The sequence below is a fragment of the Dysidea avara genome, chromosome 6 (assembly GCF_963678975.1).
Source record: "Dysidea avara chromosome 6, odDysAvar1.4, whole genome shotgun sequence".
NCBI lineage: Eukaryota > Metazoa > Porifera > Demospongiae > Dictyoceratida > Dysideidae > Dysidea > Dysidea avara.
In genome coordinates this window covers 33,017,308-33,075,421 of record NC_089277.1, presented here as the reverse complement: position 1 = coordinate 33,075,421, position 58,114 = coordinate 33,017,308, and the positions used below count along the sequence as shown (strand labels likewise).

General features: G+C 36.8%; 1 protein-coding gene and 1 long non-coding RNA gene across 11 annotated transcripts; both read left to right on the top strand.

The window, feature by feature from the left end:
- Positions 1 to 13,550: 13,550 nt before the first annotated feature.
- On the top strand, positions 13,551 to 36,240 carry LOC136257932 (uncharacterized). 9 transcript variants are annotated; one of them, XR_010702301.1, is made up of 15 exons: positions 13,551 to 13,682; positions 13,879 to 13,941; positions 14,168 to 14,274; positions 16,530 to 16,587; positions 22,200 to 22,365; positions 22,810 to 22,937; positions 24,326 to 24,478; positions 24,562 to 25,033; positions 27,900 to 28,085; positions 28,229 to 28,344; positions 29,365 to 29,433; positions 29,571 to 29,663; positions 31,181 to 31,238; positions 34,062 to 34,312; positions 35,927 to 36,240. XR_010702301.1 is itself a non-coding variant. In XM_066051260.1 (14 exons), exons 7-9 carry the CDS (start codon positions 24,915 to 24,917, stop codon positions 28,281 to 28,283), a joined length of 360 nt encoding a protein of 119 aa, XP_065907332.1. In that variant the 5' UTR covers positions 13,551 to 13,682; positions 13,879 to 13,941; positions 14,168 to 14,274; positions 16,530 to 16,587; positions 22,200 to 22,365; positions 22,810 to 22,937; positions 24,326 to 24,914; the 3' UTR covers positions 28,284 to 28,344; positions 29,365 to 29,433; positions 29,571 to 29,663; positions 31,181 to 31,238; positions 34,062 to 34,312; positions 35,927 to 36,240. The 9 variants fall into 9 exon arrangements, 1 of the variants encoding a protein (XP_065907332.1); XR_010702303.1 differs by adding an exon at positions 22,995 to 23,826 and having other exon boundaries at positions 24,326 to 25,033; XR_010702306.1 differs by adding an exon at positions 16,183 to 16,268 and having other exon boundaries at positions 24,326 to 25,033.
- A 4,115-nt stretch (positions 36,241 to 40,355) lies between these two features.
- LOC136257957 (uncharacterized) lies at positions 40,356 to 55,714 on the top strand. 2 transcript variants are annotated; one of them, XR_010702459.1, is made up of 5 exons: positions 40,356 to 40,561; positions 43,154 to 43,252; positions 50,737 to 52,165; positions 52,213 to 52,339; positions 52,420 to 55,714. It is a non-coding gene; the product is annotated as an uncharacterized lncRNA (long non-coding RNA). The 2 variants fall into 2 exon arrangements; XR_010702458.1 differs by having other exon boundaries at positions 49,758 to 52,165.
- The last annotated feature ends 2,400 nt before the right edge of the window (positions 55,715 to 58,114 follow it).

Sequence of the window (58,114 nt, the reverse complement as noted above, 5' to 3'; positions counted from 1 at the left end):
TTCTCAGAAAGAAGTGTTGTGAGCCTTTTGTCACAACAGCAACATCTGGCACAATCCCATCGAAGCAGGAAAACACCAATTGAGCGAAAGTTCCCCCGTCTACCTCACTTATTCGCTCATCATACATTCTCTTCTTATCCAGTGATTATTTAGGTCATGGCTTTATGTTAATACACTAGTACTACCAAGTACTCTTGGTACTACCTACATGCAGCAAACCACGTGATTATTGTTTTGTGTATTATATACTATCCCAATAAAGCATCCACATAGAATAAAATAATTATGAAATACTGTAATATAGCAACCAACTAAGTTTAATAGAATACTGCATGAAGCTAAAACATCAATGTAAATGGTCTGATAAATTGACATTATTTCCCAAAATTATGTCACATAAAAAAATTATAGGCATTTCTCAAAAGCACAATAGATGTTTTGAGAGTAGTGCTCAAAAGCTTAATTTTATGTATAATTATTATGCCTATATAATTGGGGTGTTCCTATAGGCTTTCTAGCCTCCTACTCTCCCCAGTGAATTTTTCACAAATTAATAAAACCAAATCATATAATTATTACCATAATCAATATAAACTCCATGATGCTTTTTTGTGAAGTGTGAATACTCTGAAATAACTAAAGAATATAATTATTTTGGTAACAACATGGACTCTGCAGTTTGCCTCAAGATGTTATTTTGTTAAATAGTCATCAGTAGGCAGCTACATTTGTACTTTGCTGCAGTGCTCACTATTATAGTCTCATAGTTATGTTTTTATGAGAAATGATAGCTTTTATATTAATATAGCTGGTGAGCAACTCTGTATTTGTTAATAGGCACCTACTAACCTCAACATTTAGATATCATAATAGGTGGGTACCTAGTCAATAGAAAATTGATGTCATCAATTTTTAATTAAAGACCTTAATTAGTAGCTAGGTCCTACACTAATAATTATTACTATATATAGCTACAATACTGAAGCATAATATGTTCATATCATAGATAGCTCTATTAGTTCTTAATTGTGACCTGGGGGTCTAATGGCCTTTTCAATTACATACACTTGGAAACCTAGCGTGTAACTTGACTTGTGAATGTGGTGTCACCCTGAAATTTTGTCACCTCATACCCGTAACATAGTACTATGGATTGGTGTAATATGAAGGTGCTAGCTTGAAAAAATGAGGAGTTATGATTAGTCAAACTTGACAATTTGGAAAGGCTATAAGACCCAACTGGGTCACGATTAATGTGTCAATGGGTTGAGTGTACATAATTAGCTACCCTAATAGAACAAATAGATCAGGAGCAGGTCCAGGATTTGGAAAGGAGGAGGGTACACCAAGGTAGTAGATATATGGATCATGGAGCAGGGGAGTCTGGGGGACAGCCCCCCCAGAAGCTAAAGTCGGTTATGTCATATGTTTCAAGACTGAAAATAAAATGTATAGAATGGCTTATTTACAAACATATCTTAATCACACTGCTTTCTAAGCTAGTGGACTAAGAGTTGTGCATCAGTGACAAATCCAGGGGGCTCATGCTCCCTCCCCCCGTCTCAAACATTATAACAAGATTGAGATACTCTAATAGAGCAGTCAGTAAAATACTCTAATAGAGCAGTCACCACACAAAACACAATTCAGAATCCTCCATAGCTACCGAGTATGTCACAGTCATGAGTAGTTCAGCTATACCTAACTGTATAATTATTAGCCTAAAGAATGGCATAGACAAGGCCACGTACATTTCATTTACAAAATTTTAGCAGGCTAAATGTTCCTATGCATGGGATAGTGTTTCAGATGCTAGTTTTCATATTCAGCTACTATATATGGAGGATTCTGAATAGTGATTTGTGTGGTGACTGTTCTATAAGAGTATATGACTGACTGCTATCTCAATCTAGTTATAATGTTTGAGATTGGGGGAGGGAGCACAAGCCCCTGTACCCTCCTGGATTTGTCACTGTAGATGATTCCCAAATGAAATTCTATACCCTATCATGTATATGATTTACATGAGATTGACATACACCAGCTACAAAAATCTCTAACAAACAGTACATCATGATCACATGATTGTTGTTTAAATAGACAAGTGATTTTGTTGAAGCTAATAGCAACAGGCACTATATTGTATTATACATTCATCATGACTGTAAGAGTGTATTATGCTGCAATATGACAATATGGTTATGTCAGTGATTTTTAGTATATTTCATTCACTTTAGCTGCTTGTGAGGATATTAATTATTAATCATATAGCACGATATTAATAAAATACCTGTCTATAGTAGTAGCACACGTTCTCAAATTGTATAACAGTTGAGTATGGTTGTTCTAAGACTTCTTAAGCTAGCAATGTATACATCGGTCTTGAGAAATCTAAGGAGTTATTGGAGTTACCATTATAGCATATACTCTGTAAAGCCATCCTTGTATTTATATTATACATGCATAGTATAATTATGTATATCATAATTAAATATCACAGCGCTATAGGTGCTTAATAATTGTTAAGTCTCCATCTCAGGTCAAACAACAATGCAAGTATCTAATTATATAAATATTATTAGTTGATTAAGTTTGTGCACAAAACACTGATTTATAAAGATTTGACTATTTTCATCACATAAACTAAATTGTTTACCTGTTCTATCACCGCACGTTAAGTATCGTATTATTGTCCTTCATACATGTGCATCTGACTACACTGTCAAAAATAAAGAGTAACCACCACTCTGAAGAGTTCTCAGTGTAGGGAGGATTTAACACCCCATGGAGAGTAACCTACACTCTGAAGAGAATAACCATTACCATGAAGAGTAAGTGACACCATCTTCAGAGCATGTGTTACTCTCCAGTTACTCCTTTAGAGTAATGGTTACTCTCCGGTAGGCATGAGGCCAAATATTGAGAATTATGCTTTTGAGCAGTGCTAAAAAAATCACCTATTATGCTTTTGAGAATTGCCCATTATTCCCAAAATTATGCCACCATAATTGGTTAATAATACCACTTTATTGCTGTATCACACCTTTTCATTGCTGTTTAAGTTTCAAATAGTCTTGAAATCTTTAGCTGGTTGCTGTATTAGAGTATTTCATTTTGATGTGACTGCTTTATTAGAGTAAATGATATTCAGTGACTGTTCTATTAGAGTTTCTGACTGCTCTATTAGAGTATCTCGATCTTCTTTAACGGAATTGTGCTATCTGCGGATTATCCTACCGTTAAAGCTTGATAAGCACCTCAAAATGCTAGCATAATTCCTGATTCCCACACATACCTATCAGGGGCGGATCCAGGAGCTGGCTAGGGGAGGGGCACAAACAGGGTAAGTTGTAGGTGGTTGCATGCATGGGGAGAACCATATTCTCTATAGTTCAGTGCTGCTTTTTTAAAGCAGAAAATAATCACCTCTTAGTGGTTTCTCACTGTTGATATTTGCCATTTTGGCCTTTTCAGATGGTTGTGAAGTCTTAAAACTGTTTTAAAGGTTCTGAATGTCTTAAACAACACGATAATTATTTTTAGAGGCGCTTAGTACGCACGAAGGTGCAGGGTGACTATTTTACAGTTAGTTTGACTTCGGTTCTCTTTGGTCTCAGGTGAATTTGTAATAAATGCTAGTAAAATGTGCATATTTTCGTAAGTTTTAAACTGATCTTGGTTGGCCTGACATAAAATTTACTAGCTGTTTTAATCAGAAGCATGGCTGGCTCCTCCACAAGGTGGAGAGGGGGGGGGGGGCATTTGCCCCAAATGCCCCATCCTGGATCCGCCATTGCCTATTATGCCCGAAATTATGCCGGCATAATCGCCGTATCCCTACTCTCCAGGGGTGTTAAAATAAATCGTCCCTACACTGGGAATTCCTTGAGAGTTGTGGTTACTCTTCATTTTAACTGTGTAGATAATAATTGTTTACAGAGCAAAATCTCAATACATGTAATAAGTGTCAGATTCTCCAACAGATTTATTCCACCAGCATAATGTCGTTTCCCTCAACAAAAGACTTATTTCATGTGATTGCATAATTCAATGAAAGGTCCAATGACAATTATTTAACTTTAAATCTTCTGGCCATTGTCTATGATTATTGTTTTAGTTGTATTCTGAGTTGATTTTGCATCTGGATTTTGGCTATATTTGTTGTATGTGAGCTTACACAAAGGCGGATTTAGGGGGGTGCTTGGGGGGCTGAAGCACCCCCCTCCAAAATGTTACAATGAGCAAGCTAGGAAGCTTCTAGAAGCTGTAGTACAGATACAGTTGCATTTTAAGGACATGTATGGGCAATAAAAAGATGGAAAGAAGAAGGGGAATAGCTAATCTTGTCCAAAAATTACTAAGAAGGGTTCAAAATTATACTTTTGGAGTAAGTTTTACTTTAGAAGCTGCTAGAATCAAAATACTCTAATAGAACAGTCAACTACTCTAATAGAACATCCATCATTAAAACTATTATTTTCAAGAAGTTACCAGAGTGTAAGCTGAAATTAATCCTATTCTTCCAGACCTGTGCACTTCAACCCTCACCACTGTACCAAACATCCTGCCATATACTAGTCACTTTAGGTAAAAGATTTATACCTTTAATGCATTAAACATCATTAATATTATTGAAAATCTATTCTGAAAACAACTTTTTCTGTCAAATAGTTAGGTTCTACTACAAACCTGATCTTACAAGTAAAACAATAGTCTTATATATAATAGTGAATTTCATAGCATTTATAAAGTTCACAAGGCTGCAACATCTGAGAGCTCTTTGTTTTCGTTTTCCATATTTGATCAAATCCCATGCTACATTTACCTAAATCTAGCAGCTTCTGGAGTTTGCACTATCAAATCCCTTGAAGCTTTAACTTAAATGACACTGCAGCATTTATGTTGCCATGATCATTGTGAAGGGTTTGTTGTGGTCAAAAATTAGTTGTATTTGTATGGTTGTAAAACAATTATGCATGAATGGATCCATCATTTTAAAAATTAGATTGAAATAGCAACCTGCACCATAGAACAGTGGCTAAATATGAAGTAGATCCAATCCTGTGTTTTAAATATTCTCACATTTAATTAAGTATACACTCTTTATTCTCTTTGACAAGCCACTATTATACATTTTCTTAAATTCCAATAACAAGGAACAGGCTATAGTTCTGTTTTTTAATTAAAATTACTTCCAACTGAACTCATTCACCTTGTACCCACATTTGGTTAAAAATAGCTTCTAGATTCAATATCGTGATAGCCATTTTCCAAAAATTTCCAGGGGAGTATGCCACCAGAGCCCTCTAGCTGGAGAGTTCTATACATGCTGAGTGCACATGCACTCCACACACTGGTGAGTCTACTTGCCCTCTCCACTCACATTTACCCTCTGTACTGTTTGGACAGCTAGTGTAGTTTGAGCCTTGAGACTGTAAATTATGCTATATTTCAAAACACTAAAATTGATGATGTGTAGTGATACCCATATGTTTCCACTACCTATTGTCATCACCTCTATAACCTCCCTACATTTACAGCACTATACTGTATGATATTTTGAGCAAGCTAGCTACTACTGACTGTTATTACGACCTGTACAGCTACTACTATCTGTCATCAACCAATGCAGTGGAGGACACCTGCATAATCTGGACACTTGGTAATGGTCCTAAAGTATCCCTTAATATGTAAACTGACCTGGAAAATCAGGACACCTTGATAATCAGGACACATTTGGTCAGTCCCAAGGTGTCCTTACTACACAGGTTTCACTGTAGATCTAGAGTGGGAGAAAAATAGCATGAAAAGAATTTAACAGAAAACCTGTTACCAAAAAGGCTGCCAAAATGAACCAAAAAAGTAGTAGCAAAAAAGGTTGAAAAAAAAAGCTGCAACCAAAAGGTTTGGAAAAGGAAAAAAGAATTAACAACTGTGACTTGAACTCAAGACTTCCCGGTTTCAAGCTTCACGCTCTACCAATTGCACAAAATTTCGCTTGTGGTTACAGAGTTGTTAAATGTTGTTTATAAAGGCATGCTTAAGTTGAATGGCAATAGGTGTTTACTTGCGGTTTGCATGTGGTTTACAGAAAGAATTCAGGCGAATTTTTGCTCTACACCCTTGCACTAAATTCGCTGTAAACCACGAATGACGGCAGCTAGAGCCTTCATTTAAACGCTAGGTTATTCCTGGATGATGAGCGCTTTGTTTGGTGCTAAAACCGCTTCGACACGTGCAGCAACTGGCGAAAAGAATGCGTGAACTCAAATGGAATGCAGACAGACAGACAGACAGACAGACGGCTTTTAGCTTTATATATATATAGAAGATATATATATATATATCTTTTAGCTTTATATATATATAGAAGATATATATATATATATCTTCTATATATATAAAGCTAAAAGCCGTCTATATATATATATATGTATGTATGTATGTATGTATGTAACAGGGGCGGATCTAGGATTTCAGAAGGGGGGGTGCTAACATGGACATTTATATTATGTGGCATGAAAGTTGATACAACTAGTGTGCAAAGCACACTCAGCATGTGGAGCATGCTCTATCTAGGGGGGTCTGGGGGCATGCCCCCACAGGAAAATTTAGCAAATTTGGCCTACTGAGTTTGAATTTGGAGTGATTTTGAGTGAAAATGATGTCACTTTGTTTATGTGATACCATTATTCCCCTATACAGTTTGTCAATATACGTAGCTAAAGAGCACAGCCAGTAGCTAAAATTCAATCTTAGACTAACATCTTAAAGAACTAGTAGTGCAAAGTACAGGTTGTAGTGTAGTAAAGGGAACATTAGGGAGTGTAGTATTGTTACAATATGGCAACTTCTGCATTGTAGGGCAGGTACCAATAAAGTAATGTTTTTTTGTGGTCAAGACATTATGTCAAATGATGCTCCATGTATAGCCTACATAATACGACAGGTACTACTAGAACCATTCACATTGTTCACACCTATGCGTTGTATTACTACAGTAGTTTAGCTACTTCTGGAGTAATTTTGATATACTTTGCAAGATAGTGGTATTAAAAATTCCGATATCACCATTCATATCATGTTGCAGGGCATGAATGGCACTGATATTTAATGCTTGGTTGTTATTATGGTGTGATCCACAGGTCATCTAGCAAAGTGAGTTTTGTTGTAGCAAATCAATACACACTTTTATAGACCTTTATTCAGTTTTGGGAATTTTTGATGCAGCTTTTTGTTCTACCAGTCTGTTCCATACAATTTTTTTATCCATATATTCTTATGCTCACAGTTTTTCAGCACTGGCACACATATTCATCATAGGGACTCTTATAGCACTTTTGTAGTAGTGCAGGTGAATTGCCAACATAGTGCATGTGTTTGTCCTGTCTCTAGGTAAAAGTTTCTTTCATACTTAATCTGCAGCTGTATGACATTATACTGCTGTAGAAAAGAAACAACGTAATTGCATGATTGCATGGGCAGGTACTACTGTACATCTGAAAAGTGATATTACTACTGGCATCATGCAGATACCATAGTTTACACTGAGGAACTGTTTGTGCAATTGCTTGACCTCGCACAACTATTTCACTAATCCTGTTTACATCCTTTCACTTTAGATCTAGGTCTGCTTAAAGGATCATACATTACCTTAATGATAGGACAATTAATGATAATGTTTAAACACCTGCGTGGGGTTTGTATGGCAACATGTGTCACTACAACATTACTGCATAGCATACTGAAAATGTGCTATGTGTACACCTCCTGTCATGTAGGTATTGCCTTAGCTTTCATGTAACACTGCATGTTCATTATTTCACTATACATAGTTAAAAGAAGGCATAAGGATCATGCACTAACAGGCATGCTATACACACACTATAACATTTATGCTAGGCCCAATTCCCAATGTATTATTAATTGTCCTACATGTAAAGCAGGTACCAATGCTTTTGTTTGTCCTTTACAACATGTTAAAGGCACTGGTAGCATTAAATAATCGAGCTACGTTCCTGTCAAAACCACAGACAAAATAGACTTCATATTTTAAAAGCTAAAAAAATGCATGCTACTTAGCTTTAGCTACTTGGTGTTTAATGCTTGGTGTCTGTTTATGGCATTAAAATGTTTTGTCCTGCACATAGGGCAGGTACCAATGCTAGTATATATATATATACTAAGGCAGATTTAGAGGGTGCATGTGGGGGTGAAGAACCCCCACTCCAAACTTTTATTGTATGCTAGCTAGAAAGATAGTAGAAGCTACAGTATACAGCTGCAGTTACATCTTAAGCATACATGGGAAATGAAAACATGGAAAGAGTGAGAAGAGAAGAACAATTCTCTTCCATATAGGAATCAACAAGAGGTATCAAAAGGGTAAGACTGTTATATAAAAATTGAAATATTCTAATAAAACAGTCAGCTATTCTAATAGAACATCCATCACTATAATTAATCATAGACCTATTGAACTTTAACTTTGACCTCAAACCATACTGTAGCACTTAATACGCTGTGCCTTTTTTATGAAGTTAGTTACCACAGCTAGAAATTCAAGTAGCTCACAATGCTTATTTGATAAGGTTCAGTCCCAAATTCAACCTCAAAAGTTATTAATATGCAAAATTTTCACCTGAGAGCATGCTCCCAGAATCCTTATGTTGAGTGCACTTCTTACACTGTACTAGCTACTGGTTGTATTAACCAGTTGCCACATTTTAGCCCCACTATAGTTGCCCCTGCTTAGCACTCCTCTTGGAAAATCCTAGAAGCAAAGTACTAACAAATGGTTAATTTAAAAGTTATATAGATCATATAAAGGCAAGTTTTATAGAGAAAAGGCATACTAAAATTGCTAATCACTTTCTCTACATTATTATGTGCATGTACATATGTATAGCATGTGTGGGCTGTAGCTGGTAACTGTTAGTAAAGAAAAACAGTTTTATGAATTAATAGTTTGCTTGACTACTTTATTAGACCATATACATTTGTTTGTAAGGATTTCTCACTTGACATAGTTTGCAGCATAATCAGTTACAACATGTTTAAAATCACAATGTTCATAGTATTCCTTATAATTTAATATACAGTTTTGATGTATCTTATATAATACATCATTACTTGTTTTAAAATAATTGTCTGCCACATTCCATTTGTATTCCATGGTGGAACATAAGTACTCTATACTACAGGCTAAACTGAGTTGAAGCTGGATTTAACTATTATAGGCATAGCATTAATTTTGGCATTCTTGCAACTAGATTCATGAAATATTTTAGCTACAATGGAGCTAGCAATGCATGAACATCAAACAAGTTGGTGAAATAAATGATTTTAAAAGTTTTTTTTTCCATTAAAATCATGTTCTAACTTGCAAGAGATGCTGTACCATAACTATAGCTACTGACCTGTTTCTACATTACATCCAATTACCACTATGTTAATATCCAACTTATAATGTGTATGACATTGTATACTTGTGATCATGTCCCAAATTTACGTACATGCAAGAATTCACATAATTTTCTTGCTATCATGCTAATAATTATGACAGCATCATCAACAGTTGCTTAAAATAGCTACTACAAGTACATGTTTAATACTTTACAAGAATATGTCACAGAAGAGTTCACAGATATTATTGTCTGTCACAGATGTTTGGGCACATACTCTGTATTAGAATATGCTCATCACACAAGGACCAGATTTATGATGGTTTATACACTTCTCAATTGCAATAATTAATTATTATTTTGGTTATTTTCCCTTAATTAAATATACTGTTATTGTAATACTTGATGTAGTGTGGCAATCCTACACTGACCAGATTGAATACCATGGGATGATCTTTATAATTTTAGCTACCTGTCATATCATGTCCTAACCATCATGCTGTAGGAATATGGGAAGTAACACAAAACTTGCAGGTCTGGTAGTCTTCAGTGCAAAGCCACCACTCTAAAGTAGTGGATTCAGGAACTGACAAGGGAAATACCCATAAACTCAAGCCAAAATTCCTGTGACAGGTGGTCATAGAGGAAAGTTTACTATGTGAACAATCACATGTGCTGACGCTATAAATTTAATTGGGTGTATGCACTCAGATCGTAAAATTCTTTCTTAGCTAGCTTGAAGGTTTGTGTTGGATACTACTATAAAGTATGTAAGCTAGGCACCAGCCAATTATGCTTTCAGTATGCTCTATGGTCTCTATTGTGCACATAATTAAACTGCTTCAAGCTCTTTACTATTTGTGTTTTACAAGATAATAAGTTAGCAACTGTTTGTAATAAAATGTATATAGACTATATCTTTCTTTTTTGGAAGTAACATTCTGTAATAAAATAGCCATTCTTCTGAGTTACTGACTGCTCTATTAGAGTTTCATTTCAACATGCAAGGATTCACAGTGTAACGTTATTCTTGCTGGCTAAATGCTAAAAATTTATTTACCGGGTGTATTATATCTATACTGTATACCTCATAATGTACTGCATTTGTCAAGAATATGTGCTATGGTATAGCAGGTTGATGTCAAAGCTAAAAGTTTAACAGAAGAGAGTTTCACAGTCATTTACAAGCATAGGATCTACAAATAATAGGAGGAAGGAATTTCAGTTGCTATTTGAAGTCAAGAACTTAGATAGATACTGAACAGCCATTCTGGATTAGAAGTTTACTGCAATTGGCTATCCTGTTAACCATTATATGTGACTGGGCCTATGAAAACAAGGCATGTGGACACAAAATACACCCCATCGCACAGTGGATCATATTGCACTACTGGAATAAGATATAATGTGTATTCTGTAACTTGTGAGCAGGGCTGAAATTGTATGTTCATAGTTTCATGGAATAAAAAGTTACCAGTGGTGAAAATTTGATGGAGGCAAATTTTGCAGGCCCAGTCACAAATATAACTAATATCACTAATATCACTGCAGCAAAACTCAAAGAATATGTGAGTAAACAATTACCACTGGATCATGTAAAGGAAAAATATTTTTGATTATGGGGATTTATGTTCTTAGGAATTTATTTTAAAAAGAAATGGCACAAAATAAAAAGATTTGCTTTATGGGATACATGCTTTATATGTGTATAGCTATAGTACACATGTGTTTGTTGTAGCTGGTAAGGAAAACTGTGCCAGTTACAATACACTGATACACTATAGCTACTTGCATTTATAATAAAATAATTCTACACATAGTAACTGTATGTTCTATTAGAGTAGTTTAGTTTAGTTGACTGCTTTATTAAAGCATCTGCAAAACTTACTGTGACTTGTGGCAATATTGATTACATCATAGTAACTATACTGCTTATTTTGTGTTGAAGGTGCAGTCTTATTTAAGGGAACTCTAACTGCTGTATAAACACACCACTCAACATGAGTAGCATACTCCAGCTAGATCTATATATAGATCTGGGATCATGCCACTCACAGAAAATCATTTAGTCATCATGACATTAAATTTGGAAACAAACTAAATGATATTATATAATTGGCTAAAATCATAAAATAGTTATCACAAAATAAATTGAGTTTTAGTAGCTGAGATTCATTTAAAAATGCAGAGTATCATTTAAATTTTCCAGCAATATTATGCTCAATAATATAGCAACATGTAGCTAAATGCCTCTAAGCTATATCAGTGTGCATGCCACAGAAAGGCTCACATATACTGATATCAGCCACAAATTAGGCTTGCATCAAATATTTCAGTATACTAAAAAGCACAATAGTCTAGCGTGCTATGCTAGCATAATAGGTAGATATCAAACTGTGGAGTTTAATTCCGTGAAAATAGATTGACACTCTCTATAATAGAGCAGTCAGTGGAAAATGCAAACTGCAATAGAGCACTCAAATGCATTGTACATAGCTACTTAGATCAATACTCTCTATAATAATTATAGAACAGTCATTTTGTAGTGAATTACTCTAATAGAGCATTCACTGATTAATATGTTTCATGATTATTGTAAGAAATGTTGTTAACCTATAGAAGCATAATGAAAGTATAATGGGAGTAGCACAATAGGTGGAAATTTTGGGAAATTCCTGAAATAATTTTATATTTGACTCAGGCCTAACACTAATTTTTAGGAACATATAGCTACTCTCTTTGTTATGACATCACATACGTGTACATTATACATGATGTGATTCTGATACAGAGCTACACTAGCTAACATCTGTATTATAATATGCATATGATACTGTACATATTTGTACTTAGTAGACAGATGAACAGTGTATAATATTACCTATAGCTATATCTACCAGTTGTGTGTTCTAGCCCTATCATGATCAAGGATTAAACATGGAAAGTATACAACAAGCTTACAGCTTCTGTTGAAACATGAATCCGTGCAGTGATCACCACATACATGCAAGTACAGCATACACAGGGGCAGATCTAATAGCTGGCAATTAGAGGAAGGGACAAAAGGACAGTTGTCACTGTATAGTGATAATACACTGAACTTCATTATCACGTCAAAGTGACCTAAATAAAGATCTTTAAAATAAACTTTAGCACTGATCCATAGCTATATACACCTGAGGTGTAATACATATACAGCACCATCACATGCAACATGAAAATTAAATGTTGACTTTAGATTATCTTGGTACTACCGGCATAACTATCATATAGTTATAGTTAGCTATAATATTATTTAGAGAATCTTGATTGTTCATAATACCTACATAATGAATATTTAGTTACATGTGAATTTGCTACTATGGCTATATTCCCTGCATGTATATAGCTAAAATGAATTGACAGCTAGTATTGACAGCTTTAAATTCTATATAAACGGATGTTTTGCAAATGTCACATGCACAGATGTTCCGTTAAGAAAGCTGGTAACATAAAATGATCAATTCAGGAAGGGTAATATCCCGAATGCCTCATGCATGTTGGAGTTACCATTATAGCTAATAACTGTAGCTATACAGGGTAGCTATAGCAACCTCTTCATTGACTCTGAATCATTAGCTATGACAAAATTTTACTCTTGATGTGCAATATACAAAATGTACTTCAACACCATCTCAAGCACTGGAAGAATCACAGGAGTTTAATCGTATTGACAAGTCACATATAGTGGAGCTAAACTAAAGAAAAACTTCGCTGAAAGACTTTGCATTCATGATAGCTATTACTGAAAAGTGGAGTTTTGAGTTACTCGATCAGCTGGTCTGGTAGCTATAATACATAGCTAGTATGGTATATAGTACAGCTTTTATCAGTGGCTATGAAAATGCAGTAAAATCATATGGGTATTCATTATGATAAATGAAAATTCGTTTGAAAATTAGTTATCAATCAAAACCAATGAAAAAGTAATGATTTTTATTTATTTTTTGATAGACTAGCCGGCTATAATTTTCAAAATAGCCTTGCCATAGCTATTTTCATTGCACGAGTTTCATGATTATTATCCTAATAATTAATCACTGCATTTTTATAAAGCTAGCAACAGAACTTCCAAAGGTTGTTCATTGGTTCAAGCATATGGTTCAAGTCAGCTCCAATGGTGTCACGTGCTGGCACGTGCGCATCAATCTTCTGATTGATTCAAACTTGGATCCAAAGGATTGACGAACTGTGGCCTGTCACGTTGCATTTTCTTGTGGAATATGTGCTTCGTATCAGGTAAGATCGCTTGTGTAGCTATATGTCGCTATATTGCTGGTGTTTGTTTTGCGTATTGGTGCTGATCTAACTTCGCGATGTTTTTAAGGGTCTGGTAATGTTCGAGCTAATGTTTATAACTCGCACGAGCTAGTGATAACTCACGAGTTTTCATTGTTAGCAGTGTTGTGACATTTCCTTGATATATTCCATATAGTGCCTACCACGATGCATGAGTGTAAAGCCGTTCGTCAACTAGTGGATTACTCTCATTGACATAGTAAGTCTCAGTAACATAAGAAGTTGTTTTTCTATCCATAGTTTCTACCAATGTTGCTGGAGGATCAAGTAGTTGCTTATTTGTTTAATGCTGTCAAATTTATTTGGCTCTTATGTTCACAAGTTGTTATGTACAATCTGTGTGTAACTGTACATGTGTGCCTACGTGTGTCTGTATCTTGTGAATTAAATGTCTCTGCTTAGTATGTATGTTTAATATTTTATAGATATTTTCATGAGAAGCCAGACCAATAATGTAGCAGACATTAGCTAGGCCAGTAGCTGATGTACTTGCAAGATGTTATGGCTGGAGAAGCTTCTACTAATAGTCAAGGTGTGTGTGTGTGCATGTGTGTGTGTGTGTGTGTGTGTGTGTTTGTGTGCACTAGTGTACATGTGCAGCTGTAACATCACTGGGTTTCCAGGGATACAAATACCATCTGTTCACATCTCACTCAGTGGGTGAAGGTTCAGGTGGGACCTCTCTTCACCTGAGACATGGTATAGCCTCCTGATGGTTGAGCCCCAGGGGAATTTTCCTGTGCTCACTTGTGTCCCACTGCTGGTTCACTGGGTAGACACAGTAGTCAAAGGATTTGCTTTGCCTCGTGTGTGTGTGCGTGTGCGTGTGCGTGTGCGTGTGTGTGTGTGTTCACCTATGAGGCATGGTACACATTCTATATCCTCAATATTGGGCTACGATTGTTCAGGCATCTAGTATTTAGTTTCAGTTAAAAATTCAGCAAGTAAAATGCAAAGCTGTTTTAGATGCTCTGAAGACACATTTTGGTTTGGTTATAAACCTATAATTATGCTGTACCTGTTTCACTACCCATACATAGTCCCTATTATAGCTTTGAAAATAATACCTAAATTTTCATTGACGGCAGTGTTCCCAGAGCCCTTTTCAGCCCCCAACACTTTGTGTGGATTTCCTAGCTAAATCCTACATTACATGTGTATACTCTTAAATTTAATAACAATGCCAATTTCAAGTGCCATGTTTGGTTGCGCTATATCATCAGACTATGATTTGTGTGATGTGTGATCAAAGTCAAATATATCAGTGATGTGTGATCAAGGTCAAATATATCACAGTGATGTGTGATCAAGGTCAAATGTATCACAGTGATGTGTGATCAAGGTCAAATATATCACAGTGATGTGTGATCAAGGTCAAATGTATCACAGTGATGTGTGATCAAGGTCAAATATATCACAGTGATGTGTGATCAAGGTCAAGTATATCACAGTGATGAGTGATCAAGGTCAAATATATCACAGTGATGTGTGATCAAGGTCAAATATATCACAGTGATCTGTGATCAAGGTCAAATATATCAGTGATGTGGATAATACTGGTGTACCAAGGGGGAGTACAGTAGGACATGACATTATGGTAATTGTGTGACGTGTGCATATTATACATTTTGCCACAGTGTTTGGTTCTAGTAAACCATGTTGTATTGTCAGATATGTTGAGCTCTATTTAGCTGACAATACTGCAGTGAACTGCACTGTAACAATAGAGCATTGTTTAGAATTAATCTTAATTATTATTGGAATTAGATTGAATTATGTAACATGCTGCAGTGGCGGATCTAGAGGGATTTCTGGGGTTTTGACAGAACCCCCCTTTTAAATTTAGCTCAGTGGCACATAAACATTGTTGCACTGACAATTTGTCATATCAAACAACTATATACCACTGTATTTCAGTAGCATGCATGTAGTTGCACTTAACTGACACCATTTATAGCTATTAAACCCTCAGCAACACTTCACTTTTCATCTCTCGCTGCATTAAAAATGATCGAGATACTCTAATAGAGCAGTCATGTAACTACTCTAATAGAGCAATCAAAGCTACACATTGCAGTCACCATCTTCGCCCTATAGTTAGCAATAGTGTTTGTTTAACCCTTTAAGGACTACAGTAATTTATGCAGTGCCTACCCTGAAAACCCGCAAGTTTTATGAAATTTGCGTATTCTATTACTTAGCAAGTTTGTAACGTCACCAAAACCGCAGGAAGTAGTAAGGGCTAATACAAACTGTAGTACAGATTCACCTATCAATAATAAGCAGAAATATCTAAGTTATTAGTATGTAGAACTTACCATTTTCAACTAGCAAAGCGATTTCTTAACACCGGTATTGTCTTCTTCACGATGTGATCTGTTGCAAGCAATTGCTTTACTCCTATTAAAGAGCACCATCACCTGATCTTGTATATCATTAGATGCATCTCTAAATGAAGAGCGCTGTGAAGTTTATTGTTGCTCAATATGAGCTACAAGGCGAAAGTTACGGACGGATTTGTACAAGGTTAGTTTTGTTGTTGTGTAAATATAATATACTTAAAATTAGAAGGCTAGTTCTTTGCTGCCAGTAGCTTCAACTTTATCATCAAATATGTTGAACTGCTTAACAAACGAGCGGTACACATCACTTGTTACTTTTCACTGTTATTTGGTGCACACAATCACGAGTTGGTGCTTGGCCCAGATGTTAGACTTGTTAGCATTCATACATAATAGTTAGGACTCTATGATGTCAGTGTTGTCATGACAACATGTCTTTCTTTAGGATGGTGTGGTGTACCAGAAGCACAACAATAGAGAAGAAATAAGGATATCACTATTTGGTGAGTATCTAAATGTCTGTTTGTGTTGTGTTTGTATTACATACTGTACATGTGTACGCTGTGTGTGTTAATTGTGTATTTGCATTGTGCATGCGTACGTGTTTGTGTATGTCTGTGTGTAGTGTGAAGGATAGTTAGTCTTTGGTGGCACGTACTTTTGGCAGAAAATGCAAACCTAAATTTTACTGTTTTGTATAGGACATTACCTTATAAGGAATGACACAGGATGTGGTTATTGATGGTATTATGGCTTCATTGTTGCCATATTTGGTAGTGTTATTCCAGTCATGTACAGAAATTAGCCAATCAGATCACTTGTGTACATGTTAGTCTCATAAGAGACCCTGTTCATTAGGACCATCTCCTCTGAGCTAAGACCATTTGTTCTCATACCATTACACTATACGTTGCTATGCTCTTACTAGACAAATGCTAACAGCATCGTGGGGCGAGCCCAAGTGTATATATTTGAAGCATTGATGGCAGAAACAATGTAAGGAATTCTGGAATTGCAGAGTTCATAATATTTTATGGAGGAGAGTGTCTAAGAATCAATATAGCCTGTGCAAAATCACTATGACACATCTGCAAAGCTTTCATTGATGGTATGATAGTTGTTGATATAAAGGTCAAGTCTTTGATCTGAGAGTATACTACTTAACTACCTTTTTCACGTCATTGCAGCTCTTCGACGCCACATAAATTCATGGTTTCTATGCCTTCTCCTTTCTGTCTCTTCAGGAGTTTCTGCATCCCTTCTGAGCCTGTACTGCTCCCTCCTACATTCCTCCGTATGCATTCAATAGTTACACGTGCTCACTTACATGGCATAACAGTAATCTACACCAATAACTCTCGTGATATGAACCATTACACATACCAAATATGGCTAAGCAGTAATCTACGCCGTTAACTTCCGTGAAATGAACCATTACACATACCAAATATGGCTAAACAGTAATCTACGCCGTTAACTGCTCCGTGAATGAACCATTACACATACCAAATATGGCTAAGCAGTAATCTACGCCGTTAACTCCTCCATGAAATGAACCATTACACATACCATATATGGCTAAGCAGTAATCTACGCGTTAAGTTCTCCGTGGAATGGACGACTATACGCACTTGTATGGACTACGCACACCGTATAAGGAGAATGATCTGGAAGCACGTGTAAGGTATCCGCTTTATATCGTAATTTATTGTATTCGTGTCCATTACACCGCTGACTCCCTAGTGTGGGGCTCGCTCAGGCTCGCCCCAATTGCCTACCAATTGGCTATGCATTGCAAGTTACAGATATTCCATTAGGTACTGAAATATGACCTGCTATGTGATGAAGTGTAGTTAGTGATGTCCACATGTCATGTGGCTGGTTGTATATAGTGTAGAATATGTGGGATAATGGTCTCTACCCTGAAGGAGTTACCTGTACTGACTCTTATCACCTCAGTAGTGCACAAGTGTCTCAGCGTTTCTGTGGTTGTGTATACAGCAACCAAAGCCTTCACATGTGCTCTGTGTGTGTTTTAGTGTTGTATCGATAATCTGATCGGGTATTGGTTTAACCATATATCAGTAAGATTTTTTGTATATCAGAATCGGATCGAAGTTTTAAAGTTGGCCGATATGATATAATCACATGATATTTGTGCATGCATATTATTTCGATTGTTCTTGAAACAAACAAAAGAAAATGGCAAAGAAATGCTCCGTCATTTGGGAGTTTTTTGTGGTGGATGAAGACGCAAAATATGCAGTTTGTAATACTTTCCAGGTGAAGGTTTCAAAGGGAGGGAGCAGTACAAAGTCGTATACAACTACAAACTTAGTGAGCCATCTCACTAAACACCCGGACGTAATACACAAAATAGTGAACGTAAAGCTGCCAAAGAAACTCCACCTCGGAAAGAAACAAGTAAAAGAAAAATCGATCACCAACTCTCCCTACAGGAAGTGCAAGAACTATCGAAGCCTTGGGACATAAATGACACCAGATCTCAGCGTGTGCACAAGAGAATTGGTGAGATGTTAGCAGTAGATTGCCAGCCGTTATTGATGGTTGAAGATGTTGGTTTCAAAAGAGTCCTACAAACTTTGGAACCTCACTGCAAATGTCCAAACCGTAAGTATTTTACAGATACAATTGTACCTAAGATTTCTACTGGCATGAAAGAAGTGTGTAAGCTGATTGGTACAGCCAAGTACATAAGTTTCACCACAGATGTATGGAGCAGTAGTGTTAGTATAATTTCTTTCCTAATTTTAACTGCACACTGGGTTGATGATGCATTTGTTAAGGTTTCTGCAGTCCTGCATGCACAGGCAGTGGAAGAATCTCATACTGGTGAGCACATTGCAGCACAAATGGAGCAGATGCTTCAAAACTGGGAGATACCTCGTGGTAAAGTGCATATAGTTATAAGTGACAATGCAAGCAATATGGTTAAAGCCATGAATGATGCCTCTTTTGCTCATTTTGGGTGCTTTGCACATTCTCTGCAACTTGTAATAAAAGATGGGCTGTTTGTACAAAGGACCATAAATAATATACTTGCAATATGCTGAAACATAGTGGGACACTTTCATCGCTCTTCAGTTGCCAACCACAATCTAAAAAGAATATAGGAAAGTTGAAGTATACCTCAACATAAGCTCAAATTAGATATCACTACTAGATGGAATTCCACTTTATATATGTTTCAATCCGTCTTGGAGCAAAAAATGGTGCTGACAGCCTACTGTGCAGAAAGTGGCACTATCCAGCAGCTTACACCCTATCAGCTGGAAATGATGAAGAGATGTGTCGATATTTTGAGCCCCATAGAAGAAATTACACGTTCTATATCAGCTGAATTGGCTTCAATATCCATTGTCATTCCATACGTAAGGATACTGACCAAAACACTTGAGAAGAATGAAAATGACAGTGGCATCTGTACAATGAAGGGGGAATTACTGAAATCTCTAAAGTCTCGGTTTGCGGGGATTGAAGAAAGAAAAGAATTGGCCTTGGCTACTTTATAGGATCCCAGGTTCAAAGATTTTTTTTTGGGTAATATCATCAAGGCTACAGCCAAGGAGATGCTGATTGAGGAAATGGACAAATTTAGTGATTCCACAAGAGAAAGTGATGAGCCTGGTCCTAGCCAACCAAAGAGAATGTGTCCACTTAAAAATGCAGTCTTACTTGATGTAATCCGGCTCAGAAATTATTACTGACTCCACTGGTGACACTCCTGCTACCACAACAGAAGTAGAGAAATTCTTATCTGAATTACAAGACCGGAAACCCTTACACATGGTGGGGCCAAAACAATAAACGGCTTCCTGTACTGTCAAAGTTAACACAGCATTACTTGTGTCCACCAGCAACTTCTGTTCCATCAGAACGATTGTTTTCATCAGCAGGTATGATGATGTCTTTACAGTGGAACCTCTCATATCTGGTCCTCTATTTTCAGCCCAAATTAGTTAAGTGGCTTGAGTCTATTGACAATAATGAAGTTTGGGTGAGATGAAACACAAGGAGGGAGCCTAAAGGTTGTTGTTTACCAGTTAAGTGATTTGTTTATACTACTAGTAACTACCAGTTTGACTTGGTTGCTAGGTGATAATCAACCCAGGGGAGTGACCATGAATACTCTGAAGTGACTTCCTCTAAATTATGTAGCACTAACTGATAGCAATAACAACATGTATTTAAATTTGTGTGTAATTCTTAGTTGTGGACATCTCTGGGATATGTACTGAGGTTTTTTTTATCATTGTTTGAATTGCCATAACAATGGCGTGAGGCATGAACATGATCGTAGGCTTCCTGGTTTTCCCTGCAACTGCATGCAGTCAAGCACGTCATTACACTCATTCAACAATAGTAGTATATACCAGACATGGGGCCAAGTACATTTAGAAGTACTTAAGTAAAGTACAAGTACTTTTGAATTTTCCAAGTACAAGTACTCCAACAGCAATCCAGAGAGTACTTAAGTAAAGTACAAGTACATGCTGGAAGTACTTAAGTAAAGTACAAGTACATTTTGCTGTAGTGAAACATATGCTGTATTCAGTGTGTTGTAGTATGTAAGTGTGCCTAGGGGGGTTGGTTTTTGTCAACCAATCTCTCTGTTAAACTCTTAAAATGCACTGACTTGAACAACAGCATTGTTTTTGTTTGCCAGAATGCTATGACATCATTAATCGTGGCAACATGATACATAGTAAGGTTGGGGAAGGCAGTAGAAGAATTGCAAGAAGTTGTAAACTGCACCTTCATAACATTCTGTTATTCTCATTGTACACCCACTGTGTACAAACTACGTACAATGTTTGCAGTACTTACAAGTACTTTAAGTACTCAAGTACATACAAGTACTTAGCAAAGTACTTGAGTATAAGTACAAGTACATTGGGGAAATTAAGAAAGTATTTAAGTAAAGTACAAGTACTTTCAAATCTGTACTTAAGTGTACTTAAGTATAAGTATTCATGTACTTGGCCCCATGTCTGGTATATACCAGATTGTTCAAATAAGAGAGGTACTGTCACAGTGACTCAGACACTGATAGCTCATGCCTCCATGACATATTCTCCCTACAAGATGTTATATGTCACACACCATTGTATGATTATATTCTCCTCATACATTGCTGGCCTACTTTATTCCACGGACTGGACTGGACTGGACTGGACTGGACTGGACTGGACTGGACTAGACTGGACTGGACTGGAGAACTAAGCTGGCAACAGCTTTTAAACAATAATCCAGGAATTATCCATCTCTTACAACACTGAAGACACCACTATCGAGCTACAACTGTGCTGCTGCTAGCTCCGCATGCACTAATTAATTAGAATACACTTACGATACATGTGTACTAGCAGTGACACAGCGTGATAGATGCTATTCTTGTACCGTAGATATTTTCCTTTGTTGCTTTAGCACTAGTGTTACAGCTGTAGAGATGAGCCAGTAATTATTCTTAGCAGGTAGCTAGGTGGCACCACCAGGGGGCTATGCAAATAATCTGGCTCATCACTGCAACCCTAACGCTAGTGTTAAGTACTGAAGCAACAAAAGAAAACATGTACGCTACAACAATAGCCTCTGTCACGCTTTATCACTGCAAGTACACGTGTATCATAAGTGTATTCTAATTGATTAGTGCATGTGCTAGTGTCATCTGACTTGTAAGGAAGAGCAGTACCAGCAGTTATAGCTCGATAGTGGTGTCTCCAGTGTTGCAAGAGATGGATAATGCCTGGATTATTGTTTAAAGCTGTTTCCAGCTCAGTCCACGAGTCCAGTCCATCTATGCGCTAGTGTCATGACTTGTAAGGAAGAGCCAGCAGCAACACAGTTGTAGCTCGATAGTGGTGTCTCCAGTGTTGCAAGAGATGGATAATTCCTGGATTATTGTTTAAAAGCTGTTTCCAGCTCAGTCCGTGAGTCCAGTCCAGTCCGCGAGTCCAGTCAAGTTCAGTCCGTGGAATAAAGTAGGCCTACATTGCTGGAGTATTTGTGTATACCAATAACCTGGTATCCACTGTGTGAATATTTGTACATGTGTTTGTATTTTGGTAGTATATAACTTAATGTTTATTAATAGCAATGATCAAGAAGACATTGCAAGACCAGATACTATGATGTGGGCTGGAGAGGACAGCTGCTGCAGACAAGTTACATCATCTTTGTCAACAAGCTGTACAACCAGTCCAACAAGAAATAAACAAATCATCTTAGTCATAGTATTGCTTTTGAAGTGTCCACTGATGGTAAGTGTGTATATTGTATAGTGTATGTAGTACAGGATGTGACATGTGTAGTACAGGATGTGACGTGTGTAGTATGTGTGTAGTATGTGTGTATGTATGACCTACAATTAAGGTTGACAATGTGTAAACATGTAGTGCAGAAAAAATGTGGCTTCAGATAATCTGTGTGGTGGCATAGACAATGATGTGAAAAATCCTATGCATTGTTTAATTTGTGAGAACATTATTACTTAAGAGAAACAAGCCAAAGGTAAATTCTAAGAAAGCCACAGCTATCTAAGGAAGCATGTAGCAGGATTTTATTGTGAGGACATAGTTGGTTTGTATTAAGGTTTTTAGCACCTGTAAGACTGTTGTTGTGTTGGAACATTTGCCAACTTTCTAGTTTATGTACACAACATCTTATTTATTATTATATATTAGCTTCATTTCCCTACACAACAGGTGTTTCATTGAGCAGCGAAAACAGCTGCCCTGTTCCCAGCCAACTTCAAGGCCTGCTTAAATTCAACATGGATATGGATACAGTGATGCATATCTATTTCAAACCAAGTGTCATTACTTTCCATTTGGTACGTGAATGCTTATTTCAGTGAACAATAAATTTGCACTGGAAATTTAATGTCCAGGATTCTGCCCAGGAATTCCTGAGTTGTGGCCTAAAGTTAACTGATATGCTGTGTGTTGTACTAGAGTATATTGCATGTACTTCAGTGATATTTGTAAGAGTTGGATTTACGAAGGTACTGGTCCGATTGTAGAGGTACTGGTCTCTCTTAGCCACTGCCAACTACTGTGTAGAGAACTCTGTGTGATACAAATTTGTCACTTCGTGAGATTGAGTGTTGCATATTAAGTGTTGCACAGTTTTGTTTTTGTATGTAAATTTGTCAGCGACAAAAATCTGCTATATAGTAGCCCTTAACTGTGGTCTAGTATATTAATTCCAGCCTCATATGTAGTAGGGTTTAGTGGCTGGGAAGAAATAGCTTGATATCTAAATGGACAGACCACATTTCAAAGGAAATATGGTTCAGTGTACAGTACATAGTTTTGGTTGCATGCTCACCTTATGACTAGATGCCACACTGAAGCTTTGCTTCACAGCTCTCTAGGTGATTAAAGGACAAAGGCATAATATTTTGGTCCCACCAGGGGAAGGCAGTATTAGCCGTTGGTATTGAGAGGATTGATGTCCGCAATTCTTTGAAACATTGATGCACATATACTGTATTCCGTGTACTTTAGTTCACGGACTTGAAATATGGTTTAATGGATTTGCCACATCATGGCCAGCAAGATGGCAGCTAGTTTTTGTAGTCCCATCTGCTGCAAACGTATAGATGGTTTTGCATGGCAGAAAGTTCCAAGGCTGCTGGCAGAGCTCAGGTCTCTGGACGAGGGTGACCGTCTTTGAAAAGGTTCGCCAGATCGATTCTATCTAAGAAACTTGTAGCAAAGGTGAGTGATATAGACAATACATGGTTAAAACTAACAATATAGCAACCTGGAAATGCTTTTTAGGATTTTCTCAGGGGCCAACGGGTTATATAATTATTAAGCTTTTTGCCACATTTAAAAAATCATTTATTGTAATGTCCATGCTGAAAACCTTCAGATATCAATATCGGTATCGGGATCTGTAATTTTTGTAGCCAATATATCGGTTATCGGTATAATGGAAAACTTCCATATCGGTGTACCTCTACAATGTATGAGTACCCTAGCTACAATACATGCTTTTACCTCGAAATAAATGATAATTATAATGGTGACAGTAGTTTATTCTTACCACATAACACTTGCAATTTTTGTTCAATCACTAAATGATGTCAACCTTGTTATGCTACAATCTGTGTGTTTCTGTACATATGTGCTTACATGTATCTTTATCTTGTGTGCCTGTTTATACTAACATTAATATTTCATTGTTGTAAATGCTGTACATGTCATTATACAGATTCTTCACAATGATGCTACAAGATGTGTACAATATAGCCAAAGAAGATACAATGTATCTATTACTATCATGTCATCACTATACAGCCAGTGAAGCAGACTAGAGTCACACCAAGGTGTTGTTATGGACAGAGAGGCTCTACTAATAGTTGAGGTGTGCGTGTGTGTTGGTGTTTGTTGTTTCCTTGAGCGAGAAGCTCACATTGCTCCAGTATGCTCAGCTGTTTACACAAATAGGGACTAGATGGCAACCTGGTGTCCTGGAGTCAACTGGAGAAGTAGCCCACAACATCAATGGGTAGAAAGCAAATGCCAACTGTCCAGATGAAGGTCCAGATGGGACTTTGAGTGCTCACACTTCACCTGTGAGACACGGCACAGCCTTGTGTGGGTTACTGGTCATTACTACTTCAAGGATTTTATGAGTGAAATATCAACACAATGATCTAAACTCCCATTTTTACATGGTACAGGTGTATTTACAACGTAATTCACACTACAGGCTAAGGTGGTCAAGATTGGTCAATTGTCAGCACTAAATCATGACCATCTAGGTCCTTAGTTATAGCACAACAAAAATTACTGTATTGATGTCATGTCTGGGCTACCTAGCAGTGTATTTCGAGACAAAACTGTGGACCTGGGGATTTGATAACATTCACTTAATGCAATATAGTAAAGGATTAAGCCATCAAGATGAATTCACAAGGTACCTGGTGAGATAGAGATATGTCAAACCTGGCCACACAAACATTGTCCCATACATAAAATTATTAGTTCATGTTACACCATGTATTATGGTATACTATTTAGAGGAGGTGTATGTAATGGGCTTGTTTCAGGCAGTTGCTAAGTCAGTACAAGAAGTTATCTATGTAAATTACTTAGACTTAATGCACAAGGAAGGTTCTGTGTACATGGTTTGGAAAATATAGGGCTGTAGTGTTCCACTGACTATCTGGTCATTATTGAAGTGGAAGTGATATTTGTTACCGTATAGCGGGAAATTTTTAAGGTTAAATTTTTGAAAAAGAGTGCTTGATTGGAAATTCGAAAAAATATTTTCAAAACAATGCCTCTTTATCCTGCCACACTGTAGATAATTAATTCACGGAGGAAGCTAACAGTGGTTGTGTTGATCACATACATAGCTAGAATTTACTGCTGTGATTGTTCAGTATAGCTAGATAAACTGGCTTTGATAAAATCTCGTCTAGCTACCCTAGGGTCTTCCTTCGTAGGTTGAACCATGTTGTTTGGTGGACTTCGCCTCAGTGGCCTGCGGATGGAGCTTTGGATTGAGCCATAGCTAAGTACATGGCGTTTTTCAGCCCATATAGATGTTTGCTGATAATTATAGTATTTCCTAGTAATTTCTGGTTTCTCGAGCTCTTATAGGCTTCAAGACTCGTGGTGTCACTCGTGCTCGCTCATATGCACGCATGTGGTAGCTATAGCTATATGGCTAGCTACTTGTGTGTGTGGCCCAGTGCCTAACTGTAGCTAACTGATATTAGTAGAAACTATGCATGCGTACACTTGCAAAAATCATTTATATATACCTAGCTAAACTTTCTTTGATTGTCACTTCATAGCCAGGATGTACTATAGCAAGTATTTTTGAATTTTTCGGAAATTTAACCTTTCGAAAATATCCTGCTATATGATATATTAATTATCAGTTATGAAGTAAGCTACTCCTACACTGATTAGTAGCCACTTATCATCATCAAAGTCATCATAGTCTGGGCTTAACAGTGTGGTCAGACCCTAGTCTCTGTGTTGTGCTTATCAGTTGCTTATAGTATCTGATCAATAAATTCTGCATAGAGAGTAGGGTCTGGCCATGTGAGACTACATAACAGGCTGGCAATAGTGTTGAATGTAACTCTAGCACATAACAGGTACAGGCATTGTTTGTAAAACAGATTTGCATGAAAAAGATAAAGGTACTCGAAGATAGAGGTACTCTAATAGAACAGTCACTACATAGTATCCTAGTCCAACAATCGCAACATCTACTAAAGCACACACAAGTAGCAAACACACGTGTATTTTCTGGCATTTGAATGCAATGAATTAGACAGAAAATAAGCTCCTACGTTAATACTGATAGTGTTGCGTCATGTCTGCACGTGACGCCTAGTATAAAAAGTGTGTTGTGGTGTGTTATAATTCACTCTAGGCTACGTGTCTTGAAACAGGTTTGACCCACCCACCCTCCCCTGTGAATTTCTTAACTCACATCAGATAACCGGAGTGGACAGACGGAGAACTTTTGACTTTAAGATATACATGCACAAGAGTGGAGCTTTTTGGTGTTTTTTTTCCTGTACGGTCAAAAAAAAAAAAAAAAAGGCCGGCAGGTTTTTCCTCGAGTTTCCTTGGGCTGGGTGCTCAAAATGTTTATGTTGAGCTTATTTTTATTTTGCTAGCCCCCACTTCATTACTCATGCAGTTTTTTTCTGTAATGCAAGATCTGATTAAGTAGTAGTTAGTTGTTGTAAAGGATTTGTATGTATGTATGCTAGTGGTCAATCATTCTTAATAGCCAACCTTCTGGGTGTGTGTGGGTATAGTATGGTGTGGGGGTAGCTATGTACAAGTAAACATGAAATTATATGGTGGCAATTATCAGTATCTTTATTGAAATGTAATGCTGGTTGTATATTTTTAATTGAAATTTTTACTACCTACATAACTGGCAGCCAGGGCTGCCCACAGGATAAGTGGGGAGGGAAAATGGGGCATTTTGCCCTGGGCCCCCATCAAGGGCCCCTGAATAACTGTTTAAAAGATTGATATACTCTAATAGAGCAGTCACAGTTTCAGAGGAGCAGTGTAGCAAGCTTATAAATAAGGAGATATGGTTGGTGAGGGGTAGTGATTGTCATTGTCAGCATGTAATGACCTTTTGTCTTCGACTTACAGCTAGGCTGAAGTTGTGATTCAGAGTAGAACCCTCCTTGTCCCTGGGGCCCCACTTTAACTCTTTGCCCTGGGCCTGCTGGCAGCTTGCTTTCGGGGAGGGGAGGGGGTAGGACATGATGTCGCAACGCGTATAGTTTTGCATAATTGAATTGAATTCTAATCATGATGAAAAACTAATGTACTAGCTACTGTAGATGCCAAAGTCGATTGCATTTACTACTAGTGACTAAGAATACAGTGAAGAAACACATGTACCTGAAATTATGATCAGAATTTATTCTAAATAATGCACTATTGCAAAATTCACCGTAATATCATTAGGACTTATTCGGCGCTTAGTATATAAAGTGATTCCTACACTAGTGAAGTACAATTTCCAAAATAAACACAGTGCTAAACTTCATGGCTTACTAGAGTTAAGCTCTGGGAAAATGTACAGTATGGGTACGTCACGCAATCATCGTGACGTTATGTCCTACTCCTATAAGGCTGCAGGCTTGAGTTTGATGTAGCTTCAGTCTGAGATGTGCCTTTTTGCCAGCCATAGCAGTTCCATCTTCTTTTTTGTCTACCAATATAAACACACATCATTACAATTATCACTTTAAACTGAGTAACCTTTTTATTTTATACAATTACACTAGTGGCAATAACAAGGACCTGGAGGAATCTACAGAGATATTCTATGATACTCCGGCCAAGCCAACATCTCCATGGTCTTTTCCAAGGATTTTGTGGTATTATAAAGTTGATGTCTGCAGACCATCAAGTTTAAGTGAAGAATTTGATGATGTGGGGAACTACATGACATTTGATGGAGTTGTAACTTGGTAAGCTGTTCTGTGTTAGTGTGTATATTAAGAGGTGTAGTTTTACTTTTATGACATAAAGTGCAATAAATTTTTGACTGTGTCGGTAATCTCCAGTCCTACATTTTACCACTTTCTTACATATGTTACAATTCTCCTTGTAGCTGTTTTCAGTATAACACCTGCCAGATCAGACAGAACGTCACTGGTTCCAGGTAGAACTTCACTGGTTTCTTAATTGTTTATGAAGAGAACATCAGAACATAGAAAGATCTTAATGGTGAGTGTTAATTAGATTATTTCCTTTGCACATAAATGTTGAGGTTTGGTCAATGTCAGGAAAAGTTCAACACCTCATTATCAATATCAAATATTGTAACATGTGAATTACATGTCATACTGTATGTGTCTCACAGATCTTCCTAAATGACATTCCTAGCTATAAGAAGGAAGTGCTCAATTATGCATAACTCCTGTAAATGTCACAAATAATTGATATTGTGCTATTAGAATATCAGTTGTCTAGCTTTATTGATGTCTCAGTTGTATAGTCTTTTTGTACTGTTCAAGTAATGGGTTGCCAAAGTTCAGCCTTTTAGTGTACACCACCGATTATTGAATGATAACTATTTATCAAACTTAACACACTGAAGGAGCTATGCAATAGGCATACATCGATAAAAGCTAAAAAGTATTGAAATAAGGGAGGTCATCTACACCTGCTGATATACTGGTGGACATCCAATCCTTAGTTATTATTAAGTACGGTAGTACTTAATGGTAGGGATCGTCAAGGTTCACGATTTCCCGCCAAAAAATTACACACCAAAAGCAGACTTACAAAACCATCTCGGCGATTCAGCAGTATTGTATTACAAAAGTGAAGCACGATTTCGCCTTCAAAACGACACGAAATGCATCCTATGAGTTTCCACGAATTTAAAAAAGAATTCTATCTGATTGAATTTTCTAGTGACTGACTCCCTAACTGATGCCTTCAGCCAGGCCTAGCGGGAAGATGGCAACAGCTACAGTCCTACTTCTTGCATGAAAACGGCTCGCTTTGCCTATAGATTAAACCTTTCCTACACCGATAGCACTTGGCAACTGAAGTAGGGATTACGTGTGTACTAGCATGACTTCAGGTGGTAGATAATCTCTCTTGTTTCAGTACTTTTTATTACTTTGATCCCTACTCATATTGAAAATTCCTAATTTTTTGTTCCACTTGTATAATAATGTTATTCCATAACTCATGAGTGGTGACATGTTATTATCCACACTGTTATCTAACACACAGGGTACTTAGATGAGGTCAAGTCAGGGACCTGATAATATAGGGTAACATTTGATGGAGATGTGTACCTTGGTAAGCTGTTCTGTGTTTGTGTGTAGAAGTTTAGTTTGGCAGTCTATGACATAATTTTATTGCAGTGTTAGATTTTTTGACAGTGCCAAATCCAGTCTGGTATTTTACTGCTTCTAATGTTACAATTCTCCTTGTAGGTAATTTCAGTATAACACCTGCCTGGAATATTATACCTCAAACACTTACAGGGTGGAGAGTAAAGAATTGTGTTTTATCAGAATATCTTAGTGGTGAGTATTTATTAGAGTATCTTCTGTGTACACACATGTTGTAGTGTTTGCATGTGGATTGGTCACATGTCAAGAAAAGTTCAACCCCGACACCTCAGTGTTTTCAATATCAACGATAACTGATCTGATAAGTGTAGCTATTTATATTGGAGGAACCAAATTAGGATGTTTAACTTTATTTTACTGAAGATGGACAATATGTCACCAACATAATGTGAAGTCACTGAATTGTATGTCATGTTGTGTTTCACAAACCTGACATTCCTAGCTATGTAAGTAACAAGTGGTCAATTATGCATACAGTGGAACTTCTCTTATCCGGGCAGTCTGGTACATACTACTGTCCGTATCTCAGAAATGTCTGTAGCTAAGAAATGCAGGCTAATATGCTGAAGTAGCTGTTTTAATGACTGCTATCAGTTTGCACTTTACAGTTTAGTGGGTAGAGAAGAAGTCACTATAGACCATTCATGGTCATTCCCCTGGGTTATAAAAATGTATTATCACCTAGCAACCAAATGGTAGTTATCATTAGTAGAATAAACAAGCCACTTAGTAGGTAAACACTAAACAGCAACCTTTAGGCTTCCTCCTTGTGCTAGTCTGGCGTAGCCGACCCGCGCGTGTAGCGCGAAGGTCTGGTGACAGCCACATTCAGTACCTGTGCAGATGGAATGCAATTAAATTTGAAAATACGAACGAAAAATGTGGACAATTTCCGGTAACAGAGCGCGACAGCTACTGTACTTGCACTTGATTTGACGTCTATTTCCTTAGCAAACCCTTACATTTGTGCTGGTTGTGGAAAAGACATAAGAAGCTCGCCATGAATCGGGAATAACATCATAGAATGTTGTTAATTGGTCACTAAGCGATCTGATTGGACGTACCAGTTTTTCGTAAGGCTGGCACAGGTACTGAATGCGGCTGTCACCAGACCCTCGTGCTATGCGCGGGGGTCAGCTACGCCAGACTACTTTCATCTAACCCAAACTTGATAGACTACAAGCCAGAGCTCTGGATAAGGGAGGTTCCACTGTACAATACTTCCTCACAGAAGTTGATATTATACTACTTGAATACCAGTTGCCTAGTAACCTGGATAGATTGAATTCCTTTTTTTTTCTTTCTTTCAAATACTGTAATGGCAGGTTGCGTCTATCCCTGCTAGGATTATCCCAGGATTCTCCACCTGTAATGAATGATACAATGGACACTTGGGATTGTATCCCTATTTGTGATAGACTATATTTCCCACCAGTATCAAATGGTACATTGAGATTGGCAGAATAACCCTCACTGAAATACCATTTTGTTGATCATCTCATCAAGTGCTGTAGCCTACATAGTTTAGTATTATCAGTGTCCCAGTTTTTACCCTTGTAACTTTAAAATAAAATAATACTGACCATCAGAACCACAACTGACTAGGTGATTCACTACGATACTTTCTATGTCCATAGTGGTGTCACTAGCCTATGATGTCACTGTTGTCATGACAACATGTCTTACTCTAGGATGGCACCATGTACCATAAGTACAAGAGTAGAGAAGAAATGAGGATATTACTTATTGGTGAGTATTTGTGTGTTTGTGTTGCATAAAATGTGTACACTTTATGCTTGTTGCGAGGTTTGGAACGAATGCACAAATACATCCTCCGAAGCTTCTTTTCAAAATGTTACCGAAGCTTCGAAGCTTTGTTGCAAATGTCATGTCAACTATTAACGACCACAATTGATGGTTCTTAGGGTGTACACTGTAGCACAAATTCATACACTTTGCTATAGCTCCAGTATAACCATTGTTTAAGCTACAATTACATCAAAAAATATGTAAATGGTAACTTCCACAATGAGTGATAATACTTGTACAACTGGTTTAACATGCTGGTATCCATGGTATTGAAGCTTTGGTGGGGTAAAACAGCATCCGAATGTTATGAGACCGAAGGAAGCTTCGAAGCTTCGAACTATTTGTCTCAACCCTAGTGTATGTGTCCTAGTGTATGTGTGTGTGTGCATGCGTTAATTGCATGCATGTGTAGTAGGTGTAGTGTGTATGTGAGTAAGTGTGTGTTGTGTGTGAGTGCGTGCATGTTTACATGCTTGTGAGCGTATGTGTGTGTGAGAGAGTGCACACGCGTGCATGCGAGCATGTGTGTGTGTCTTTGGTTGGCAGAAAATACAAACCCTGCTATTTTACAGTTTGATAAATTCATTTTGGATAGTACCTTATAAAGAATGATGATGGTTGTTGATAATTTTATGGCTTCATTATTGCCATATTTAGTAGTGTTATTCCAGTCAAGTACATCAACAATTAGACTATGGCACACATAGTATGCTTTGAAGTTTAGTCATTAATAAGGTATTTAAAATCCAATAGATACCCGCAGGTAGGTGTCTAAACTGGTTAGATACACCCGTGACAATATTGCATCATGTGCTGTGCTGGATTTCAGTCACAACAGCCATCAGATATCATTACTAGAGTGTAGACAACATTGCTTGATCATAAAGATGATCGTATTCATCTAAGAAGTGTTATTTTAGCTCTAATTTGGTATACTTTAGAGACCTTCGGAATGGCACATAATCACCTCGGGCTTTGCTCTCAGTGATTATTGTGCCATTCCTCAGGTCTCTAAAATAGCGAAGATAACTGGATTTGTGCATACTTAACTAATCAGGTCAGATATGACCTATTTTGTGTTGGGGTATAGTTCAGTACTGAATAGTTTTGATATTTCACAAACAGTACAATATTGTTACATAATATTGTGGTATAACCGGTATATACCATTATACCTCTACCAGGGCTCAACCCAGAATATTAACCTAGAGGGGGCAAAGTAAGTCGCTTTGGATTCTAGGGGGGTCTGGGGACATGCTCCCCCAGGAAAATTTTGAATATTTAGGTGTAACAATTTTGGTGAAATTTTACTGTGATGCCATTGAATATTGACCATTGGATTATACAACTTTGGGATCAATTAAACCTTTCCATTTCTCAAGGTTTTAGGTATAAACCTAGGAAGGCAGTAGCTAACCAGGGGGGCCTGTGCCCCCCTAGATTAACCCCTGCTCTACTGCTAGATCCAGATATAAAAGTACAGTACAGTTTCTAAACATTTTTTATGTACTCAAGACAGGCTTGTGTTTGCAAGTTGATTGCAGTATAATATTTTTGTTATATGAACACTTTTCATACAAATAGTGAAGCTTTAAAGAATGTTTTGTTTATTCCACGGTATTGCAGTGTTTAGAAATTAGATGGTACCAAAACAGATACCACGGTTTAACTAAAAACTCGGTATATTTCGCAGCACTGGTATAGTTAGTGATATCACGTGGCTGGTTTTAGTGTGCGTTGTGTGTGTGTGTTATGTGTGCTGTGTGCGTGTTATGTGTGTGTGTTGTGTGTGTGTGTGTGTGTTATGTGTGTGTGTTGTGTGTGTGTGTTATGTGTGTTGTGTGTGTGTTGTGTGTGTGTGGCATGTGCTTACATGCATGCATTTGTGTGTCTTTGTGTGTTTGTCACTTCATTATATTATATTATATGATTCCTATGTTTTCACATTCACTCACACACAAGTGTTTCATGCCTTCATAATATATTCTGCCTACACCATTACCACCTTGCTGGTATGATTCCTAGTAGTTGTTGTTCACTAATGCTCTAGTTTCACACGGCTGTTTGTCAGTTTGTACCTGTCCTAGTGTAGTGTTGGCATTAAGTGGCCAGGTAATGGTCTTTTTTCTACCTATCATTGCGTCTTCATTAGCAATGTAACACCAGGAGCTTATAAGTACCGAAGGTGCAAATATAACACTCGAAGGCACTTGTAAGCTCCTGGAAACACACATTTACACTAAATTATACAAGATACATCTGCACGTGCATGTTAGCACACACACTATCACAACAGTGACAACGCGTACACATGGAAGCACATGCACACGCACTACACACACTTGTACATTATGTATGATATAGTGCAGCATAGGTGTAGCAAGCACCTCATGGTTGGGGGGCCAGACAATGGTAAAGACAAAATACAAGCTGGGCATACTAAACTTGGAGTCTGGAGCATGTCCCCCCAGGAAACATTTTGAAAACCAGCTCCAGCTGTCTGAGATTGAATTTCAGTGTATTTTTAGCAGTAAAAACATGTTTGAAACATTCCAGCAGTGTATTCTTACTTGTGTAAGTCACAACCACTAAGAAATTAATTTTAGAGACGCTTGTCACAATCGTTGATCTGAAGCCTTTAAATAGCTAATCAAATTATTGGGGGACATGCTCCCCTCCCCAACCCCCACTTCCTATGCCTATATGCAGTACATCTGTGATGAATGTAGGGAAGTATAAAATTATTTGAGTGTACTTTTCTAGTTACAAAACCTAAGAAGAAGTTGGAATCAAATAATGATGTATTCCAGGGACAACTTCAACTTTGCAGTACTTAGTAATTAAGATCAGATGAAAGACTCTGTGAGCAACAACCACCTGAACTGGAGAGGCAATGTTAAGAAGTTAAGAGGGAACAGACACAACTTGTTGAACAATACAAACTATTAGATAAACAGCAACATGAAAGAGAACTATTTAAAAAGTCACAGGGAGATCACCATCAACATAAGAAGGTAAAATATGACCATATAAGGGTTCCTATTTGTATATACATTGTATTCAAATATTATGAATCTCTTTTTGTCTGGCCAGCTGCTATAAGGGTAACCTAAAATAACTGGGTACTGTATTGTCTTGATATGTGGCCTGGCTTAAATATAGTCATTACTGTGGTTGACTACCAGTTCCTGTCATTTGCAAATGAATATAATTATGTTGCATAAACACAGATCATCAGCATTTAATGAGATTACCAAGCTCTATTATTACAAGTCTTGATACAAAATGACTAGTTGTTCATTTTTTCAAGATACGACTGTCGAATTTCGGATGGACAAGCAGTAGTACAATTGTGCGGAAGCCAGTTTTTAATACTTGCTTCCGCCTGGCAGTGGTGAATTAAAAAGAAAAAAAAACTGTATCAAATTTTTGTATGACATGGGTAGAATTAATGCGTAAACTAGATACCTGATAGAAAAGGTAGCTCCACACTATGGTAGATAATCAGGTGAATAGTGTCTAACAGCAAATTCAGTCCCACAGGACCAAGCACGAAGGAAGAGCTCACTCTGAAGGGCTAAATTTGTAACTTGCACTACAAGAGAGTCCCTGTTTGTTGTAAATAGTAGAGAACAAAATGCTTAATAGATTTCTGTTAGTACAAGGTGCTTTATGGTGACAACTTGGTTGTTTTAGGCCCTGTGAATTTCATGGTGAAGCCATACAAAACAGTTAATTATTAGAAACTATGGCTACGTAAATGGGACCATGTGTCCTATAGGTTCCATTATTAGTAAGAGTTTATAAACCCTTGGTATTATGATATCTAGTGTTCGTAATATAAAATGAGAGGAGAGTGTCCTACTGCAGTATAGACTGTATTCTAAATGACATCACAAAATAAAATGGCTACGGCTATTTGGGGTATTCTAACATTTTTGAGTGGGAGTTCCTATGGGGCTTAATAAGATTCAGATCACTATTCAATCCTGGAAGACCTAAAACTAACAGGTACAGTTATAAGGGTGTAAAATCTATTCTCTAACGCCGGGTTAGAAATTTTCAGCTGGTTTTCAAAGTCTAGAAGAAAAACTATTGTTTCTTTCCTGTAATAACCAAACCTGGTAATTTCGCCTCGATATCTAGTTTGTTAGCCTCTATATCAATCTTTGAAATCTCGATCGCCATTGGTGATAATACTCGAAAATATAAGAATCCCCAAATAGAAAATTCATGTGACATTATTTGGAATACGGTCTATAGCCTGTACAAACGTGAATCTCAAAGTTATGATGCAATACCTATAGTCACTTTCAATGTGCTAGTTGGTCAGGGATGTACTCAGCATTAAGTTTCGCTGACTGTTGTAGTTATGACTTCAATAAGCAGTCCACTGATGACATTGTCAATGCTCCTTAACACTTTATGTGTTGACATGATATCCTAAAGTAATCAAAGTTTTACTGTGTTACTTTGAGGTTCACATTTATACAGGCTATACTGCTTAGGACACTCTCCTCTCTTTTTATACTATGAACTCTTGATGATATGGACCATATATATATGTACATCAACCATAGTAGTGTGTAGATGTGTACATCGTGTTTAACTGACTGTTAATATTACAGGTCAGTCTTGATCCAGTCCTCAACATTATCAAGGATCAATGTTATCATCAAGGTTTTAGCAACAGCATTAATGATAGATGATAGTTACAAGTTTCTAGAACATCAGACACTGTTGAGTTCACACCCTCGAGCTCACACTGAGACTCACGTACTATGTACTGTATGTGATTGTGTGTAGACATTTTGTGTATGATATAATGTGGTTTAGTGGATGTAATGACTGACTGTATATAATTAATGTGTAATGTAATTATTGTGATCTTGTAATGATTTTTAATTATGTGGCTTGCTTAATAAATAAATTAGAGCTTGTATGTGTTAGAGTAGAACCTTCCATCTGAATCTACTGTTGTTTGTTACCGTTTTACAAGTTTGGATCTACTGTTGTTTTAATTGGCAACCCTTTATGCCTTGTGGTGATGATTTTATTAAGAGGGTAATGAATTTCCACCATCCACAGTTCCGAGGGAAAACTTTGGGAGTAATTCTTAAACAATACCATTTTAATTTAGCTACTAAGTTTTTAAAGTGAAAATACTTTATTGTGAATTACGGCCTATGTGTAAAAGATGCGGAAAAAATTTTTCCCTCAGAAAACACAACTACTGTGTAGATGAAAATCTGTCTATATATTACAGGATTTTCTGACTACTTCCATTTGAAGATCTTAAGGAGCTGCTTTACTTGTGCAGGTCGTAGCTATGGGAACGAGCAGAGAAATGGGGTGAAGCAGTTCCCCTACTTTTAAAAGTGGGAGGGGTAGTGCCCCCCTTACTTTTCCAATACCCAGTTGCCAAAGTAAAGGAATTATTAAAGTATGTAAATATCAAAAATTTCCTGTGAGGCCCAGACCCCCTAACATTGTGCTAGTGTGTTTTGCACACAAAGTTATAAAACACTTTGTAACTTACAGCCACCCAACGTGACTTGCCCCACACTTCTGTATACCGTATGGCCTAAATATTTCAAGGGGAAATTTTTGGGGGGGGGGGGGGGTTTACAAACAATTTTTATCCTTAAAATATTTAAACCTCCATATATTCTAATACATGGGAGAAAATTACCAAAAAAATTACCAACATTGCACAACCTCAAAAATTTTGCCCCTCAAAGTAATTAGGCTATACAGTATTGTTCTCTGCTCCTACCTTAATAACACATAATTGTAATGACTAACACTATAATTATATTTAGAGGTGCTCGTATTATCATGAATCTACACATGTATAATTACACAGGTATGTCACTTACTACTTCAGTTATCACAGAAGTTTCTTTGTGGTGGTTTGTGAAGGATGTGGTTTACTGTGGCTGCTCATTTTGTGATTTACTAATAGTCAAACATGTTATATCAATTAATAATCAGTGTGACTTGTTATTATGGAAATTATTCTGTGGGTCCTTAACTGTTACTAGTACATGTAGCAGCTATACATACATGAAGCTTAGGCCACTCCAAATAAATTCTCTATTTCCCGTCCTGGACTCAAGCATATTTGCATGCGGGCGGGCGGGCGGGCGGTTCATTTCCATTATTCATTATAAGATTGGCAGCTTTTCAAGCCATTATGTGCCTGGCACAACCATAAAAAGCTGCATAAAAGCATGCTTAAGCTTGTTCCTTCCTTTTGAAATTGCAAAAATAGCACAAACGTGAAGTTTGTGTGGACTTGATAGCACTGCTGACACATGAGCTGACATGGTTTCAAATGAGCCTGTCAGTATGCAACAATAACCGGAAAATAATGGAAGAATACGGAATAATGGAATATAATAGAGCTGACAGTAACTAGATGCGGGCGGTGGACGGGAAACAGAATTTATTTGGAGTGGCCTTATGCTAATGGAACAAATCAGCTCATTTAGAAAAGCAATGTTTGTGTCCATGTCACTGTGTGTTCATGTAACTTATAAGCTTCTTATTCTCCTCTCTATCATCTGTAGTTATGGTATGTTATACTTTTGGTAGGCAATCAGTTCACAATTATTGATAGCTGCAACAGCAAAATCAGGTATGGCACACAGATAGATGTATACCATAAATCAGGGAAATTTTCAGCATAGAAAATTTTTTCGTAGTAAAATTCTGTTGCAAAATATTTTTGTCACTTTCATATGCGACAAAAAAAGTTTGACAGAATTAAGTTATAATGTCCTGTAATTTATCATCAACTCATATTTGTGACCGAACCTGCGAAAACAGGGAATGTGGGCACAAACTACAGTCCATCACTCTATAGGTCATATCTCAGTACTGGAAAAATATATTTCCATTCTGTAACTTGCATCATGATGCCAATTGAATGCTTACTAAGAGCTGAAAATTGCAATACCATAACGTAATGGTACAAAACGTTATGAGTGATGAAACTGTGAAAAAGTAGGCAAAAATCATCTGCCCACATGCCCTATTATCGCAGGCCCAGTCACATTTATTGTAGTACATGCATCCACTGTCGTTTCTGGCAATACATGTAAAGGATGAGTGGCATAAACTGTGGGTAGTAGCTAATTTGTCAATTATTTGTATGTGCAAATTTTTCATATTAACTAATAATTTTGTCGTTTTAATTTTTGTTGATACAGCTAGCAATGAAAATTTTGATGACAATTTTTTCTTGATTTACGGTATGACACAGTACAGTATAGTAGTTTACCTGATGAGCTAACTCAAGTGCTATTACCATACCAACCTACTAAGCTACTTGTCAGCACAGGAGGATCATATAGAAGAACTGTCTTCTGTACATGATTAGTCCCCATTTCTCCATAGCACCAACAGTGCAAAGTCTGTTATGGCAAACCACAACAGATAGCCTTAGAATGCACCATCCTAAGTATAGGTGATTAATGCAATGCATATAAGCAGTATAGTCCTCATTATTTGCTTCCACTTGTCAGTGGCAATAGTACAACTCTTAAACATTGTATACACTGAAGTGCAAAGCAGTTGTCAAAGATTTGTCTATATACTATGGTTTGAGAAGAAGTGTAGATAATTCTACAACACTACTTGATAACTGTCATGACTTCTACTTCCTAATTACTTATGAGTTGTTGACCGCGGTTTTGGAGTATATCAATCCTTTTCTCATTTTGTGGAAATTAGCATAGAAGAGTAATTTTGCCTACTATTATTAGCATTATGCATGATACTTACAAGTGTCTATTGCTGCACCAGTAAAATAAAAGGAAGTTGTTTTATACTCACACTTGATAATCTTTGTAGTAGTATAATATAATTCCCAATTCTTATGACAACAGTAGTATTGGCCCAATACCAATACTAGATTGTAAACAAAGCGATGGTAATGGTATGCACTTTGAACATTTGTGGCATTTCAATATTGAAAAGTTATGCACAAATGTCCATAACACACAACTTCTTGTACAGTTGTAATAGCTAATTGGGGTGAGCCCCACAATAATAATGATGGGGATGGCTGTGATGGATTGGTGTTGCTTGCTTGGAATTGAAGTGTATACCAAAATATTTAATATTATAAGCCATCTAACTGCTATAACCAACCAATATTATACATCACAACCACTAGGTCGTCTAAGCGATAACCATGTCTACCTGTGAACTGTAAACTCTAGCCATTGTTGCCTCTAGGCCCAGGCCTATTATTCTCAAAATATTATGTTTTTGAGCAGTGCTAAGGATCAAGTCTATTATGCTCAATATTATGCTTTCAAATCAAAGTTATACTCGAGAAATGACTTTTATTACAGTAGCTACATTAGTGTTTCCTGACTGATGTATTAGAGTAAGTGACTGCTCTATTAGAACATCTTGATCATATTTTTACGAAGTGTGAATAACCAACCAAGAAATGGCTAAAAAAGCAAATCAACCAATCAAGATGTCCGCAAAAGGGATGATAAAGCACCTCTGAAAGCTAACTTTTAGCATACACAAGAATTTACTAGTATTTTACAGTAGACTATCAAGAATCAAGGCTCTTTTATAGGTGAAATCAAGTGATCAAGACAAAATTTCGGCAACCAAAATTCTCAGTGATTCCGGTTGCAAATGTATCAACTGGCAGTATGGAAGTGACTACCACTTGCCATATGAAGATGGGCATGTGTATAATTGCATGGTAAAGGTGGCCTACCTGCCCATTGTATGGGCATGGGGGCTGTTGCAATTTGTTGTGTCTGCCTATAATAATGTGCAGATACTGTGGATATAAAGACCAAGTTTAAAGGTTTTTCTGTCTCCTAGGCTGGCAGGCTGAGATATACCCTTGTCGCCTAAGCCTGAACCCCTTTGAAATTTCTAGATCCGCCATTGATTTAATAAGTACAAACTACAAAAAGTTGAAAACAGCTACCTATGCAAAAAAATATACAAATTTACCGTTGCAACTGTAATCATAATCGAGTAAATATGTATCTTGCGCTCGATCTTGCGTAACTAATCTGGCGCACAAGTAATATCATAGAACCTCCCGAGGAACCTCCATCATCACATCCATCTCGAGATGCATCGCCTGCCCATAGATTTATATTAAAACTATGGCCTGCCCTTTCAGTAAATCACGTGAAATTCATCGCGGGACGTGGCGCGTATCTAAAAGCAACTCTCCTTCCGCTGCTTATGCTTCATACAACATGGCGAAAAGAGAGGTTAGATTTTTAAGTAACTCTAATAGTAAACGTTTGTACAGCATTTGTGCAAGGCCACTGGTAGCCTGCGTGTACAAAAATATGTGTAGCTAGCTCAATATATTATAAATATAATTCACTGGTAAAAGACCTCCAGAATCATTCTATTGATCATACGTTTCCACATATGTCAAATGTAAGGAGTTGTCACTAGCTTATGACTGTACTTACGTAGGTCAATGGTCATGCAAGGCAACGAAATCATTCTACATACATTACTTGTGGGCCGGATGAATTCAAAACCCACAATCAAAAACTATACATGAGTTTACAGGAATTATAATGCCACTCACAAGAAGTAAGAATCTCCAATAAGATATTTCAAAGTTCCAGCAGATAACAAGTTGCTATGATTGTAATGATGTTTCTTCATAGCTGTTGGGAACACACACCAAGAAATTAGCTGGTATGTGACCGGACCTGTGAAAATACTATAGGGTGGACACAAACTACATCCTGCCACACAATCAGTCATATCTTAGTATATAGAATATTTGCATTCTGTAACTTGTATCAAATAGCCATTTAAACGTTTAATAAGGGCCGGCAGAAGAGTGCATGACCATAGCATGATATAATAAAGAAGTTTTGAGTAATGGAAGTTTGCAAATTGTATGCTCGATCCACATGCCGTATTTTTGCAAGCCCACACTTGTTATGGTACAAGTGCCAGGATACATTGGGAAATAAGAAATAAAGCAGTCAAACACTGAAACATTTTAAGACACACAAAGTCAAGGTGAATTTTTGCCCAGTCAAGACTTTGACTGTAGTTGCAGATCAACTTGCCTATGTCACATGTGTTGCTGTTGGCTATGTGAAGTTAAATTAAATGTCTATTAACTTCAAGGAGGGAATGCAATCCACCTCAGGTTAATGATAAAGTTAAATATTCAAGATAACCAGCACCATAAATCTGATAAGAATCTGAACTAAAATAATTAAATTGCATCATTTTATGGAATGGTGGAGTTTCAGGCTCAACCAAAAAAACACAGGACAGTAAATTTTGGACTAATTTTACCTTCTCTATACATCCTCACTACCTAGTGATGTAGCTAGACTTTTGCCATATGCCAGAGTGGACAGTCATGCAACACACACACACACATGTATGGACATTTTTACATCTCTACATACTTTGCCTACGCTGCTGACTAATATAACTTACTTTATGTGAATGCTGCATGTGTCTTAATATCCAACTAGGAAGAATCTTGAATTAAAGCACAAGGCACTTAACTATAGTGTTCTATCACTGATGTGCTGACTGCACTGGCCACTAAAGTTTTTAGCCTACAAACAAACAAGAAAGAAAATAATTGATAAATGAACAACCAGTATACCTACTTCATATCGTTTGAACTGTCACTAAGCAGTATCCACACTACTAGACTGGTGCACATTTGTCTAATACTTTTAGGCTACTTCACTCTGATCCCACACTGATACATAACACAAGTGTGGCGGTGCTTTAACTGGTCTAAAGTGCTTTCTGGTCATCTTAATTTGGAGTGTTCATTTTGTATCCATTAAATATTTGCCCATGAAAGTGTTTTACAACACATTAAGGCTTGTGTATAGGAAAAGTACAGCACTCAGTGAGTGTCTTGAGGCAAACACAACACTTGGTTTCACCTCATATATACCAGTGGCGGTGGAAGGTGGGGGCTAGAGAGGCTGGAACCCCCCACAATTTTCAGATCAGAGGGGCAGAGCTCCTCTAATAATTACCTTGTGTAACATTATGAGTGTATCACGTGATTAAATATCGCCGTGATTTCAAAACCTCTATAGTAGAAGGATTCATTGTACATATGTTGTACCTGAAAGATTTTAATTGACAATACTTCGTAAAAAATTGCCACCAGTTTCAATCTCGTAGTACCTAAAATTTTCTGGGGGCGTGTCCCCATACCCTTTGCATACTGAGTGTGCTTTGCACAATGTTGTAATCCCTGCAACCATGCACAAGCCTCCAGCTTACATACAAGTATCAGTTCAAAACAATTTGAGCCCCCCTCCCCACCCCAAATTTTCTACCTTCCTCTGCCACTGCATGCTGTATTAGCCTCTTGATATACCCCTTCCTGTTGTATTCTCTGTACACATACAGTGGTGCTTTAAATATAAGATGATGTTTTCAAGTAAGGACAAAGGTCAAATAGTGACCTCTGGAAATGTCACTCATACTACAATTGATACCATACAATGTAATCATTTGAGGTGGGAAACTTTTTGTGGTTGATACATATTATGAAGGTTCACAGTAAAAACATTCATGGTTGTAAGCAAAATCACAAAATACACAAAAGTTTCCCCCACAGTCTGGATGTGTTGTGTGTTAATACTTTTCTATTTGGATACCTTAGTCATGTGTATTCAATATGTTATGTTATTTTATCATCTCCCATTATGTGTGGGGTAGTCATCCACTTGTTATAGGGATAAAAATTACACCTCTAACTCACCCCACCATGTTGTGTATTGTGTCCAGTAGTATAGCTGTATAGTACATGACATGTTATTTGTTACATTATATGTACACTATAGTATACCATTGATGGATTATGTGTTGCTGCTTATAATGGCAGACTCAGTGATGTACAACAACACCTACAGAATGGTGTGGATGTGAATGGGAAGAACTGGGTGAGTTGATACAATGTGTAGTGTGTTGACTTGTATCAAAGTGTTCCCATAAGTGATACCATATATGGTCATGTTTAGCACATATTAATTGGCTATCATTTAAATGGTTAGTATTTTATATTTAGTGTAGTATTCACAAATTAACTACAATGTACCATTCAACATGAGATTCTGGTAGTGTGTTGATGAGTTGATATTGTACAAGTAATGTTGTACCAATAGTGTAATACAGTAACAACAGTGACATTGTTGATAGTTGTCACTGTATACTGGTGTTGTGTGTATTTGAAATAATGATTTCTCAATTAAGGTTTGGAATTTTGAAGAAAGAATTAGCTAATTGTCACAAACTACATAACTTTTTTTTTCAAATTTCCGAAGTACAATGTTACTATTTACATGTACTATTTAAACCAGGTGTACACCTTGTTAGTGACCACAGGCTGGTTGTTGGTAATACAATTGTGTACACATTACATTACATTGATGAGTACCTATAGTATGTACAAGTTGAGCTGGATTCTGAAATATAGCTAAAAATTAAAAGTGGATTTTTTTCTCAAGACAGTAAACATTTCAGTCAACTATATGATTAATGGTGACAGCCAAGGTGTCAACAACAGACACATGCAAATTGGCTCCATTACAAGTTCGGAAAAGGGCTGTAAGCATTTTATGGCTTCCCAATAGGAAATGTATGCATGGAGAAAATTTTGATTGGCTGTAAATATTATGTCAGACATTTGAACAAAAAGATTTTGAAATATTTTTAGCGGGTCACGTAGCACTACAAATGAGCCAAATTTCAAGATCATGTGCAATTGCATCCATGAGTTACTAAATGTTTTTGAGGATTCAGCTCAACACGTACATACTTGTAATACTATTAATGTACTTGACTGTTAGTACCAACATGGATAAAACATTTTATGTATGCTTCAGTGAACATGTGAAAAATGTTGGCTGTATTGACACTGAAAAGTCTCTGTAATATTTATATAACTCTCTATAATGGTATTGTACTGAAAGTATAACAGCATTCACTGCAAATGACATTGTTGGCTTCATAAGCTATCAGAAAGAACATTGGTTGAAATAGGAAATGTCATGAATGTGTGTTTATGAATTAGCAATATCCTTGAGATGTTTATTGAGGTGAAGCTGAGAGAGCCTCACACTAGTCAAAAGATGGTAACGTCAATCCATTCACGTACAATAACAATATTACACAGACAACTTATGAAGCTTATAATACAGCTCATTGTAGGCTGGAAAACTCTTTGTACATTGCCCTATACAACTAGTGCTCACCCTCAACCAAACAAGTATTAGCTGCCATACAGAGTGACTGTCGTATGTTTGCAATAAGTCTAATGTGACATTGTCAGCTGTCAAACTTGTTAACACTTGTCTTGTTTGTGTAATGAAAAATGACCATATTAAATTTGTACAAAGTCTTATATGTGACCAGATTTTACAAAATCGATCCAAATCGCACACCAGGCAAAATCAAACTAACACCACCAGTGGATAGCCACACTATCCTACTGCTAGTTTTGACTCTCAGTACTACTCAAACAACTCGAGGCTGGTTTTAAAAGATGTGTTTTCTGGGTGGTGTAGAGATCTTGAATGGTGGTGTCTGGCTTTGTTAAGGGTCTACTGTAGGTTGACAAGAATCAGTGGTTAGCTGGTGGATGGACTAAAAATGTTGGCCAGACATTTTTTCTGGTGATTTTGCTATATATCAGCTAGTAAGGAGCCAGTACAGCCCTGTATTCTCATGTGTGGAGTCTGGACTCCAATCAAGGTCTTCCTCCATTTTGAAGTCTATCCCTTACCCACTCTACCACCCCCCACCCTCCACTCCTTTGTGAGCAATCGTGATACTACTTAATTTGATTGTCCAACTGCTCAGATTTTCTAGCTTATTTGGTGAGAAACTCTACAAGCAGCTGCAAGTATTTATTTATTTATTTTATTTGTTTAACCATATGGGTAAGGTAATTACAAAAGGCAAATGCCTATAGGAGGAACACCTACAAAAACACAAGATACAAAAACAGAGAACAACAAACATTACAAGGACATTAGTACAATGCAGAACAAATAACTAAATACTGTAGCAAGAGAAAAAAAAGTGTTATAAAAATTTATACAACTCTCGTCTAAAGTGAGACCAATGAGGAAGAGAGAGAATATCATGTGGGACAGAATTCCATAAAAAATATCATTACCAAAAAAGATAACCGATAAGAGTTTATTGATGACCGCTTACACTGTAACGAAAGGGAGTAAGATCTTGTACAAGAATTGGTAAATGAAAAGGAGCTTGAAAAAGGTAAGGAAATGTGGCAGTGATAAACATCATAAATGGTAACTATTGTAAGATACTTCCGACGAGTGGAAAGAGATGGCCAGTGAAGCTCATGACAACATTCACTAGATGACTTTGACCACATATGGAAGAATTCAATACAAAAAAAAGTAACAGACTGCTTTATTAGAGTGTTTGAAAATCTTTCTGTCACATAACAGAGATAGTCATACTGAGAGATGATTGATGTATACAAACATCTTTAGTTGTTGATCAGTTGCCTATCTAGCCAATGAAATCTCTACAAGTGCAAATTATATTCATATGGCAATATGCAACAGTAAGCCTTTTCTATGTCGCATTAATTTTCTTTAACATGATTCATTATTGAAGGGAATTCATTAGCTCATACAGTGCACATAATAATTGTCTTTAAGGCAAACCCTTCAATTTTTCTTTAAGTGGTCACTGTTTACTGTAAACAAATTAAATCCAAACCTGGCCAACTGCTTTATTAGAGAACTTCACAATAATTGTTATTGTATATCAGAAACAATTGTACTTAAAGTCAGTTGCTCTGTATTGCCTTCTTTAGTGGTTAGCTACTTACTTATTCAGGTAATGAAATCCTTACAACTGTTAAGTATATTCATACCACTCAATGAGACAGGTATGACATATTTGGTTTCTTAAATATTAATTATTAAAGCAAATTCATTGGTCCATATGATGTATATAGCACTTTACTAAGTGTCTATACACACAAACATTCTGAAGGTGTTATGTATATCAATGAAATCCATGAAGACTGTATTTACACACTCTAATAGAACATTCACTGATGTCACAAAATTGTTTCCATATGATGCGTGACAATGACAGTTGTACCTGCTGCCACACACCCAACGAGCCCCACAATTTTGGATTTTCAGAAATGTTTTTCTGAGTGTGAGGATTCCACACGGTACTTGCATAATCTAAAACTGGTAGGACAAGTGCTCTGAATGCATTCCTCTTGGCTGAAGAATTACATGTGTACATGTTATGATGCAACAAATTTAAAGTTTGAGAAGCTTTCAATGAATCATGGGAGACATGTTTATTCCAAGTACTGGAAGTGGTCTGAAAGGTAATAGACTGATGTATCTTTGTTTAAATTTCATAGACATGCTTGCTATCCTTGGCTAGTTATACTGACTTGAATTCTTTAAAACCGGACCATTTATCTCGAAACTTCTAATGTGCGATTTGGATTGTTTTCCAAAATCCAATCACATAACATTGTGGCAAGAGTTAATAATAAGAGAGGTCAGCAAATTCACAATAATAATGATTTACAAGCCTATCATATAACGTATTGTATAATAGGACCACAAAGGAGTAGGCATGGCCTACAACATTACCCAAAAACCAGCCTCAATTTTCCTTTACGCCGATAAGGTAGCCAAAACTAAGCCAAACAAGCCTTCAGATCGACCAGAAATGCTTTCAACAAGTTGCTAAGAAATTTAAAATAATAATTATTTAACAGGAGTAACTGACAGACCAAGTAGCTGACTGATTCCTTCAGAAAAGCGTAACTTGACAATGGCTAAGGATACAGGCTTGATTTTTTTCACAGTTTGACATTGCTTCGGCATGAGAGGTGCCTTTTGGCATACCGCAGTATGTACAATGTATTCTTCATGGACTTACCGGTGCCCTCCTTTGTGTCCCATTCATCTTTGCTGACAGCATTGAGTGTTAATTTGGTGGTAGCTAGCACGTGATGGATTCCCTTTGTAATAGAAATCGTCTGTATTTTCCATAGCGGCTATTTTAATTACGGAGGTGCTTTTCAAACAGTTCTTAATTTGTACTGCTGTGTAACGGGTTGAAAATACGTAGCTGACAATGAAGCATAATGGATACTTCACTTTTCAGGTGATAATTGATATAACGGGGTGCACGGCGCTATTTCTTTCTTTCGGTATGCATGGATTGCAGAGGTGCTTTTCTTGATTTGAAATGCTATGTGACAGGTTGATCATAGGAGTAGGGACCATAGCACATCGGTAAAAAGTACTGAAACAAGTTGGAGTAGTGCGCAATACTAAATCACAGTAAAACAATAAGAAGTGTTATGCATTTCCATTATGGTATCTTGAGCACATTTGGGAAAAACACTCCTTTTTGTTTTGCTATGATTTAATGTCGTAGACTACTCCAACTTGTTTCAGTACTTTTTATCGATGTGCTATGGTCCCTACTCTAGTTGAAAATTCCAAATTATTTTGTGTACTTGTACTGATGAAGACATCCATACTTCTATGTGTGTATACATGTAGTGAACATTTCTTTGTTTATGGCAAAAATCTACTTCATGATTGGTTATAAATAAGTGAATGAACTTACAATAAAGTAGTTTGGTCTCCTTTTTGTGAAAAACCTGTGAAAATAAGTAGTGTTTATTCCCACTAAGAAGAAATGAGCCACCAAGGAGTTACAGATTTACAAAATCTGATTATAAGTGAAGTACAGTGTACAGGGTGTTAATAATAACATTGGTTTCCTGTATTTATTAACCGTCACATGGCTGACTTTGTATGTATTTTCTCTCCTATCATGACACTTGTTCATAAAACTATAAAATTGTGGTATAGTAAGGGTGTGGGTATGGTAAGGTTGTACATAAATCAGTCAGAAATTTGCAACTAGCCAAAATCTTTTCTCGGAGGCTAGGATACTTTGGTAGGCAGCATCATCTAAACATTTTTTTTAGCAGATGATTTGGGTGTGGCCCATTACAGTCACTTTACAAGCCCTGCGTAATTGCTACCCAATGCTATCACAAGGATACTACAGTCCGTTAAGCGTGTCAAATATAATTTTGTGTAATCTAAATAAATGCTCTCTCTCATTTAAGTAAAGCATTGATACAGAAAAATAATGCCTTTGTAGCTGGCATGAAGGATAAGATGACTATTTAATTGAAGATAAAAGGAATGGGAAAACACAGAAGGCAGATATTTGTTAAAAGGCACATCCACCTCTGATGAGTTTATTGCTGTAATGGTGCTAATTGGTGGTAGTGCTACAAATATGAGTCAAGTTATGTTGAAGACCTAATTATTGAGCACATGTTTGTCTCCTATATTATTAAAATGTGACTAGATTTTACAAAACCGATCCAAATCTCACATCAGGTAAAATCAAACTAACACCACCAGTAAATAGCCACACTATCGTACTGCTAGTTTTGACCCTCAGTACTACTCAAACTATTTACATGAGACTGGTTTTAACAGACAACTTTTCTGGGTGGTATAGAGATCTTGAATGGCAGTATCTGGCCTTGTGAAGGGTCTGGCTTGGCAAGAATCAGTGGTATACTGGTAAATGGCCTGGTAATGTTGGCCAGACGTTTTTTCTGTTGATTTTGCTACATATCAGCCATTAAGGAGCCAGCGCAGCCCTGTAATCTCATGTCTTGACTCTAATCATGTTCTGCCTCCATTTTGAAGTCTATCTCTAGCCCTCCCTGCCATCTCCTCCCTCCACTCCTTTGTGAGCACTCGTCATACTACTTCAGTTGTACAACTGCTCAGATTTTCTATCTTATTTGGCAGGAAACTCTGCAAGCAGCTACAAGTACTGGAAGTGGTCTGAAAGGTAATAGATTGATGTACCTTTTATGAAAATTTCATAAGTGTGTTTGCTATCCTTGGCAAGTTATGCTGACTTGAATTCTTTAAAACTATTTATCTCGAATTTCTAATGTGCGATTTGAATCGTTTTTCCAAAATCCAGTCACAAATGTGGTCTTACTAATAAGGTAAGATTTTTAAAAGATTTTTTATGTATGTAAATATCTCATTAACAAATTAATAAAATTTTGTATTGTACAGTGTGTTAGCAGTACCACTTACAGGAACACAACTAGTATGCATATTATTACCAAATATTGTAAACCCAAACCCACAATTAAATGTGATTTGTCACACTATATAAGTTGAGTGGGTAAATGTGTTGAGGTTAATTAGGTATGGCACTATTATGTGCTGTTAAGAATGTTTCAGTGTTTTATGATTCTTCACAAAACAACTTTATCTTTACTTGTTTTCTCTGTTAATGTATCCATATTGCCAAGTATGAGAGATTGTTCTATTAAGGTGTTTCATATTCATCTCATTTTGATTGTTCTATTAGAGTACTTCAAAGTTACAACAACTAACTTCATGACTATTCTAATAGAGTATGATCTTAAAATGTACAAATCTACAAAAAATGTGTCTATATGATGCTAGTACTATACTTAATGCTTTTACCAGTGTATGTATCACATTATGTTGAGATTGTTGTATTTGGTATTAAACCTGTTAGTACACATCACATGATATCTGTACAGTGTGTATGTACTATCACTATCAGTGTGATACATTGTAGACTACATACAAAAAAGATGAAACCAGAAACTAGAAACAACTTTACGAGCCCTCTATTATCTTTGGTACCACACCTCCAGCTTAATCCACTGCATAACTGAGTAGTGAGATTGAGATACTCTAATACAGCAGTCACAACAACAGTGTATTTTATAGCTATGATCTAACAAATATAGTTAACAATTTAGTACAACAAAATTTAATAATTATTGATTTAATAATGAAGTAGGGTTCCAGTTATTAAAGTAGTAGTGTAACAAGAGAATGATAACTATGAGGGAAAATCCCTACTTAGTATTGTAGCCACCCACATTGCTACAACACCATGTAGAGGTTTTCACTCATAGCTACTGACATCTCTTGTTTCAATACTGTTTATCACTGAAACCCTACTTCATTTTTAATTTAAGAATTTTTTTGTTATACTAGTTTATAAATTTTTTCATAGACGGATCTAGGAGATACTGCTACAAGGGATGAGGGGGGCAAAAGATAGAACAGTGTTTATTCCATTATGAGAATAATGGAACTCTAGTGCACAAGTTACCATAGAGTTGGGTTGTTAAGCTCATGCGCTTATAATTTCGTAGTGAACTTTTATAAAAATAATACTATCTTGTAAGGCATGTACACCTAATCAATAATTATGGTGTTTTTAACACTGAATCACTACGATGTAATAGAGTACACTGTAGTTCATGGTAACTGTGCTAGTGTATAAGAATATTTGACTCCATTTCTAGGTGAAATCCTTCATGATGACAAGAATTATCACAATTCAGAGGACTGATTTGCTGTATACAAAGCCAGAGACATAAGCACTCAAGGAGAGATTACTTTTCCAGCATTCTTCCTGTGCATAGCTTTGTCTCATGTAAGCCTTGCATTGGGCCGCTTATCAGTCATGGTTATTCACAAGAAATATGTATGAGCTTAACAAATAATATGCACTTAATAGACAAATGTGCTTAACAATCCAACTCTATGGTATATTCATTTGCATAACTTTGTCTGGTATAGCTAGCTGGATGAATGAAAGGAATACACTTTCTAAGACTCCAGTTGGATATCTTCTGAGAAAACTTTTAAAATTAGCCCTCCTATGCTTGAATTCAGGAGCATTTTTGATAGCTATTTAGCTAACAAAATGCATGCTTTACAAGGCATACAAAATTGATTATATCAAGCTGTTTGGTGGTAGAGTGTACTAAACAAAATAAGGTAGTAGCTACTGTTACAAAAATTGTCAGTTAATAGCAATAGAATTGTGTTTGTTCTATTAAATTGGTGACTGCTCTATTATTAGAGTATCTCAATCTTTAGCACAAAAAAACATCAAATTTATTTATTTTATTTTCTTCACAGTGTACAGTTTATAACTATTAAGTTGCTTTATATAACTGTTTTCTTCTATTTGCTTGTTGGCTTTCTGTACTTCTGAATATGGTGTGAATACATGATTCTTGTTTCTAGTGCCAATATAGTCTTGTAAGTACAAGGAGGGAAAGAGAAGGACCAGAGGAGCAAAGCTCTCCTTGGTCCCCTCAAATCCACCACTTATGACATTTTTGTTAAAGCATAGGTATAAAATACACTGTTGCCATGACTGCTATATTAGAGCATCTTGATGTCATTACTCAGTTGCACAGTAGATTAAGTTTGGGGCATGGTACCACAGATAATAAAGGGTGTGTGAAGTTGTTTACTATGTTTGGTGGTATCTTTTCTATGGAGCTAGATCATTTAGGGGCGTAACCTCAACAAGTGGTGTCATGAAGTGTTCTGATCATTTCAGGGGGCATGGTCTAATGCTATTATTACAGTATATCAGCTACTATGGTACTTTGTGTCTATATACACTCCTTCAAGTAAAGTGTTGATACAGAAATTACTGCCTTTGTATGGTTTCCTGGCATGAAGAAGTAGATGACAATTAACGTAATTGAGAATAGCAAAGTACACAAAAGTTAGATATTCACTGTTACCACCACAAAAGGTGCATCCCACCCATGAGTTTTTTGTTGTGACTTAAAGTGGTGGTGGGTGTGAGCTGCTTCATATGGTCTGTAGTTTTGTGAATGTGGTTATGCAGTGAGGCAGTCAGTTGGAGGTAGTCAACACTCTACTAAGTAGTGGAGCTAACATACGTGACCGGATCTGCAAGAACCCCATGTTAGTGCATTTTTCGAATTCCGTTTTATTACATTTTCTTTATCTAGATAGCCAAAGAGATGGTCAACCAAAGTTTCAGCTCTAGAAGGCAAGAACCTTCAAAGTTACAGTACTACAAAGTGGCAACAACAGAAATCGATTTATACCAATGCCAATATGGAAAATAAACTACAGGTGCTTAAGTAAACAATTATAACTTACAATTACAGTCTCTACCAAAATGTAACTTTCATCATTGGGTTCTCCATGAACAGGTGAATCCATTGCTGCCTTTCCCATGACCAGGGCAAAGCAAAAACGTGAGAAGAAATGACCGTGAACCATTCATCCAACACAAGGCAGACTGACACAAAACAAAGATTTTGGAACTTCTCTTGCTTTATGCTATCAAGGTTTAAGCATTTATCACTTTCCTTCAGTGTGAAAAAGTGCTTAAAATTTACAGAAATATTATTTTATGATTTCATAAATACTCCACATTTTTTTTTGCATTCTACTATAAAATTATGCTTGTGCGAACATATGGGATTCTTGCAGATCCAGTCACATTATCAGCTGCTACTCCTGTAGGTAGTACAGTAATCACTATAATCACTGCTTGATGTTTGGTCAACAACTGTCACTTAATTACCACAAGACACTACATTCTTATCACCCAAAGCAAAAGTTGAAAAACTGAAATTGAAAAGCTGAAATCGGGTAAATCTTGTAGAATAGGTACTAGTGTACACCTCTGGTTAATTGAGATGTCTATGAGACTAACATAACTATGATTTGGTCTCAGTTAATGAGATCTTTACTTGATGTACACCGTTTAGATCTTTTTATGGCCAAATTCTGTATAATGAAGTGGGATGTTATTAACAAAATTATAGTATGTACGTGTTGAGCGGAATCCTCAAAAATGATTAATAACTCACGATTGTTACATTGCATGTGTTTCCTGTATTGCTCGTTAGGTAGCACCTCTCAATCAGCTAAGAATGTATTAAAGGTGCTTCATTTGAATGTAAGAAACTGCAGTTATGACACTGTAAAATTATGGGGAAGCCTCTAAAGTGCAGCCCTTTGGTGTTCATGTTGATACATGTTTGTGGTGAAGCCAGATGTCACACTCCCACACTCAACACACATGATTTCACTATCTGTTATGTAAGAGGCTGTAATACACTTTTGCAAGAAAATAAACCAGTGTGTAAAACAGAGTTGCATGAGTAGAAGAGCTGGGGCCACTGTTGCATTGTATTTAGAAGATAAATGGCCTAATTATGTTCAGGGAAAAAACTTCTTCAGCCTTTCAAGAGGAAAACTCCAAATTATAACAGCTCAAAATCTGTTATGCAGCATTGGTGTACCTGCAAGTGAGCCGAACAACATGTATTTTACTTCACATTTACAACAAAGCTGCCCATCATCTTCTACTCCCATTTAGTGAATTTGTCGTTTTAATCCTTTTCTCATCACTTCGTCACAGATGTACACAACTTTTCCAGCCAGCATTTTGTTTTTGAAGTCACATTCCCACAAAACTCTAAAAGTTTCAACAATGGAAATAACACTGTTTGTATGAATTTGGGCTGATAGTACCAATAGTGACTTCCAAACACTCCTGCACTGATCAAATATACAAGGGATGGTATGTTCAACTTCTGCTAGCATAGTAAAGCAATAATATTTTTTTTATCAAAGTGCATACACTTACACTTCATCTGTATTTCCATGTACTTCACAGAGTTTTATCCCAGTTACCTGAGGCATCATCAAGTTACAACACCATTGCTGCAAATATCAAACAATCTTACATCATATGAAGTAAGGTCAGAAGACTTGGACCCACTGCTGCTGCTAGTGGAAGAGTCATCGCTATCACTGTTGATTTGAATGAGGAATTGCTCTAGAATTTCTTCATTACCCAAGTCTCATCCAAGTACACAACTGGTCTTCCTTCAGTTCTGTTGCACTTAATTCATGTTAAATATTTGTGACGCTGATGGACTATGCAGGGCTGCTCATAGTATACCCTGTGTATATGTGTAGTGACATAAAGCACAAACTGTTGCAATGCTAACCTCTTGTCATTAATCGTCTTGTACTTAAATCCCATATCACTCAACACTCTTTTAAGCTATGTTCTACCCCCAGAGAAAACACCATCATTCTTAAAGTTGGCCTAAGACGGAGTATGTGACAAAGTTCCAGGGTTCAAAATTTAACTTACCAAAATCTTTCTGAGTGATAGATTTTCCTTCCTTCCTAAAATGAATGGATCTTCCATCTGATGGCATCTCGGTTGAAACTGTCTGCATCAACACAGACTTGTGAACATTTGTACCTGTCGATTCAATTGAGCAGGCTTGTGCAAAGTGCTTTTTGTACCTTTACTTGGCATAGATAAGCCGCCTTTCTTGTGGTACTCCATTCTAACCCTTACAATGGATATCTTTGAAATCCCTTTGTGGCATAATGTATGCCAAAACCCAGCAAAGAAGGTATTATTGGTGACCTCTGAGATTCTCTCCTTGATGTTGGCAGAAAATTTACACTTCTTTGCTCCTTGTTTAAGGTACTCCCATAGTTTCATAAGTAGATGCTTCATTTGGCTGTTTAACCTCTTTCCAAGGGAGTTTAATTTGCACTCGCTGATGCTGCACTGGATGACACATTCTCAACAATTAAGTGTGTACCTGTAACATGAGCTTACAAATAAATACATCACGAACATCATGTTTAAAGCCTATGATCTTGTATGGCTTCTTAATCAACAACTCAGGATTCATCTCAAATCGTACGTACTATAGCTAGCTAGCTATCTTATCATAGCAAAGAAATGACTAGCACGAAGCTAATCCACCAGACCCTTTAACCAACAAGATAGCCATGTGAGGCTATGTACATTTAATGTAATTAACTAGATATCCTCATGAGTCAGTATGATGGTCCCAAAACACACTTTATGGTCTTGTAAATTGTGACCATGTGCTGTTTTCATTGGTGTTTCTGCAATGTATGTACTACACATCAATTCATGAAATTAAAGAACATCAGCCCCATGAAGTATTTTTTAAATTATCTATCCAGACTAATCATTGAGATTGTTTTATATGTGGTCATGATTCTTAGAAGTAGTCTTAATATAAAGATGGTCCTTGTAAAGAGGTACTCATTATTAGTAATTTATACGCTTTGACCCCGCAATTTCATTTTTCAATTTCTAGTGCTTCAAATAGTCCTTTCAATGTCCCACACATACATCAATTGATAAGTACCTGTCTATTCATGTATACGTGTCTGATAGCACCAAAATACTGTAGATAAAACATTTTATGTGCAGTACATTATTAAACATGTGAAATAAACTACTGCAATTTGCTTTATTTTTGTGCAAAAGTATTAATTTTTGTACAATAACAACTGCTCTATTAGAGTTGTTTGATCTTGTGTAAAAAGTTTGGTGCAAGAGATTTTCAGACAAATTTTGCATCCAAAAATTATTTTACAATGGAAAAAAAGTAAATTACGGTAACACTTAATGATACTTAGTGCTTAATATGTAAGGAGGTACTGATTAGATAATGTTTGGACCAATTTCAGTTTTAAATTTCCAATGTTTACACTTCACTAAGACAAGTTATAAAACACACAGTATTGTACATACAGTACTGTATGTACTTTTCTTGTGTTTACATGTGTCATTAGTTTTCTTGTACATATATAGCTAATCAATTAATTGGAATAAGAATAAAGTAGTCTTGCATTGATTATGTCGGCATCATTTTGGGCATAATAGGTGATGAAAAGCATAAATTAATCACCTAGCATAATGGAGCATAATTGGGAAAATTTCTGTGACATGTATATAACTCCTGCTAACCTGTTTTGGACAGTGAAGTGATTCCTGATGAGTAGTAACAATGCACTACAGTATTAGGAATAATGTTACTCTCGACAAAATGAATGTTTTTCTAGGGTCAGACATGTAGCTAGTACAATGTTTAGTACTATGTATAAAGTGTTATAGCAAAATAACAATTATAGCTAGAGTTTGTGAGTTCTGAACTGTTAATATTATAGAGTAGGGCTGGGACGAATATTGAAATTTACCTTAGAATATTCGCTAATAAAATGTTCAAACATTCGAAGCTTCGGTGCTGGCTTTCAAGTTACAGGTTTTCTTGCATTTATGCACATCCTTCTTAAGTTTTACCTATTTAATAAGTTTGTAATCTCTTCATTGGTTTTGTTCAGTATGTGAATCTACAATTCTCACTCAGCTCTCAAATTCCAGAAGTAAATCACCTGGCCCTCAAGGTATTACTAATGAATGTGAGGTTGCTAATACCATAATTAATGGAATAACAGAACCACTTAAGAACATGACGGAAAACTTAGTAAAGCCAACTATTGAGAGTCTTGAACTATTAAGAGGGCCTTCAAGACCTGCACAAGCTGACACACCAATGGAGACGAATACAACGTCTGGTGATGCCAGACCTTCAGTAATGAAAGACACTCCTGCACAAATCATTGATGAATATATAGATCGAGAACATAGAAAATGTAATGTTATTGTTCATAATATGGGTGAAGAGTCTTCCACTAAGGATCACGAAAAGGTTCATTCGCTATTTGAAACAGAATTCAATGTACCAAAGTCAAGTGTAACTAATGTGCTGCGGCTTGGAAAGCCAGGTGGTAGTAAAGCAAGATTACTTTTAGTAACACTAAATGATGAGCACCACAAGCGCTTAGTTATGAAACAGGCTTCTAAACTCCGAGCAACTGAAAGATGGAATAACATCTATGTAACACCAGATTTAACAATTAAGGAATGGGAAACCAATAAGGCACTTAGAGAAGAACTGAAACGACGCAAGGGCAACGGCGAAAAGAACCTAATAATCAAGAGAGGAAAATAGTAACAAAGAATGGTGTTTCCCAGTCTTCCAATTGACTAGATAGCAACAGTAATAATATAGCTAATCATAACTTAGAAATTCTTGATTTATGCCTCCAAGTAATTTCCACTAATGATCATAACCACTCATGTATTAAAATTACAAAGTCTAATAAGTGCAGATCTCTTAACATACTATCACCCAATCATTTAACGAAGGGATCCTTCCTAGTAACTGGCTCCAAGCTAATATCGTACCTGTTTATAAGAAAGGGGATTGTTCCATGCCAGTAAATTATAGACCCATCTCACTGACATCTGTATGCTGTAAGGTGATGGAACACATAATTTTCCATTCTATAATGTCACACCTAGAGAAGAATAACATACTTAACTCTTTCCAACATGGATTCAGATCAGGACACTCATGCACCACCCAGCTGCTTACCATTATTGAAGAATTAGCTAATAGTATAGATAGCCACGAACAAGTTGATGTACTTTTCTTAGATTTTGCTAAGACTTTCGACACTGTACCCCACCAACGCCTGCTTAAGAAATTGCAATATTATGGAATTAACGACAGGATACATTGCTGGATTTCTGAATAGCTGACAAAACAAACACAAAGAGTACTGGTGAATGGTAACGAATCTGATTTTGTTTCAGTTATTTCTGGTGTCCCACAAGGTACTGTATTAGGGCCTCTTTTGTTCTTGCTATATATAAACGATATTAACAGTAACATATTGTCATCTATTCGCCTTTTTGCGGATGATTGTGTTGTCTGCCGCAACGTTGAAACCGGGTCACTACTGCTGACCCGGATGACCCCCTGACCCAGATGTGACCCGGATTGACCCGGATTAATTAAAGCCGAGAAGTGTTTCGGCTAGTCTGGAGCGAGCGAACGAGTCTACATTTTGAGCGTTCGATTTGTAAATATTGTAACTTCAGCCTAGCTGTAGGTTGAAGACCAAAAAAAAAAAAGGTCTTCACCTACTGACAATAGCTACCCCTCACCATAGATACCCTCAATTTCGTGCTACATACTA

Bases quoted from the DNA above. Each gene is read 5' to 3' on its own strand.
- LOC136257932 (XM_066051260.1), top strand. From the start codon at position 24,915: ATGTCATGTCTGGGCTACCTAGCAGTGTATTTCGAGACAAAACTGTGG. The intron at 25,034-27,899 runs GTACCTGGTGAG...CAATTACACTAG, and splicing joins CATCAAGATGAATTCACAAG to TGGCAATAACAAGGACCTGG. The intron at 28,086-28,228 runs GTAAGCTGTTCT...TTCTCCTTGTAG, and splicing joins TTTGATGGAGTTGTAACTTG to CTGTTTTCAGTATAACACCT.